We start from the raw sequence: 72089 nt of genomic DNA, 5'->3' as shown, positions 1-72089 counted from the left end.
TTTCTCAAATCAAACCGAACCTATACGAACGATTTCTAACTATAAACGTACCTTGAACGAGTCGAACTACGAACACGGTTAAGCCTTGATGTTGTTTTGGTCCGTCACGACGTTCCAGCACCAACAAGCTCGGGTTTTCGCCTTCGGATCTTGGTTCGGGTCGTGTGTGTTTTGGTGGTGTATGGAATATGTGAGAATGAGGATTAAATGGTGATTAATGGCATTTATATTTAGGGATCATGGGCTTAAGCCCATGGACTCTCCTTCCTTCTTTCATAACCCAAGTCCATAACCCATATCAATTTCCCAACACTAGCCCGACCCATACCAACTCCTACTCTATTTATTTATTTCCCGATAACCCGAGTAAACTTACCCTCTATTATTAAGTAATATAATTAATATCATTTTGGAAATTTCGGGATGTTACAGTTTAAGTCACGAGGTTTGGATTATATTGTTACTTAATTAAACACGCGTTTTAATTAAAATTATAGTTATATCTCATTGTTATATTTATATTTTTAGTATCTTTTATGTTGTGTACTTAAATGTTTTGCAATTTCAATAAAAATAGTTTTTATTACACACAACTTATGTTACAACATATACAAGTTTACGCTTCGTAGTTTACAACAAATGACTTCAGTAGATGATGAAGTTTTGACTAATATCTTTTTTTGTTTAATGGTATAAGTTAGAAATATGTGAAATAACTCAGAATTGTGTTTTAAATTGTTTTTTCCCTATTTTTCTTTATATGTTGGGTTCCTTTAATAAAAATAAAGTATGATATCTTATAATAATTTTACTATACTATTAAAGCAATACAAGGTTTCCACATGACATTCAACTAGCATGTCCACATAGGATTTAACTCATCAGTTTTCCATTTGTATAATTTCCACATGTTAATTTGAACATTAATTTTAAACATTAACTCTTAAGTTGAAGAAAATTTCAAAATAAATTGTTATAATCATCATTTGTTGAGTAATAAAAACAATTAATTGTTTTCATTGTTATTTTATAAATTTTGAGACTTTGTTATTTTATTTTATTTTTGGATTTTGTGAAATTATTTACGAATGTTTGGACTGGATATTTGGATTTAAATGGTGGTTTAAGTAACGAGGTTTGGATTCTATTGTTGCTTTATTAAACGCGGCGGTTAATAAAAATTATAGTTATATATCATTGTTATATTCATATTTTTAGTATCTTTTATGTTGTGTACTTAAATGTTTTGTAATTTCAATAAAAATAGTTTTTATAATACACAACTTATGTTACAAAATGTACATCCCGTGTTACAAAATATGATTTCAGTAGATTATGAATTTTTAACTAATATATTTTTTTTGTTTAATGGTATAAGTTAGAAATATGTGGCATAATCTAAACTTAAGTTTTAAATTGTTATTTTTCTCTATTTGTCTTTGTTTGTTTGGTTCTTTGAATTAAAATAACAATGTTATGCCTTATAATAATAATAATGTTAAGTTATCTGATTTTTACAATTCGTTAAAGTGTATATAACACACACGCGCGCGCGCGCGCACCTACCTACCCACCCACCCACACACACAAATATATATATTGAAACGCCTTAGTTCCAATAAATAATAAATAAATTAAGTCGGTTTATTTTAGTTGTCGTGTCGAGATATGCTAGTTAAATTAATAAAATAATATGTAGTGTATGGTTAATATAAATATAGTTATTGGACCTAAGAGTGAATTGGGCCTAAAAGCCTTTGGGCTTTGCCAATTTAAACTCCTAAACCCTAATCTTGTCCCTATCCTCATCATTTCACCTTCAATTTCCCAATCATTGTCACACATACACCCACACAACATAAATCTCATGTACACAAACATTTCTAATCCAATCTCATCCATTCAAGTTATTCAAGGTTCATCCAATCCAAAAGGTAAACATTACATCCATTTCCGTATCATTCGCTTTACTTTAAAATCGGTAATAAACGAACAAACAAGTGAGGGTTAAAAACGAGAACGAACCGAAACAATTAACAACCTGAAATAACCGCAATCGAACCCGAACGAAGCCATGGATCTTGGTTAAATAAACTATACAGGGTACGGATCTCTATATATATACACATAAGTATGTTTCTTCAGCCGTGGGAATGAAACCTGATGGTGTTACGAAAGCCTGACGGCCAGCTAGAAACCCGAACCCAAACCTTTGTGCAAGTGAGAACATACATGTATGTAGACATATATATACATACATACACATATATACACACACACACACACACACACACACATACGTATGTGTCTTCAGCCTTGGGAATGAAACCTGATGGTGTTACGAAAGCCTGACGGCCAGCTAGAAACTCGAACCCAAACCTTTCCCCTGCCCGTATGATGATATAGAACCCAGATCCAAACCCATTTCGTGCGAAAATCGTTATGCGAAACCACTAATTCGCACGCCGTGCGAAATCCCCGTGCGATGCGAAATTTTGCCGTGCGAACTTGGCATGCGAATCCCACTGTGCGAAGTTAAGGGTTCGCATGAGGTGCGAAGTTGGGGGAGTTTGCATGATGTGCGAAGTTGAGGGGTCCGCACCCAGTGCGAATTCCAGGTGTGCGAAAGGACCCAAACAAATCCTTGTAGGCGAACAGATTTGGTGCGAGTTGAGGACGAATATCACCATGGAGACTGGAGATAGGGAGGCCGGTGGCAGCCGGTGAGGGGGAAGGGAAGAAGGAGGGGGCGGTGGTGTTGCCGTCGGTATTATGGCAGGCGGAGACGAAGGCCGGGAGTGAGGGAAGAAGGAGGAGGGGTGAGAGGGAGGAAGGATAGGGTTAAGGTGCGGGGGGGGGGGGGGTTGGGGTCTTGGGTGTCTATAGTAAGTAATATAATAATAATAATAATAATAATAATAATAATAATAATAATAATAATAATAATAAAAGTAATGGTAAAAGAAAGATGACATGAAAGTAAACGAGACCAAAGACCCGACTCGTCTAACAACCCGTGACCCTCCTCAAGTAAATGAATATAAGAAGAAAATGAGCCAAAGACACGAACCCGAGACACGACTCGTTTAGAACTCGAACTCACTTAAGGGAACGTTAACATGTAAATGCGTGAGAACGTGAATTAATAATAACAAAGTGAATATAATACATATACATATATATAATAATAATGATAAGTAAAGATTGTATTACAATAACATTAATACTTAAATAATAAATTTATAATAATAATAATAATAATAATAGTAAGTTGTTAATAATAATGATAATAATAATGTTAGACTGGAAAGGTAAACATAAAGGATATAAGATAAATGAAATCCGAACCCATAACTCGCCTTATGCCAAACTGATGATTTTTTGGGACCCGTTTGGAAACACGTAAACGTAAGAGCTCGTTATAAATGAAGGAATTGAAAAGAACGTACGAACAAGGGGGAAATTGTGAAATATATATATATATATATATATATATATATATATATATATATATATATAGCATAAGGATAATAAATGAGGTCAAATATATTTAATTGACAAGAACAACTTAAAAGGTTACGTGTCGGTTCGGTTAACTCAAAAGTTAACCCCATTAACTTAAGAAATCAAGGACAAAAGATTATAGAGGATTAATACGTGTACCTTATTAAACAGTTAGCCGCCCACAACTCAGGAATGGAATTACTATTAACGGTGAACGTAACAGGATCCAGGTGAGTTCTAGCCCCTTTTATGTGTTATGTTTTCGGGGCGTGTGCATACCACGATGTGTTTAGATTTATACACTTAACTTAAATGGTAAGTGTATATTATATAAATGTTTGCGTATGAATGTGAATGATATGGATTGTTTAACTAGTAGGTACGTAGTTGTTATGTTAGTTATGATTGAAGGAAGTAGAAAGAAAATGTAACGAAGGTAGAATGGTATGGTATGTTAGAGGGCACCGGGCCCTAATAATAACCGAGGTATGTAGGGTACTGGACCCTGATAATATCCAAGGTAAGTAGGGACTGGACTCTGAGGATATCCAAGGTATGTAGGACCCCAGATCCTTATTAATTCCGAGGCATGTAGGGTCTGGACCCTTATAATATCTGTTTTGGTCAAAAATTGACAATGGTAATTTCGTAACCAAATTAGTAATCGGGACTAGGTGCTTGTACAAAATGAAAATAAATGTGCTTGAACACAAGGATTTGTTGCGAGGAAAAAACCCATTATCCTTTGGATAACAAGTAAAAAACCTCGAGCGGTGAAAACTATCACCACGGGTTTATTAATAACAAAGGTGATTACAATGGTGGAGCTCAACTTGATCGTGATTACAGAGATTGCGAGTATTAGTAAGTCTCGTGTGTCTAGAGTGTGTCTGATCATTAGTTTTGAGCTCTATTTATAACAAATAAAGTCTAACTAAAAATCCTATATTTAAGGAAACTCCTAGACTAAATCAATTAGCCGTTAATCCTCCTCATCAGCACGTTTCCTTATTGGTCACGTCCTAATAACAGCAAGTGCGAGTTCTCGGGTGATCAATCAACCGTCTTTGACCTGGTAAACATGGAAAGTAGCAAAGATAATGTTAGTTATATAACGTAATTAGGATACCTGTCTCCTTGAAGGATACCGCATCATGAATCTGCTCAAAACATAACCTTTGCTGAGGATACTGAAAATCCGCTCCCTAACAATTGTCCCCAAATTTTAACAGCTGTAGATAAGGATTACACTGTAAAATTTTTGAATTTTGAATTCCAAATTTTGTGCTGTGGACCTTTGATACACGTGTCAGCCGTCATGATGATCTGCCAAACCCTAGTTTGTCCTTATAATTACCCGGATAAATAATATTCATCTCATCTTCCTCCTCTCTCCAGGTAATTCCTTTCTTCTTCTTATCTTAACGAAACCATGAGTCCGAAACTTTCTCCTTCCGGTATCGAGGATTTCGTATGTCAGAATCTCCTCGCAAGTCCTACGAACGAGATATGCACTTTTGGTTATGCCGATATCGTGAACCTTCGATCTCGGGGTTGCTTCCCTACTGGAACTGTTTTCCGGCCTTTTGATGCCGCTTTATCTTCCGATTTTGTTTCTAGAACCTGGATTTGCTTTCCGTTTTTGCCATTTAAAATCGGTTTTTCTTACCCATTTCCTGCCTTCACCACGGAGTTCTTTCTTAGAACTGGTCTCAGTTATGCTCAAACCATGCCCATGGTTTGGAGGACTTTGCTTGTTTTGGAGAGATTAATCGCTGACCACGCTCTTGACTTTACTCTCTCAAAGCTTGCATCTGTATACGACCTTCGTAGCCATGGGTCTTCAAGATATCTCCTTAAGATCAAATCTGGTCAATCTCCAATGGTCTTGAAAAATACCCAGAATAATGATCAGTGGAAGAGACAATTTTTCTTTGTTAGGAGAGATTCTCTTCCACAGCACAATAGTCTTCCTTATCTCCGGGTTTCCAAAAGTAGGATACTGTATCTTGAATATACACCGACATCTTTTGTGACTGATGTGCTTTCTTTTATATTTTGCAGCTTTGAATTTTTTTGAGATCGCTCCCCCCACAAGAGAGACCGGGGATAAGCTCGCCTCCTTCTTTCTTCTTGACGAGGAAGAGAGAACATTTTTTCTTCAGTCAAGCCTTCCAGACCCATCTCTGTCATCCAGTTCCGTTATGTCTGGTAAGAAACACTTGAGATGTTAGTGTAAATACGATCAGGATCCGGGATACTAACCTGGGCATCTGTAGGCAAATCTTCTTCTGCTTTTGCCCTTGAAGATATTGAAAGCATGGTGTCCACCTGTAGTGCTATCAAGAAAGAACCCATATCCAGCTCTATCCCGCGTCCAGAGAGTAGCCGAGCGAAAGGTTCCAAGAAACGGAAGAGCCAGGAGACCAGCGAATCCGTTCCCATGCACGATGTTGATTTCCATGATGCCATGAATAAGACTCAGCAGGTATCTTCTTCATTTTTCATGATTCCTCATATCCTGAGAATAACTTATACTGGGGATTCTTTATCCTTATAGGGCCTTGAGTATCTTTCTTCCCGGTTTGCCGCCATGAGCCTTGAACTTCACGAAGCCCATACTCGTATCTCTGAACTGATGAAGATGGGGGTGACAAGACCGGACTTCTTGATAAGAAGACCAAAGAGGTAGATGACCTGAAGCTGGAGTTGTCACTGGTCAAGAAGGAGTTGGTTCATCAAGAGGCGGAATGTATGATAAAAGTTTATGATGCTATGGAGGGGGCGAAGAAGTCTGCTGCTATTTCCGTATTCCAGTCTCGGCATAAGATGGCTAAAGAGGCGAAGGATGCTGGTCTGGACACTCCTTTCTAGGATGTAGCTGGTTGGGAGAAGATACTGGCTGAGCTTGGTGGGGAGAAGGTGGAGGATGCTGGTCCTAGTGGAGCGGAGAAGGTTGCAGAAGAGGCTGCGGAGGTGGCCATCAGGGTGCAGTGAAGGCGGTTGGTGAGGAGGTGCAATTGGGCGATGATAGTGGTAAAGACAAGGCTTGAGCCCAATTTTTTATGTGTTTGTCTATGGTTTGATATTGGGTTGTGATGTTTGCTGAACAATTTTCATTTTTCTATCTTGAACAAGTAATCTTTAGGATATCTGACAATGGGGAGACATAGGTGGAGGGATCTTGAGTTTCAAGACGAAGCCTATGTCTTCCTGAAGATGATGCCTGGTGGAGGGATCTTCCATTTGTTGAAGACGAAGCCTAGGCATCGTCTTTTTGTTTATCTGCACTTATTGTTAGTAATGACATAATCTTTTGGTTCAATCATTGTGTTCTGCATGTATGCCATTTTTAGATAATTTATCATAATAAATTTTGGCCATAATATGTTTATGGAATAATTTCATCTTTTTGAGATTAGATATCTTGAAGATAAAATATCTTGAGGATATACTTCTTGTATTTTAACAGTTATATTTCCAGGAAAATCTATCTTTTAATAAAACACCTTGAGGATAATGTATAAAATATCTCAAAGATTATATAATTTTAGAAAACATGTATTTGAGATATCTTTGGTATAAGATATTTTAGGGATAACATATTCTCATGCCTTGAGTGAATTATCAAAATCAAACCAAAAGATCATACCTTGAAATATGAATTGCATAATAGAACTAAGTGTAAAGAGTACCTTTTTAGAAATTATTTACAAATCTGATAGGCTTACACGTGATGTCCCCAATTGTTGACCTTTTTAAGTATCAAGCTTCTGGGATGTTGTTGAGTTAAAAACAACTTAGTAATCTTCTCAGTAATCTGTCGGAACAAAGTTAGATAATTCTTGCGACAAGGCCCATTAACTGGCGATAAAGCCTTTTTACTGGCGACTAGGCCTTTTAACTGGTGATAAAGCCTTTTTACTGACGACTAGGCCTTTACTTAAGAGACATGAAGATGTCTAAGCTTGAGATAAAACTGGGGAAGGTCCCAAACGTATGGGAATGAATATGCCAAGACTTTAGATAACACGAAAGTGTTATAAACCTTAGAAAACATGAAAATGTTATAAACCGTTTGTGTGACACGTCTGCCACTTATCTTAAGGATTCGGTATATAACCAACAACAGACGGATTGTCAGCTGGTCTGGTCAGCCTGTCTCGAACTATACCCGAATCATCGTGCGCTCCAGGCGTCGTTAGAAAGGTGAAGACCTTTAAACCGTTTGAGATATTCGGGATATCATATTCGTGCGCCCCTGGCGTTCGTTGGAAAGGTGAAGACCTTTAAACCTTGAGGGATATCAGGGATATCATATTCGTTTGGGAGGTATTCAGCCTCTGACTGTTGTCGGGATAACATATTCTTAGGATAACTGCAAAACACTAAGCTCTTGATGAGGGGTGGGTGTTAGCCTGGCTAACACCCCTCCGATGCTTAAGTCAGTAAACTTGATTTGGAGATAATAAAGTTCAAGGAATGTAAAAATAGATGAGGGAACATACCTCTTATCCTAAGGATACCAACATATTAGTTAAGTATACTAACAAAAATACGCCTTGAGGTGGATAGCATTCCAAGCTCTTGGTATAGGAACACCTTCCATAGTGATTAGCCAGTAGGCCCCTTTACCTGCTTCTGAATAAATTAAGTAAGGGTCTTCCCACTTTGGAGCTAGCTTTCCATTTGCTGGGTTAGTGGTATTCTGGAATGCCTTTCTTAATACCATATCTCCTGTCTGGAACCTTCAAATCCTGATGTTCTTGTTGTAGGACTTGGCTATTCTTTGTTGGTGTGCTGCCATTCTGATTCTGGCGAGATCCATGAGTCCATCGATGGTATCCAGGTCTTCGGTAAGATTTTGTTTGTTGGACTCAGTATCTTGTCCTTAGTATCTTAGATGCTAAGGCCCTGCCCCCAGTGTGGTTTTCACAATCACCTTCATGTATATCCTTAAGAACTTCTTGTGCTTCTTGATATTCCAAGCATCTCAAGTATGGACCTGCAAGTGATTTTCTATATAATACATTATTTAGGATATATAATGGGTTACCTTCATTCGGAATGCTCTGGGATTTTCTCCTTCTGGGATCTCGTTATTCTGAAGATATCGTATTATGGGATTGGTCCAAGATGATGGATTATCCTTAGGATTTGAAGTTTCTAAGACTTCAAGGTTCTCCTTTGTTGCTGGAGTCAAGATATGCACGATAGGTATCTTGACATCTCCTGGTATCTTGAGAGCTGATGCCAAGTTTGCTAAGGCATCTGCTTTAGTGTTTTCTTCTCTTGGTACCTGCACTATGTCAAATGTCTCGAAATACATAGCTAATTGCTTAACTATTTCTAAATATTTCGCTAAGTTCTCTGCATTCGCTACATAAGATCCATTTAAATGGTTAGCTAATAACAAAGAATCAACATAAACTTGAAGATACCTGACCTTCATATCTTTAGCTAATTGCAAACCAGCTATTAAGGCCTCATATTCAGCCTCATTATTAGTAGTCTGAAATTCACAAGATATAGATAGAGGTATAATGTCCCCCTGTGGCGATTTTAGCAGGATACCTAAACCAGTTCCTCTTATGTTGGAGGCACCGTCAGTATGTAGGGTCCAACTTTCCTTGACTTCCAATTGCTGAACTTCTTTTTTAACTTCTTCGATTATATCCTGGCTAAAATCAGCCACAAAGTCGGCAAGTGCTTGAGACTTGATGGCTGTCCTTGGTTCATACAAAATATCATATGCGCAAAGTTGTACAACCCACTTTGCCATTCTACCTGACATCTCTGGTTTTCTCAAAACAGCCTTAATAGGATAGTTAGTCTTTACATGTATAGCATGAGTTTCAAAATAATGTCTAAGTTTAGTGGAAGCCATTATAAGTGCTAAAATTAATTTTTCAAGATAAGAATACCTGGATTCAGCATCTAGTAGACTTTTACTCACATAATATATCGGATGTTGTTGACCTTCATGATCCTTGACCAAGACAGCACTGATTGCACTCCCGAAAACGGCTAGGTACAGTGATAATGGCTCACCATCAATTAGCTTCATCAGGAGTAGTGCTGAGGATAAGTATTCCTTCAGGGACACCAATGCCCTTTCTTGCTTCTCTCCCCATTCGAACTTTTGATTTTTCCTCAGGATATCATAGAAGTCTTTACACTTCTCTAAAGATCTTGAGATGAATCTGTTGAGAGCAGCTATTCTTCCGGTTAATCTTTGGACATCTTTGACATTTCTTGGTGATTTGATATCCAGGATAGCCTTGATCTGCTCTGGGCTTGCTTCTATCCCTCTTTTGGTGACCATGTATCCCAGGAATTTTCCTGCTTTGACCCCAAAATGACACTTGGCTGGATTCAACTTCATGTTGTATTCATCCAGGATATTAAATGATGTTGCCAAGTCTCTCAGATGATCCTTGGCCTTCTTTGACTTTACCACCATGTCATCTATGTAGACTTCCATCGTGTCCCCCAGTTGATCTTTGAACATCATGTTGACGAGCCTTTGGTATGTTGCACCTGCATTTTTAAGTCTAAAAGGCATTGCAGTATAACAGTATATACCTATGGGAGTCATGAAGGCTGTGTCTTCTTGATCTGAAGGTTCCATTTGAATCTGTTGAAATCCTGAGGATGCGTCCATGAATGTTAGCAGTTCGTGGCCAGCAGTTGCATCCACCATTAAGTCAATGTGAGGGAGTGGGAATGGGTCTTTTAGACAGGCCTTATTCAGGTCTGTGAATTCCACACACACTCTCCATTTTCCATTTTTCTTTTGGACAACAACTAGATTGGCTAACCATTTAGGATATTGGACTTCTCTTATCATCTTGGTTTTGAGTAGCTTCTGCACCTCTTCTTGTATGATAGCGTTTCTCTCAGGAGCAAACTTCCGTCGCTTTTGATGTACTGGCCTGAAAGATTTTTCTATACCAAGTTTATGAGTGATAATAGATTTAGATATACCTGTCATATCTTCATGTTTCCAGGCGAAGGTAGAAGCTCTTTTCTTTAGAAAGGATATCAATTCCATCTCGATATCCCCAGGAATACTTGTTCCTAACAATACATTGACTTCAGTATCCTAAGGATCCAAAGATACTTCCTTTACATCATGCTCTCTTGCTGCAGGACCTTCCCTGGTTGTTGCTGTAATTGCTATACTTGAGTAGGCTTTGTAGTCCACTTCATTGATGCAGCATAACATTCCTTAGCATCTTGTTGATCACTTTCAATTTTTATGACTCCCTAGGGACTTGGGAGTTTCACACACTGATGGTAGGTCGAGGGTACTGCCTTCATGTTGTGGATCCAGGGCCTACCTAAAATCACATTACAACAAGATAAAGAGTCAATAACGTAAAACTTTTGTAGGGAGTTAGTTCCCTCAATATATATTGGAAGTTTGATTTCTCCCAAGGTGTTCTTGGTTTTGCCACTGAATCCGACAAGAACTGAGGATTTCGAGATAATCTCTGTTTTTGGGATATCCATTTTCTTCAAGGCCTCCATCTGGATAATGTTCACAGAGCTTCCTCCATCGACGAGTATCCTGCGCACAAAACAGTTAGCTATACATAGAGTAATTACCAAACCGTCATGGTTGGGATCCACAAGGTCACATCTATCCTCCTCATCGAAGGATATGATTTTTTGAGTCGTCAATGTGGAAGTACGGGTCCGTTGTCCATTTTTGTTTCTCTTGAGCGTTTCTTAGCCGCTGAATACGAGGTTCTGCAGATGTCAGATCCTCCCGAGATGAAGGATACCACCTTAGCTACGGGTGGTGGAGAAGGTGCCCTTTCAGGTATTTTGACAGGATCCTGGCTTCTGTTCTTGTTTTTTCCAAATAGTTCCTTCAGGTGTCCTTTGCTGAGAAGGTATCCTATTTCCTTCCGAAGTGCTATACAATCATCAGTGCGATGGCCAAAGTCTTCATGGAATGCACACCATTTTGACTTGTCTTTGTTTGACCCAGGCTTCTCATTCTTCTTAGGCCATCTGGCCTTGTCACCTAAATCCTTCATGGCACAAATTATACCACCAATATCAAGGTTAAAGCAATATTCAGATATTTTAGGATATTCTTCGTCGTCTTCGTCTTCTTCTACAACATTGATCTTGGGATTATCCAGCTTGGAATAAGGCTTCGGTCTGAAGAACTTCTGTGGAGAGTCGGACTTCCTGTTGGTAAACTTGTATTTCGGGATAACCAAGTTTCCATGAGCCTTCTTGTCATCCTCCAGCCGAATGTATCTTAATGCCCTGTTTCTGACTTTGTCAAGATTCCTGCATGGAGTCATGACGAGGTCGTCATAGAAAGGAGAATCATTCCTAAGTCCCATCTTGGGGATTTCCAAAGCTTCCCTGCTAAATCTGATTATGTAATCCCTTAGGGATTCATTGTTATGCTGAACAATTCTATATAAATTACTTGTCATTTTCTCAAAAGATCTACTACAAGAAAATTGATTATTAAACAAGTTAATTAAATAAGCAAAGGAAGTGATAGTATTGGAAGGAATACTTAATAACCATTTGAGGGTCGGCCCTGTTAGCGTTGAACCAAACCCTTTACACAGACAGGCTTCTTTGATTTCTGCGAGAATAGGGTTGACCTCCATCATTTCCCTGTATTGAGCCACATGCTCCTCAGGATCCGTAGTGCCATCATAAAGTTTCATGTTGGGCGTCTGGAATTTCCTGGGGATCTCCACGTCGCATATAGGCCAAGTGAACCTGGAAAGTTTGTGACTGCTCGCCGGGACTTCAGCTATGGGACGGATTATCCCGGGGATACTTGAGATCATGTCCTTCATTTTTTGTAACTCCCTGGCTATATCAAGAGATATCCCCTTATCCTGCACAGATCCATGGTTTGTGTATAAATTTGGATTAAGTAAACTGTTACCAAGATTCTGGTAAGGTCTTTGTTGGTACATGTGTGTCAGTAGTTCATAGTCTAGCATTTGTAATCGAGTCTGTAATGTAATTATGTTTTGTTTATGATTGTTTTGTAATACGCGAAGTTGTCAACAAGTTCGCTATGGCGAACTTGTTGAATCAGCGAAGTTATGGACAACTTCGCCAATGGCGAAGTTGTCGTGTATAAAACTGTTTCGCTGAAACAGTTTGAGGGTTGGTCGTTTAGGGTTTGTTTCAGTGTGTTTCATATTGGTGTTACGTGTTATTTTCTGTAATAGTGACCGTGAGTCACGTGTTCGGTTATCAATATAACGTGGTTGATTTATTGCTCGTGTGATTCTATCTCTACACTCGTAACTACCTGCGCAGGGATTCCGCACCTGCGTTGTTAGCGATATCCCGTGTACGATCCGTCCAGGAACCTACAATTGGTATCAGAGCGAATCGGCTCGATTGTGAGGTTCGGGATTTCACGCGGGTGTAGAAAACGTCTCGTTTGACCTATTCGCGGGACGTGTTTTTGTTGGGATTGAGTTTTGCTAGTGCTTGACAGTCATTTTCAAGCCTTTGCATTGATCGGGAGCTGCTGGATTGACGAAAACAGATCTGAACAAACTTCCCTGTTCATCGGGCGAAGTTACCGTTCATCGGGCGAAGTTACCATTCTTCAGGCGAAGTTGCCGTCGCTGGAATTAGGGTTTTTGGCGAAGATATAAGGATTAGCGAAGTTAACCACAACTTCGCTCACTTCATAAGTTCGCCTTAGCGAAGTTATCCGCAACTTCGCTTCATACCCAAGTTCGCTCAACTCATAAGTTCACCAGAGCTAAGCGAAGTTATTTTTAACTTCGCCAAATTCAAGCGAATTTAAGATCTCAGCGAAGTTCTCTTTTCAGCGAAGTTAACCTTCAAGCGAAGTTATTCTTAACTTCGCCTACTGAGCTGTTTTAATATTTTTTTGTTTTTTCCAGGTTTTTCAGGTTTTTGCAAGGATGTCGTCGATCAACATCTCCGATTTGGTCAAGATGGAAGTAGAAGCGGGGTCTGCCACTAAGGCCCCGAGGCTGATGAAAGGAACTGACTTCGTGGCATGGAAGGACAGATTCATCCAATACATCAAATACCAGGATGCCAAAATGTGGGTGTGCATCCAGGATGGATATATCCCTCCAACTGCGCAATACGAAGGTCGCGATGTGGTTAAGAAGTACAGCAAAATGGAGGACGAAGAAAAGAAAATGTACGAGGCCGAAAGCAAGGCCCATGCTGCGATAACAATGGCACTTCCTCAAGAGGTTCTCCATACGTTCCGAAAGTACACTTCTGCAAGAGAGCTTTGGGATGCTCTTGAAAATAGATTCGAGGGGAATGTGGGTATCCGTGCATCGAAGGTAAAACTTTTGAAGACCCAGTTCTCCGTCTTCAAATTTTTGAAGAACGAATCACTGGATGATATTATCACCAGATACTATCATCTAATGACAGAGCTCAGCAATTATTCAATTGCTTACCGAGAAGAAGAGATCGTTGAAAAGCTTCTCGATGCTCTCCCACCGAAGTGGGAAATGTACACCGTCCTTATGAGGGAAGACAGAGACTTTCCAACCTATGATCTAGAAACAGCAGTAAACAAGCTCAGAACTTATGAGCTTAATATGGTTCGAAAGGAAACACCAACAGATCAGATACAAGACCCTGGTATGTATGGTGCTAAGGTTAACTCAGGCTCAAGTTCAAGGCCTGAATCTGCTGCTTTTTACTCGAAAGGGGAGTCAGGTCCTGACTCACCTCATGAAGGAAATGTTTCTGTTAACATGAATGGTGATGTATGTTTCGTTGCTGGAGGATCTAGTACTTCAAAGCCTCAAGCGTCCTCAAGTGGTTTTTCTGCACATGCCTCAAGCAATAATTATTCCAAGATGCCTATGAGTGTAAAATCTGCTGAAGAGCAGTTTGCAGTCTATGCATCATTTATTGCTTCCTATGAAAACTACATCCAGGGGAAGATTGTGGACCCTGCTGTTCTGGATGAGGACTACGACCAGATCGATGCTGATGATCTGGAGGAGATGGATTTGCAATGGCAAATGGCAATGATTGTGAGACGTGTTAAACGGTTTATGCACAAAACTGGAAGAAAGTTTGTTGGTGGTAGGCCCGGGTTCGACAAGTCCAAGGTAAGGTGCTATAATTGTCAACAGTACGGGCACTTTGCCAAGGAATGCAGAAATGAGAGGGTTGAACGAGGACAAGGTCGACCTACACAACACTCAGGAGTTAACAGAGAGATAAATGCCATGTTGACCAGAGAGGCAGGAGAGTACAACTGGAATCAACGCTCAAGTGGTTCTGGTGAGCAAGCAAACATGGCTGAGTCTGAAGCTGAAGAATGTGAGAAGGTTGAAGAAATTGAGAAAGCAAATGAAGAAGAAACCGCTTTCATGGCAAATGACAAAGATAATCGCTCCGAGGTAAGTCCTAAAACTATTTGTACTAGTTGTGAGAATTTGTCTGAGCAACTTAAAACGATAACTGATCAGTATGTCCATTTAGATGCTGACTTTAAAACTATTAAAGAAGATCTCCATTTTACGAAAGCAAGAGAAACGAGTTATAAAATTAAAATAAAAGCATGTGAAAAAGACGTTCAAAGCTTAAAAATTAAACTTGCTGAGAAAATTGAAATAATTGATCTTAGTTATGAAGTTTTGGAGGAAAAAACTAAAGTGATTGCTGATCGGGATAAACAGATTGCTGACCACCAGGTAAAGGTGGTGGAACTGAACCGCAAACTTGAGCAGTTCAGGAATTCCTCGGCCATCCTTGATCACCTCGTGAGTGATCCAGGTACCTCTGCAAAGAGGGGAGGAATCGGATATCACGAAGTTCCACCACCCTTTAACCACAATTATACATATAATCCGAGTGTTCAGAAATCTGTTGATTTCGAGGTTAATCAGACAACTCCAATTAAGATTTCAAGGGTAGAATCAAGTGTTAGCTGTGGCGAAACGAGTTCGTCTGTTTCTAGTGTAAATATTTCTGTTTCAAGTCCAGTCTCATCGGATTCGGATAAGTTGTCCGAATCTGATCAGACAAAAGAGAAGGTAGGGTTACCCACCGATGGAGATAAAAATAAAGTTTCTAAAAAGAGTTCTCCACTCAATCCGTACGTCCCACCTTATGTGAGACAAGCGGATGGTAACACTGCCTCTACATCCAAGCCAACATTTGACAAGAAAATTGAGAGACGATGTTGCTTTAGATGTAACAAGTTAGGACATCTAGTTGCAGATTGCCCTTTGAAACCGAGATTTAGAGATGTGAAGCCAAATAAAACTGAGTATAAGCGTCATTTTGCTACTGATAAAAATGAAAACTTTAAAAAATGCCAAAATGTAACGAATTCAAGTTTTCATAAAAACAAACCTCAGTTTTCCAACCAAACCACAAGATATAACACTTTCATTTCTCAAAGGTTTGGAAGACATTACACGCAATCTGCAGGGAGATTCCCTAACAGGACTTACAGAAATTATCCTGACGCTAACTTGAGAAAGCCAGGGTATGGGACGTATCGATCCAAGACCAATTGGTCTTGGGTCCCAAGATTCTAACTCTTTGTTTTATTGTGCAGGAACAGTTGAACAGGGCTGCCAACAATCTTTGGATTGTAGATAGCGGCTGTTCCAGGCACATGACAGGCAACAAACACTTGTTGCAAGACTTAAAACCTGTTCAGGGAGCTAGAGTTAGTTTTGCTGGTGAAAGCGGTGGAAGGATTACCGGTAGAGGAACTGTGTCGAATGGGAGAATGACACTTGAAAATGTAAACTTTGTGGAGGAATTAAAGCACAATCTGCTGAGTGTGTCGCAGATTTGTGATAAAGATTACACTGTCCATTTCACGAAGAATGAAGCGATCGTATTGAAGCCTGGTTTTCATATACCTGAAGAATGGATAGTAATGAAAGCTCCACGTGAAACGAATACATACGTGATGGATATGAGGTCTACTGAAATGGCCACCGGAGAATCCTGTTTAATGACAAAGGCAAGCGAATCAGAATCAGAATTATGGCACAGGAGAATGGGACATATTCATCTTCGTAAGATGAACTTCATTGTCAAAAATGGGCTTGTGATGGGCGTTCCCTTAAAGAGTTTCAACTTTGAAGATAAATGCATAGCGTGCAAGAAGGGAAAACAACACAAGAAAAGCCATCTCATCAAGACGATCAACTCAATTGCTGGTACTCTAGAACTACTTCATATGGATCTCTTCGGTCCGGTGAATGTACAAAGTCTAGGCGGTACTTCTTACTGCTTGGTGATAACTGATGATTACTCGCGATACTCGTGGGTATATTTTCTGAAAACGAAAGACGAGACGACTCAGATGGTGAAGAATCTAATTACAAAAGTCGAGAACGTCATGAGTAAATCAGTTAAATTTATCAGAAGCGACAATGGGACAGAGTTCAAGAACTTTGAGATGGAAATCTTTTGTCTTCAGAAGGGTATTGAGCATCAATACAGCGCTCCGTATACTCCACAAAAGAACGGAGTAGCTGAAAGGAAGAACCGAACGTTGATTGAAGGAGCCAGAACTTTGCTGGCAGACTCAAAGCTTCCTATGATGTTCTGGGCTGAAGCAGTTGCTACAGCCTGCTATGTTCTGAATCGGGTGTTAACCGTTAAGAGACTTGGAAAAACTTGTTACGAGCTTATGCACGGAAGGAAGCCCAACTTGTGCGGTCTTGAACCTTTTGGGTCTCCTTGTTCGATTTTGAAGACTAATTCGAAATTTGGTGAAGTAGCTGATGAGGGAATCCTAGTCGGTTATGTTGTTGGGACTCCCAACAGACGGGTCTTCAATACGACAACTTGCAAGGTGGAGGTGGTTTGTAACACCGACATTACTAGTTACCAACCGCCAAAACCAAGCAATGGACCTGCTGAGCTGTTTGACTATGTTAAACTTTTTAAGTCGTTTAACGTACCTACTTTGGAAATTTCTGAAGAAGACGAAAGAGCAGTGACGAAGATGATATTTGATGAGGAAGAGGAGGTAGTGCAACATCAGATGACAGAAAAATCTCAGCCTTCCACATCAAACCCTATCGATACCCCTGCGGCCTCAACTGAAGATGAGTTTATTAATCCTTTTCACTCTCAGCCTGAAACTACCATAGATGAGATCTCTTCAAACTTGGAAGACAATTTGCATGTCGGTGCTGTTCCGACCACGAGAATTCACAAAGATCACCCATTGGAGAATGTTATAGGTGATGTGTCCTCTAGTGTACAAACCAGAAGTAGCTTGAATGAGCACACCTGTGTTTATACAAGCATTAAAGATACAGGTATCATGAACGAATGTTTGTACTCTTGCTTCATAAGCCAAGTTGAACCGAAGAATTATCAAATGGCTTTAAAGGACAGCTCGTGGGTCGAAGCCATGCAAGAAGAGTTGGCTCAGTTCGAAAAAATGGAAGTTTGGACTTTGGTTGAAAAACCAAAGAATGTGCATGCTATAGGCACGAAATGGGTGTTCAAGTGCAAGAGAGATGAAAAGGGGATTATCGTGAGAAATAAGGCGAGGCTGGTTGTTAAAGGTTTTAATCAGCAAGAGGGTATTGACTACAATGAGGTGTTCGCTCCTGTTGCCCGGTTAGAAGCGATTAGATTGTTTTTGGCGTTTGCTGCATCTAAAAAGATGAAGGTGTTTCAGTTGGATGTGAAGAGCGCGTTTCTTAACGGGAAAGTTGATGAGGTTGTGTTTGTTGAGCAACCTCCGGGTTTTCCTGACCCAGACTTTCCGGATCACGTATACAGGTTGAGCAAGGCGTTATATGGGTTACATCAGGCACCTCGTGCCTGGTATTCAACGTTATCAGACTACTTGCTGGAAAATGGTTTTGAAAGAGGATTGATTGACAGTACGTTGTTTGTGAAGAGAGAAGGATGTGACTTCCTACTGGTTCAAGTCTACGTGGATGATATCATTTTTGCTGCATCAAGAGTATCCATGTGTCAGGATTTTGAAGCTGTCATGAAGAAACGATTCGAGATGAGTGCTATGGGTGAACTAACCTTCTTTCTAGGATTGCAGGTTGATCAGAAGAAGGATGGGATGTTCATTCATCAAACAAAGTATGTTCATGATGTGCTGAAGAGATTCAAGATGGAGGACAGTTCTCCATATGACACCCCAATCTGCGTCAATCACAAATTGGGCGCTGAATCAGATGGTGACGCAGATGTGGACCCTACTCTGTATCGGGCGATAATAGGTTCATTAATGTATTTAACTGCTTCTAGGCCCGATATAATGTTTTCTGTTTGTCTTTGTGCTCGTTTTCAGGCAAACCCAAAGGAATCTCACATGAAAGGTGTGAAGAGGATTTTGCGGTATCTTAAGGGCAAGCCGAAACTAGGGTTGTGGTACCCAAAGGGAGGAGACGTTGAACTGGTGGCATATACAGATTCTGATTATGGTGGATGTAATCAGAGTCGGAAGTCAACAACAGGAGGCTGTCAGTTTCTTGGAGGAAGATTAGTTTCCTGGCAGTGCAAGAAACAGACATCAGTTGCAATTTCAACATGCGAAGCTGAATACATGGCAGCATCCAACTGCTGCTCTCAGGTTTTGTGGATTCAGCAACAATTGCGCGACTATGGTCTGAATTTCTTACTTACTCCTATTTTAATTGATAACACTGCCGCCATCTCAGTAATTAACAATCCCGTGAAGCACAGTAAAACTAAGCATATTGACATTCGTCATCACTTCATACGGGATTGTGCTGAGAAGAAACTGATAAAGATCGAAAAAGTTGATACACTTGAAAATTTTGCTGACTTGTTTACAAAAGCGTTTGATAAATCCAGATTTCAAAACCTAATTGAGCTAAACGGGATGATCAATCCCGAGTAACCATGTCTTTGTTTTGAAAAAAAAAAAAAAAAAAAAAAAACAAAAAAACAAGGGTCATTTTTGCTTAAAATTAGTCGGTTACCTCAGTTTGATGGACATATCCTCGGATATGTTTTGGTCCTCGTTTTTCGACTTAGAAAATAAGGATAGCCATTAACCGGAAGACTGAAAGTGACCGGGGCAGCTATGACGTGTGTTCTTTCAGTTGCTGAAAATTAGTCGGTCATTCTTAGTAAGAAGGACACATACTTGTATGTGGTCGGTCCAGTTGATCCATTGGATCTTCAGGATAGCCGTTTACCTGACGACTTTGACGTGATCGGGGCGATTGAAATCAAATTTTTGTTTTATATGGGAAATGAAATTACTTTTCAAGTCTACTACTTCGTAAGAAGTTCTTTGCTGTGTTTAACAGAAAATTGATCCAACCTTGGAAAATGATATATATACTGATTGTGTGTGCTTAACTAGTGAAGTTATTAGGCTTAAAAGGCTTTAGAACAGTCATTGTATGTCATGGTAAATTTTTATGGTGCGTAAAAGTGTATGTGATACTAACTTAAATTTACTCGAATTTACGTGGAAACTCCTTAAGAGTTTTGTATGTCTTCATACATATCTTTTCGAAGGATAGGCAGAAAAGCGACTACCCAGTCATACACGAGCCCGTGAGTGTTCTGATTCCCGTGAAGAAAGCATTTCAAGATACTGCAGTGATCCAGATTCGGGACTTGCAGTGGTTTAGTACTCCGAAGTCGATAAAAATGTTGATTTAAAAAAATATATATATATATATATATATATATATATATATATACGTGTATATTTTTAAATACTTATGAGACATAGTAACAATCAAGACTTCTCAAGTCTGGAGTTAGAAGAAAACGGGAGGCAGACATCGTGTATCTACAAGATAATCAGACATTATGGGTCGAAGTCAACTCGGGGTGACTTGGGTATAGCCAAATACGCTTTGAGAATAGATAGAAGACATCATTATCTCTGAGTTGTTGCCAACTTAAAATTTTGAGCTTAACTGAACCTTAATCCGTATCACAGAAACGATGAAAACCATTTAAGTTATTTACATGCTTGCAACCTGTTTCTCTATGTCATAATACAGCTAAACACGGATCCAAGTGACAGTCACATAGTTAGTATGATTCCTGTTGGGATCTTTTCTAAAACGTAGTGGTCCCTGACTAGACTGAAATTTGATCCCTTATTTCGTTAAAATTTTTTATAAGTTGTGTTATTGTAAAACTGGTTACTTGGACATGATCATTTTTGTTTAACTCTTTTTGGAAACTTCTAATGTGAAGTGCAAGATTATTCAAACTTAAAGGGCTGATTTTGAAAATACGGGCGAAGTTGTTGAATTTGGCGAAGTTGTGCTTAACTTCGCCTAGGCGAAGTTAAGCGTAACTTCGCCTGAACCAACTCAGCCCTATATAAGGACTTTCAAACGGAAGCAGTAACATATATTGCAAATTTTTCCGGCGAACATAATATCAAATCCATATTATCCGATATCGTGTTTTCATTCCGTTTTCGATCCTTGATTTCAGTTTCTTGTGCTCATTATCGGTATGTGTTGTCAATATCATTCACAAACTTACTCGTTCGGTATAGTTTTACCCGGTTCGAGACCTCGGGTCGTCGAACCTTCGAAACCAAGTTTTTCGACCTCACGTTACGTGTTCATGGACGACCTTTTCGTCCTAACACCATTGAAATATGTTGGACTTCATTGTTATATCCTTAAATCGGTCCGAAACGTCGGATAAAACTTGTTTGAATCTGAACAGTCGCCGTTTCAGATTCAGGCGAAGTTAAGGTTTACGCGAAGTTATTCTCAACTTCGCCAGTGGCTTAAGTTCGCTTTCAGCGAAGTTATCCACAACTTCGCTTGAAGCTTAATTTCGCCTATGGCGAAGTTATCCATAACTTCGCCTTGAACACAACTTCGCCTATTTCAAATTTTTTATAAGATTTCAGACGAACTTACAGATGAAGCGAAGTTGTTCCCAACTTCGCCTCACCTTTAAATTCGCCTGTTCTGTGTACATCACAACTTCGCTCGTGGTACTTAGCGAACTTGTGAGCTGCTTACACACTGTCTAACTTGTTTTGTTTGGTGCAGATATGGCTGCTGTTGGAGGTGCTGGTGGTGATGATGGTGATGAGCAACGACAATTCTTTCCAGCCCATAACCAATACATCACTTTGGATCCAGACGCACGAGGCGTTGAAGACTATAGGGAGATTATCACATTTCTCCAACGATCACGAGTTTTTCACGCGATCACTAATACACTACCCATATCTCTGCCTAACATTGACGATTTCTGGCAGACGGTGTATTATGATTGCAGACCTGAGCCTCCAGTGATGCGAGCAACTGTCAATGGTCAAGACATACAGTTTTCCTCGGAAGACATACGGTTGGCTCTGCAGTTCGGTGATGAAACGAGAGACGACCCAACGGAGTTCGTAGCTCCTTTCCGTGACGGAGCTTACTTGAGGATGGGTTATTCGGGTCCACTGGGGGACTCGCAGAGGAGGAAAGGCTTTCTGCTGGATCAATGGCGCTTTCTGATGCATGTGTTAATAGTATGCATGTCCGGCAGAAAGGCAGGAACAGACGGGATGGGTGCGACGATGCAATCGGCCATGATTGCGCTGACTTACAACCGCAGATATTCTTTTAGTCAGCTAATCTTTTACGAGATTGATCGTCAGAGACGGGCGACGGCGCGCGAGCGTTTTATTATGTATCCTCGGTTTCTACAAATGATTATTAATCATGTCGCTCCGTCTATACCGCAAAGACGCCCTATCAGATACGTTGAGTGCGTAACAAAACGTATCTTTGCTCAGTGCAGGACGTCGAGCACTCGTAGCAATCCTGAGCGGCGTCCCAGGCATACTCCACTTTTCGGGTATCTCATCAACCCGGAGTATGTTCCTGCAGGAGGGGATGAGTTCAGAGACCCCCAACCACATCAGGCGGCGGCACCTCATGCTGTATCAGCTGCGCCTGTGGTTTCTACTGTTGCCTCTGCTGCTGTGCCAGCTACTGTATCTCATGCTGTGTCTACTGCTGAAGACGTTGATCTTAATGCTGCCTTTGGCGTACATGGTGTGTTTGATATGGATGTCTCGGGTCCTCAATTTATGGATGTTACCAGAGCAGCTACTTCGGTAGCTGACTCTGATCTAGACGAGACGTTTGCTGAGGCAAGAAGACTTATGGTGTCTCGGGAACGGACTACGGGAAAGAGACCGAGAACGGAAAACGAGGATGAGGAAGAAGTTGATGAAGAGGAGGCAGTGCAGATTGTGCTTAGACGTTCAAGAAGAGAACAGAGAGGTATAGGTTCGGGAGCTGGAGAATCTTCAAGACTAGTACGTTTTGCTCCACCTGCCTTGTCTGGTATGTCTCTTATTACTACTACAGCACAGGTTACAGCGGTCGAGACGTCGGCCCCAGCAATTGTGTCCCTACCACCCCAACCGCTTAATCCACCGGTGGTAGTTGCACGATTTGTGGAGTCGACAATCACTTCTACTGCAGTGTTACCAAGTGTACCACCTGCGGTCACTTCTGCTGATGTCCCGCCAACTCCAACGCCTACTTCAGATACCGAGAGGATTCTTTCGCTAGAGCGGATTGCTACTGAACAGTCAAAGACTATTGACCGCCTAGTGGAATCCAATCGACTACAAGCTGCCCTCCTGGTTGAACATGGAAGAATAATAGATGCCTTCAAGGATTACTTGGCATCTCAGGGGGAGAATACTTGTAGGGGCGATGAGTTGAGAACGAAAAGACGAGAAGATCATGACGATGATCCCAATGCACCTTCCGGTGCAGGTGATGAGCTGCCAAGAACCTCTCAGGCTCTTGGGGCTTCCACAACTGAGGGGGAGTCTACAAATGCAGCTGGTGATGAGGTTGTAGTTGTGGATGACGACGCTGATGTTGAAGACGTTATCGATGCTTTGAAGGAGTTGGATGAGGAGGAGGAGGACGATGAGTTGATGGATGATGACGACGTGTTGCCTATGGATGAGATTGAGAGGATTGGAGAACAGATTAATGTGGAAGATGTATTAGAAGAAGGTGAGATTGTGGATGATTCAGTGGAACATGAGATTCCAGCTGTTGAGAGATCAGAATTGGGGGATGAGAGCGTGATAGAAGATACAGTATGGGAGGAGCAGCCGAACTGGAAAGAAGGCTGTGCTCAGTGGTTTGTTAAAACCAAGAAGCCTGCAGTGCCAACGATGTTCAGAAAGACTTATAATATAAAGGGCTATGCAGAGTCAAAGAAGGGAATCATATGCTGGTTGTACGACAAAGAGCTGAAACTATTTGTGATCAAACGGTACGACGGCATTCAGTACTTTAAGAGATTGTTGAGATCTCTGAATTCCTTACCAGAATGTGAGGTGAAAGATTTAGCGAGATTGGGGCTGATCAATAGAAGCAATGATGATATGGCAAGAATCATTGAGAAGATCGTATGGAAAGAAGCCATTAAAGACAAAAAGTTTGAACTGCTAAAGCCTCAAAAAGGAAAGTTGATAGAAGACAAAGATCGTGGAATGAGGGCTGACGGCAAACCATGGATGGTTATGAAGTATAAACCAGTCCGTCATTTGAAAGAAGTACCGATGAAAGTTATGCCCAAGAACGTCCTAAAAGATTTAAAATGGTGGTACGTGGATTGTGAGACAGCTGAGGCGGGTAATGGAAGATGAGGATGAACAAGAAGTACTTCGGGTGTACGACCCGATGCATCTTGTTAATCTGTCGCAGGCTGATTTGAAAGTGCTCAACGAGAAGAAGATCTTCTACATTCCTGCTTGGAAGGATCAAGCTAGGAAATATCAAGGGGTAGTGTCGGTATGTGTGAGAGAAGGGGCGCACGCGTAGAGGTAAAGATTACAAGACTCAAGATTTGAAGATCAAGATATGAAGCTACTGCCAAGGGGGAGTCTGTTGGTACATGTGTGTCAGTAGTTCATAGTCTAGCATTTGTAATCGAGTCTGTAATGTAATTATGTTTTGTTTATGATTGTTTTGTAATACGCGAAGTTGTCAACAAGTTCGCTATGGCGAACTTGTTGAATCAGCGAAGTTATGGACAACTTCGCCAATGGCGAAGTTGTCGTGTATAAAACTGTTTCGCTGAAACAGTTTGAGGGTTGGTCGTTTAGGGTTTGTTTCAGTGTGTTTCATATTGGTGTTACGTGTTATTTTCTGTAATAGTGACCGTGAGTCACGTGTTCGGTTATCAATATAACGTGGTTGATTTATTGCTCGTGTGATTCTATCTCTACACTCGTAACTACCTGCGCAGGGATTCCGCACCTGCGTTGTTAGCGATATCCCGTGTACGATCCGTCCAGGAACCTACAGTCTTTGGTATCCTGAGCCAGAATGGTTAATTCCTCCATTGATAGTATCCTCAGGATAAGGTGGTGCCTGCATAGGGATGTCATCTCCAACATGAATTTCTGAGGACATAATAGGGGATTCTGATGAAAATATGCCGGCTGGCATGGTTGAGCGAGGATGCATGCTGACGGACCCTGTCCTCGTTGGTCCGGGTAACTCCGAGGATACCGAAGGAAAAGCTCCCTAGTATCCTGATTACTGCTGTGGTGGAATCCTTGCTGATTGTGTCCCCAAGGATCCGAGATTCTGAAGGACAGAAGATCCTGGAGAATCAAAATCAAGGACCCTGGACATGATTGGGGTAGCCTCATGCCCTGGTTTCTTCTTGATTCCTTCAATCTCCTTGAATAGCCTTGAGTTGGTCTTCTCTTGCTGCTCCATGTGCGTTTTGACCTGTTTCATCAAAGCAAAAATATCATTGTTAAAAATAACCGGGTCTATCCGTGTGAAGGACCCCGCGAATGGTGGAATTTCTCCTCTAGGCTGAATATTTTTCTTCGGCAGTGGTGGAGGTCCTGGGTTGACACTTTAGCTGTAGTAACCACCGGAGCAGAGACTGAACTGGTTTTTGGTTGTGAGGCCATTGTAAAGAGAATGAAGGTGAATGGAATAAACGGAATTAATGGATTGAAGCACCGATAGCCCCACGGTGGGCGCCAAATTGTTTTAGTCAAAAATTGACAATGGTAATTTCGTAACCAAATTAGTAATCGGGACTAGGTGCTTGTACAAAATGAAAATAAATGTGCTTGAACACAAGGATTTGTTGCGAGGAAAAAACCCGTTATCCTTATGATAACAAGCAAAAAACCTCGGGCGGTGAAAACTATCACCACCGGTTTATTAATAACAAAGGTGATTACAATGGTGGAGCTCAAACTTGATCGTGATTACAGAGATTACGAGTACTAGTAAGTCTCGTGTGTCTAGAGTGTGTCTGATCATTAGTTTTGAGCTCTATTTATAACAAATAAAGTCTAACTAAAAATCCTATATTTAAGGAAACTCCTAGACTAAATCAATTAGCCGTTAATCCTCCTCATCAGCACATTTCCTTATTGGTCACGTCCTAATAATAGCAAGTGCGAGTTCTCGGGTGATCAATCAACCGTCTTTGACCTGGTAAACATGGAAAGTAGCAAAGATCATGTTAGTCATATAACGTAATTAGGATACCTGTCTCCTTGAAGGATACCGCATCCTGAATCTGCTCCGAACATAACCTTTGCTGAGGATACTAAAAATCCGTGCCCTAACAATATCCAAGGTAAGTGAGGACCGGATCTTTATAGTATCCGAGGTATGTGGTTAGTAAGAAGTATGAATGTATGTATGTATGTATGATTGAATGATAGACGAACAGGTAAGTATATTCATACGTAACTTCGGATGCGTATTGGTAAGGAAGTGAATGTAATGTATTTTAAATAACTAGAACTCACTCAGTGTACTTGACTTTTAGTGTGAGGCAAGTAGAATGAGACAAGTTGCTTGATGAGGACACGTGGCAATAGGAGGAAGACTGGCATTGCTATGAAGAAAACACCCGTGTCATTTATGTTTTATGTTTAAGACTTATGTTATGATATTTTAAGACAAGATGTTTATGTTATGTATGAATGAATGACTTTTATTTTCGTGAAATGTTTTAATTAACTCTGATTTTACAAATGATGTGAATGAGTAAATCCAACCAACGAGAAAGTAGGGCACCCAGGAAAGGGGCCTTACACGTTAGTATCAGAGCATAAGTTCGAGAGAATAAGCATCCTACATGCTTAGACTCGAACAGAGAATGGGACGTAAAGAAGAAAAGAAAGAAGATGCCAGTCGGAGAATGCCATGTGTCAGTCAAGCAAGCTTAATATGTTAAATTTCCTTACGTATAACGTAGGAATAAGTAAGGAAAGTTATATGAATTGTTAGTGATAGAATTGTTCGTCTGTATTTGAAATGTTTGACTGTTTAATTGCCTTAAGTAGAACCGAGCACAAGTAGACTCACGAAAGGAAGTGTATAGGACACGGAGAGTAATGTGAGCAGCTAATCCCAGTTGGCCACTGTTATTACCTTCAGCCTTACTATCCTTGTACTAAATAGTTCCTCACGTGACGATATTTGTGTTTTTCCTTTAGAAATCAAATGGCTGGTACTAAGACCACTGGGCAAGAAGGACGCAAGGGACGCCATGGTAGGCCACGTGTTACCCAGGTACCCTCTGAGGAACCGATTACTGAGCCTAGTGAAGAACGAAGCATGAATGTGAGAAAAGAAGAGTATCAGCTAGATCCTTCTATTCAAGCTGCGATTACTCCAGTTGTTGCTGTTGTAGTGAAGAACCTCCAATCAGACAAGTCTACTGAAATCCGTACTAAGACCGTTAAAGAGGTTAGGGAGGGTAGTGAAAAGGATACCAAGACTGAGGCTAAGGCATCAAGTGAAGTTCCTCCTTTGAAGGTTAATGGTGGCAAGCGAGGCCGAGGTGGTTGTAACTACAGAACCTTCAAAGGTTGTGACCCACCCAAGCTAACTGGTACTGGTGACACAATCGCTACTCTGCAGTTGATAACCGCCATGGATAAGGTTATCCACATTAGCGAGTGCCGTCCCAACCAAGCTGTGGGTTGCGTTACCCAATCATTTGCTGATGAAGCTATGTTCTGGTGGGAAACTGTTGAACAGAGAAAGACTGCTGCTGAAATTAAGGCAATGAGGTGGGATGATCTGAGATAGATGGTAATGAGGAAGTTTTGTGCCGATACTGAGGTTGAAAAAGCAGAGATGAAGTTTCTGAACTTGAAAGCAGAAAAGATGACACACCGCGATTACACTGCCAAGTTTAATCGTATGTCAAGACTGGTGCCCGAGATGGTGAATAATGAGGCTAAGAGAATCAAGTGTTATATCAGGAGACTTCCACAGAATGTCCGCACACTGGTCAAGCAAATAGACCTGCTACTTTTGATTCCGCAGTCGAACTGGCGGAAATGGTTTATGATGACTTGGCGGTGGACGACGTTGTGGTGGAAGTGAAGAAAGATAAGAAGTGGGATAATCATGGAAAGAGGCACGATACTCAGTTGTGGAACCCGAGAGACAAGGAACAGAAGGTATGGGAAAGAAGACAATGCAAGACTTGGCGGTGGACGACGTTGTGGTGGAACTGAAGAAAGATAAGAAGTGGGATAATCATGGAAAGAGGCATGATACTCAGTTGTGGAACCCGAGAGACAAGGAACAGAAGGTATGGGAAAGAAGACAATGCAAGACTTGTGGGAAAATTCATGGTGGTGAATGTACGTGGAGTGCTGGTACGGATGTGTGTCATAAATGCGGGAAGCCTCATGGAGGAGAGTGCAGACTTGGGTCAAATGTCTGCTTTAAGTGCAGGAAGGTGGGGCATTATGCTCATGAATGTAACGCAAAACCCACATGTTACAAATGTGGGAAGACAGGTCATATGACTCGAGAATGCACTGAGGGTGAAGCTGGAGGAAGTGGGAAAGGAGATGCTGAGAAGAATAGGCCGAGAACCAGGGCTTACATGCTGACTCAGGAACAAGCCCAGTAGATTCCCGATGAAGTGACAGGTACATTCCTAGTGAATGGTATTTCTGCTTCTGTTTTATTCGATTTAGGTGCAAATAGGAGTTTCGTAGATGTAGCATTCTGTAAGTTAGCTAAGATGACGTGTTGTCGTGTGTCTGAAACTTTTATGGTACAAAACGGCTAGTGCTACCTCTGATAGGATAATGAGAATGGTTAAGGATGGTAAGGTAGAATTTGGGGGACGTGAGTTCCCTGTTACTCTTTTGTAGTGATCTTAGGAGGATTCAATGTGGAAACAGGAACACATCACCATAGGTTTCATAACTAAGCTACCGCGTACAGCTAAAAGTCATGAAGCCATCTGGGTGACTGTGGACCGTTTGACTAAGAGTGCTCATTCTCTCCCTATACGAAAGGCCATCTCTTCAGAAACGTTAGCGAATGTGTTCATTAAAGAAGTCGTAACGAAGCATGGAGTGCCATTGTCAATCATATCTGACAGAGATATCCGCTTTACTTCCCGATTCTGGAAGAGGTTTCATGAAGCAATGGGAACAAGATTGAACATCAGCACAGCGTATCATCCTCAAACAGATGGACAGTCTGAGCGGACTATCCAAACCCTTGAGGATATGCTACGTGCTTGCGTGTTAGATTTTGGAGGAAGTTGGGATGATCATCTTCACTTAGCAGAGTTCTCCTATAACAAAAGCTATCATTCGAGCATTGGTATGCCTCCATTCGAGATGTTGTATGGTAGATGTTGTAGAACTCCCGTCTGTTGGGGAGAGATTGGTCAGAAAGAGATTGGCAGTTTGGAAGTTGTGCAAGAAACCTCCTTGAAATTTGATCAAATCTAGGCAAGGATGAAAGCTGCTCAAGACCGTCAGAAGTCTTATGTTGATAAGCGACGACGATCGATCAAGTTTAACGTTGGCGACAACGTGATGCTTAAGGTCTCCTCGCCGTGGAAAGGTATCATTCGTTTTAGAAAGAGAGGAAAGTTGAGTCCAAGGTACATTGGACCGTTTAAGATTATTGCTCGAGTAGGAGAAGTGGCGTATAAGCTCGATCTACCTGCAGAACTGGAAGGGATTCACTCTACCTTTCACGTCTCTCACTTAAGGAAATGTCTCGTCGACGACACGTGTCACGTGCCGTTAATGGACATAGAGGTGGATGAGTGACTAAATGCAGCCAGTCAAAATTGTTGACCGTAAGGATAAATCTCCTGTACACAAACATTTCAAATCCAATCTCATCCATTCAAGTTATTTAAGGTTCATCCAATCCAAAAGGTAAACATTACATCCATTTCGTTTTGTTCTCTTTTCTTTAAAATCGGTAATAAACGAACAAACAAGTGAGGGTTAAAAACGAGAACGAACCGAACCAATTACAACCTGAAATAATCGCAATCGAACCCGAACCAAGCCGTGGATCTTGGTTAAATAAAGTATACAGGGTACGGATCTATATATATATATACATACATATGTATGTATGTGTCTTCAGCCGTGAGAATGAAACCCGATGATGCGACGAAAGCCTGACGGCCTGCTAGAAACCCGAACCCAAATCTTTCCCCTGCCCGTATGATGATATAGAACCCAGATCCAAACCCATTTCGTGCGAAACCCGTTATGTGAAACCACTAATTCGCACGCCGTGCAAAATCCCTGTGCGATGCGAAATTTTGGCATTGCGAACTTGGCATGCGAATCCCACTGTGCGAAGTTGAGGGGTTCGCATGAGGTGCGAAGTTGGGGGGTTCGCATGATGTGCGAAGTTGAGGGGTCCGCACCCCATGCGAATTCCAGGTGTGCGAAAGGACCCGAACAAATCCTTGTAGGCGAACATATTTGGTGCAAGTTGAGGACAAATATCACCATGGAGACTGGAGATAGGGAGGCCGGTGGTAGCCGGTGAGGGGGAAGGGAAGAAGGAGGTGGCGGTGGTGTTGCCGTCGATATTATGGCCGACGGGGGTGGAGGCCGGGAGTGAGAGAAGAAGGAGGAGGGGTAAAAGGGAGGAAGGATAAGGTTAAGGTGCCGGGGGGGGGGGGGGGGGTTGGGGTCCTGGGTGTTTATAGTAAGTAATAATAATAATAATAATAATAATAATAATAATAATAATACTAATATAATAATAATAACAATAATAATAATAATAATAATAATAATAATAATAATAAACGTAATGGTAAAAGAAAGATGACATGAAAGTAAACGAGACCCGACTCATCTAACAACCCATGACCCGCCTCAAGTAAATGAATATAAGAAGAAAATGAGCCAAAGACACGAACCCGAGACACGACTCATTTGGAACTAGAACTCGCTTAAGGGAACGTTAAGTTGTAAATGCGTGAGAACGTGAATTAATAATAACAAAGTGAATATAATACATATACATATATATAACAACAATGATAAGTAAAGATTGTATTACAATAATATTAATACTTAAATAATAAATTTATAATAATAATAATTGTAAGTTGTTAATAATAATGATAATAATAATGTTAGACTGGAAAGGTAAACGTAAAGGATATAAGATAAACGAAACCCGAACTTGTAACTCGCCTTATGCCAAACCGATGATTTTTTGGGACCCGTTTGGAAACACCTAAATGTAAGAGCTCGTTATAAATGAAGGAATTGAAAAGAACGTACGAACAAGGGGGAAATTGTGAAATATATATATATATATATATATATATATATATATATATATATATATATATATATATATATATATATATATATAGCATAAGGATAATAAATGAGGTCAAATATATTTAATTGACAAGAACAACTTAAAAGGTTACGTGTCGGTTCGGTTAACTCAAAAGTTAACCCCATTAACTTAAGAAATCAAGGACAAAAGATTATAGAGGATTAATACGTGTACCTTATTAAACAGTTAGCCGCCCACAACTCAGGAAGGGAATTACTATTAACGGTGAACGTAACAGGATCCAGGTGAGTTCTAGCCCCTTTTATGTGTTATGTTTTTGGGGCATGTGCATACCACGATGTGTTTAGATTTATACACTTAACTTAAATGGTAAGTGTATATTATATAAATGTTTGCGTATGAATGTGAATGATATGGATTGTTTAACTAGTAGGCACGTAGTTGTTATATTAGTTATGATTGAAGGAAGTAGAAAGAAAATTAACGAAGGTAGAATGGTATGGTATGTTAGAGGGCACCGGGCCCTAATAATAACCGAGGTATGTAGGGTACTGGACCCTGATAATATCCAAGGTAAGTAGGGACTGGACTCTGAGGTTATCCAAGGTATGTAGAACCCCGGATCCTTATTAATTCCGAGGTATGTAAGGTCTAGACCCTTATAATATCCAAGGTAAGTGAGGACCGGATCTTTATAGTATCCGAGGTATGTGGTTAGTAAGAAGTACGAATGTATGTATGTATGTATGATTGAATGATAGACGAACAGGTAAGTATTCATACATATCTTCGGACGCATATTGGTAAGGAAGTGAATGTAATGTATGTTAAATAACTAGAACTCACTCAGCGTAGCTGACTTTTAGTATGCACGCATACAAGCAGAATGAGACAAGTTGCTTGATGAGAACACATGGCAATAAGAGGAAGACTGGCATCGCTATGAAGAAGACACCCGTGTCATTTATGTTTTATGTTTAAGACTTATGTTATGATATTTTAAGACAAGATGTTTATGTTATGTACGAATGAATTAATGACTTTTATTTCTGCGAAATGTTTTAATTAACTCTGATTTTACGAATTATGTGAATGAGTAAATCCAACCAGCGAGAAAGTAGCCTTACACATATATATATATATATATATATATATATATATATATGAATTTTATATATTTTCCATCAGTGTGTAACACGGGATGTAGCCTACTAATTTAATATATGGAAAAATTAAAATAAAAAGGGATACAAATATGAGAAAAGTGAGAAAGAGTTGTGACACACAAAAAACCGTTCAAAAAAAATTCAATGATAATAATAAAAAAATCATAACTCAAAATATGAATAGAAATCGAAAAAATTTAAAAACCAAAATGTTTCCCCTGTCATTCCCGTTAAAAAAAACTGTGAAAAGACACAATGCTTTGACGAAAATGAACAAAAAACATAATTATAACTAAAAAAAGAGATAATAGATCGCAAAATATAACACAATGCCGAACAAAATATAAAACAATGTTGAGTAATATAATACAATATCAAGAAAAAAAGACACAATGTCAAAGGGAAAAAAAAGACACATTCAATAACAAAAATATACACAAAACATAATGATAAACAAAAAGACACAATGATATTTTTCCTTAACATTATTTTTTAAGAGCGAGGAAGACGGTGGAAACATTTTTGTGTTTTTACTTTTTTTTTGTTTTTTTATTAAATTTTGAGTTATGATTTTTTTATTAATTTATTTTTTATATTTTTTTGAGATTTTTTTTGTATGACTACAAATCCTTCTTATAACTTTTATTTTTATCTCTTCTTGTAGAATAACTTGACCAATTTATATAATACATATATGTATTTTTGTGGTAGTACTAAATTTACCAGGTTTACTTTCCGTTTTATTTTTCTTGCGAAACTTTAGAAGACCAACCTAAAAAATATTAAATCCTTAAATTGCATATATTTATCACTAGCTTTTGAACCCGTATATTATACGGGATTTGCTAAGTAATAAAAATAAATAAGGTATGCGTTTTGAAAAAATTAACAAAATTAAAGGTAAGAAGAAAATAAAATATATACTACAAATAATAAGAAGTCTATAATCTCAAATTTACAAATTAGAATGAGATGACTTATTACAACAATATACAACATTTGTCTAAATTGTTTTGACTCATACCCATCGACAACTATAATGAATGAAATAAGATATTAGAAAATTAGAAGAGAAATTATAACCCATTTGTCAAAATTGTTTTGACCCATGAACCATGTATATGAAGGATAAATAAGATGAGTAATTAGAGAATTAAAAAAGAAATTATAACACATTTGTCAAAATTATATTTGGCCCATGACCCATGGATAGATAGGAAGAATGGGATGAAAGATTATAAAGGAAATTATAACTCATTTGTCAAAATAGTTTTTGCCCATAACCCATGGATAGATAGAATGAATGAGAAGAGAGATTAGACCAAAAATCAATGTGGGATTGCCACATCATCTCATTATTTTCTTTTATTAGTAGAGTTAGATTAGATTTCTACTATCGTAATTCATTTTGTTTTATAAAAATACTAATCAATTTAAATATTATAAAGAAATGATTGCGTTTCCATAAATTTTTCAATTATCTACATAACATATTAGCAGCTCCATGATGTTATAAATACCAAAACCTCTTTGCAATTTGAAATCGTTTTGAATCATATGCTTTTTGCTAAAGCTAAACAAGCATGTTGATCACAATAGTTCCATATCCAAGTATGCTCTGTTGCTAAATTCGTAATTAATTTTTTCTTTGCAATCACAAAACTTCCACGCACTTTTCTTATGTTTAATCACAAAAATTCCATTTTATTTAATTTAATAATAAATTTTTTTTATCATTCGTCTTCCTTATGGGTCACCCATTTTGAATATTTTTTACTTATATATGTAAATTGGTCTCGATGTGACTTTCGTGTTTTCGATCTGATCTCATTAAAAAAAACAAAAAAATTATGTGAAATGATCACTTTATACTATGTCAAAATTTACAAATTGTTCAAGTATATAAAGATTTTTTCATATTTGCATTTTACTATATTTTCAGCCCGTGTAATACACATGTTACTACCTAGTATAACATATATGCTTAAAACAATGACATTGAACACTAAAAGTTGACAATTAAGACTTAAAACACTGAATTAGTCCAATATCGGCCAATATCATTGATATTATCGGTCTTGATATTCTGTGCCGATATTTTGACTTATATATCGCCAAGGGACCGATAACCGATATATCACTGATATATCGGTGATATATCAGCGATATCGACTATATGGCGTATACCAAATTAGCAACAAAGAGTATGCGTTTGTAAATTAATTCATTTACCATTTGATTTAATTTGAGCTATGGTTTTATTGAGCACTAGATTGATTTGCATGAAAACCTGTTTTACTTGTTTTAGAGGAAAATAAATCATGGGAAATCAAACTATATCATCATCATCATCGTACTCAGTATATCCCACCAATAGCAAAGCTATAGTAGGGTCTGAGGAGGGTAAGATGTAGACAGCCTTATCTCTATCCCGTAGGAATAGAGAGGCTGCTTCCGGTGAGACCCCCGGCTCGAAAGTAGTTTTGTATCAAACTATAGTCAAGCTTAATTATTTGGGCTGAACCAAATGATTATAAAATATATGTTCTAGATTAAAAATGTTAGTAAATATAACGTATAGCAACAAAGAGTATATGCTTGAACAATAAGAGTATATGCTTGAACAATGAACTCATGCGTGGTGTTTGGGAATTCAAAGCAACAAAAGTACTAATTGATTGTATAGATTATGTCTGATTACCACTTAATATGAATTTAATTGCTTTAATTAGAGTTATTAGGAATCATGCAAATTCTTGTTTAATAGGGTTAATAATTAGAGGCATATTCGAGAGGGTGACACACACACATGACATTGTAGGAGAAGGTATGTCATACTTGGGAAACTTTATACAGGAAGGTGATTCATTCTTTTCTTATCGGCATTCTGCACATCATGTTCCAAAACTACTATGGTACCACGTACATTTAAACATGTTGATTTTTCACATAAAACAAGATCATATTATATTATGTGGTAGGTTCAAATCTTACACATAATAACAATTCTTTAAAACCTTAAATAAGTGACGCATTGGTAAACGTTTGAGTTCCCTTTAGTAGAAATCTTAGGTTCAAATCTTGTTTTCATCGGTTTCTTATCATAACCTCTTTAATGGTATATGGAAAACTTAACTAGCCTCGTTGGTTAACCATAGACTAATTAGGTTTTCAGGGAAACGAAAAAAGAAAACAAGAAAAGAAATGAGCTTTTTAAAAGTTAACTTGCTAGCTATAAAATACTCATAGTCATAATTGAGTATCATATAATGAACAAGATAATCCAATTGAAGAATATTCAGCTAGGAACAAGTTCTTATTTAAAAAATGCAACACATTTGTAGGCCGGGTTCGAATATGCTTGAATGAATTGGCCTGCCTTTATATTGTAAGGTAAAAAATAATTTGCATGATATAACCTTTAATGAATAATTAGATGTCGAATTAATCGAACAATTGGAGGTAGTGAACAATTTAGAAAAGAAACGATCAGCCAAAATAATATTTGCGGCATCAGAAGGATGAAACGCGTCCCAAAATACATATTCACTTCGGTTGTCACAAACATGTGCATACGACAAGCATAATCCTCCTACAGCCGTTTCGACTCCGCAACACGACGTATTTGACACCTTGAAACCTAAACAGAAACACAACGCAACAAATTAAGTCTCCATTTTTTTGTCTAAGCAGCTTTCCTTTATTTTGATATGTTGTTGATTAACTCTACAAGTTTAAGGGACAGGAGCCAGGGCTTACCATATTTGCTAGGGTTTTCCACCAAATCTAAACCATCTTCATAAGTATCCACAAAAGTAAGTTGTACTTTTTTGAGCCGGGCATTTAGGACGTTTATCAACCTTTTCATTTTCGAGTTAAACTGAACTACCCATTTGTTCACTTGATCCAAGCATTGATTCGTGCTTGATTTCGCTCGTTGCGAAGGCATGCATCCAAGAGGTCCAAGCGTATGAAAAATCATCTTTCGTGCCCCAAGCGTGTAAAGCCTCTTTTATCACCAAAAACAAAACTTGGATAAGCTTTTCACTATTAAACATAGGAGTATTACCAACGAAAAAGTACATGTGTATCTTGTATTTAAATTTATTAAAATTAAATTTATATTTGGTTTATGCTATATTTTTTTATCATCTCTGGTGCATTTTATAATTTTTAGTTTTCAGAATTTTTCTAAAGTTAAAATACACAAGGATATAAAAATAAAAAACGCAAGAAGGATTTGTGAATATACAAAAAACCCCTAAAAAATTCAAAAAATAATAATAAAAAAATCATAACTCAAAATATATATAGAAAACGAAAAAATTTAAAAAGTAAATGTTTCCCTCGTCATTCCCGTATAAAAAAAAACACCGAAAAGACACAATGCCGAAACAACACAACTACGAAAATGAACAAAAGACACAATTATAATTAAAAAAAAAGACACAATAGATCACAAAATATAACAAAATGTTATGTAATATAACGCAATGTTAAGGAAAAAAATACACAATCAATGACAAAAATAAACACAAAACACAATGATAAATAAAAAGTTACAATGATCTTTTTCCCTTACATTGTTTTTTTTTAAGAACAAGAAAGACGGTGGAAACATTTTTGTGTTTTTATTTTATTTTGTTTTTTTATTAAATTTTGAGTTATGATTTTTTTATTAATTTTTTTTTGAGGAGTTTTTTTGTGTAGCTATAAATGCTTTTTCTAACCTTTTTATTTTTGCCTCATTTTATGGTATAACTTTATCCCTATTTACATATTACCAAAGACAAATTGTCAGTAAATATTTAAGGAATCAGTTGGTAACCGATAAGTTATCGCTATTGTTCCTTCTGAAACATCTACTTCCGATGGCTTACGAAAGTCGTTGGTGATCCGTCGGTAATAGTTTGCCAATGATTCTTACTAATATCCGCCGGTAATTGATCTGCCGCAAATGTGATCACCCATGGGCATATTTCCGACAGCCGTTTACCGACCGGATATTCGTCGATAACACCTTTATCGACATAATGAGACTTATTTGTTTCGTAGTGTCTTTAAGTACCACAAAATCCATGGTTCACTTGTTTTCCCCATTCGTTTCATGCTTACCGTTAACTGTTCTCCCAATTTCGAGCTTAAAATCCCCAGAAACTGCTCATGGGTGTATCTTCGACTATCAGGAAGAAACGGTTGCAGAAAATTATTTATGTAATCGTTGCTACCTGTCGAAAACCAGAAAAGTAAGTTATATACTCACTCAATTGAGTCAATTCCTACAAAATTCAGCGCTTTTCCACCTCGATCATCTGTCTTACCCATTTCAATGTAGTAGATGGCCTTATGTACAAGAAGATTAGCAGAATATGCTCCTATCTTCTTCTTGATCACCTTTATTGTGTTCTCAAAATTACCTATTTGATCGTCAAACGATATTCTTTGAATCTGCTAAACAATAATCAATGAGTCCCAGAAATCAAGAAAGAACAAATTAACACGACTACAATATTCCAAATATTTTTGAACAACGTTTGGATCCGCGGTAAGTCTTTAGCTCACCAATCACCATTACCCAACTGTTCCAATTTTTTGACGCTCTTGGATAAAGGAGGAGAAGGCATGCTGGCAGAACAATATTCGGATTAATAAAAAAATCAAATCTTACAAAATAGACTCCGGTGTCATTTAGAATCCCAGCACCACCGGATGCATAATTAACTCCTTTCAACACCGCATCATCGTTTGGATTTAATGAAAGGTAAGGTGGTGGAGATGGAATTCCAAGTTTCTCAGCTGCAACGGAAGCCAAAAAAAAAAATCAAAATCAAAATGGAGATACTTTTAAAATGTAGCATGAAGAAGTGCATGTTTACTTACGTACATATAATATCGCCAATGGTTCGTCCGTTACTGAACCGGCCGGTGGGTTTTTTGTTGGTGTAATCAATACCATAGAACGGAAAATCCGATCTAGCAAGTGAGTATCTTAAGTAGTTATTGTTGCCGACTTCTGTTAAAGAGTCGCCGAAGATGAAGATGACGAGTGAATAAGGAGCGGGGGCTGAAGTGTTATTAGCTGCCATTGCGATGATCGGCGCAGCGAAAACTGCTAGAAATGTTAAGGGTATAGCCATGGTTGAGTCTTCTTTTATCTTTGGTTTTGTTTGGAATTTTGGTGGAAGATTTTATAGGAAATTGTGGGGTTTTGGTTGAATTTGAAGGGTTCAGAAGTTGGTCATGTTATACACCTCCACTCACGATATAATCACACATTATTTTCAAACGATCATTTGAGGATCCATGGAATAACCGTTTATAACTAAGGTTGGTGTTTAAATGGCCATTTGAAGATTACGGCTTATATATGTCTAGTACTCACCATCAGAGTAAAGTGCCATAATCGTCGATCGCTACTTTTGTCTAAAAAAGTTTTTTTTTTTTTTTTTGCATCTGGACCATTCAGGTTTCTCAATTATTACGAATTTCGTCCAAATCGTTAAAACAATCAGTTTTTTAACGTTAAACGAAGGGTAAACGTGTCTTTATATAATTATTTAAAAATAATAATAAATAAATTACAAAAACCTAATAAAACAAATTAACTGGACCCACCACCCCAATTCATCTACTTAATCCCTACCCTACCCCATCACCACATCCCACCCCCACCCACAACCATAAACACCATCTTCTTCCTCATCGCCAAACACTCCTGAACCCTCTGTAACCAATGTCAGTCCTCAACTCCTTGGACCGCCTCCGGCCTCAATCTCGACTTGACGATCGCAGAATTCAGTCTTCGGCAACATACCAAGTAAGCTCTCTCACTGCCGCTTCCTGCAACTCTCGCCCATCATTGTTGCCTGAAACCGCCACGACCCCATTTCACCTCGATTTTCCGGCCAGTATACAATATTTAATCACAAGCTCCAACCCTAACCCTAACCCTAACCCTAAATATCTCTTCAATTTTCCGATCTCTACAACACAACCCTAAAAATTCCTTCAACCAACACGCCGTCGTCGCATTATCATACACCGCCCTTTGCAGCCGCAGCAGCACCACGACCCACTGCCGCTCAAAACTCGCGAATATGACAACTGGTTTCATTTTTTCATTTTATTTAAAAATTTCCCATGGATTTGTTTTCAACTTTGATGGATTAGGTATTATCTTCTTGATTCAGATTATGGCGGGTCAGAAGTGGTTGTGATGGTGAAAACCTTAGTGGTTGGATAGAATCGGTGGTTTGAAATGGATAATTGGGTGGGAGGTTTGAAATTTGTGGATGAGTTTTAGGTGGGATGCATCTGGTGGTTTGGAATTTGGGGAAATTGGGTAGGAGATTTAAAAATGATAACTAAACTAAAAAGACACATATGCCCTTGACTTAATGGTGATAACAAAAAGAGTTAATGATTTGGACCCAATTGGCAAGTATGAAACCTTAATGGTCCATATGCAAAAACGAAACTTTTTGGACGAAAGTCGCATTGTTTACCAAACCTCAGGGACGATTTTGGCACTTTATTCTAACCCAACCTTATTTGCTTAATGATATTGTAAAAATTATTCAAACTTATTAACCTACTAATACAGTGATTTTATTGATATCTTTCGATCAGATCAAACACATATTGTCCATAAGTAGTTTTAAAGTTTACTCAACTAAATTATTGATAAACACAATATTAATTTAATTAAATAAGAAAATAAAAGAGTCGCATATGTTTGAACTTGATGTTGGAATATTTTTAATTGGTGATGAACCAATGTCATCGTTTTCTTTTCTTTAACGTTTAAAAAGGTTGCTAATAAGAGGCTGTTTACCCACCTTCAAATTCCCTAAACAAAATTTGAACCAAAAACCTAATATCAATTCTAATTTACACATAAAACTAAAGGGCTAAGTCCCTTATTAATTCCAACTAAACATAACCCTAAATACTTAATCAATTCCAATTTAAATATAAACCCTAAATACAAAAAATCTTACCGGAAAGAATGAGAGGCCGGAGGTGGAGTGGCCAGGTGAACTGATGGTGGCTGGTGGCGGACTAGCGGTAGGTGGTTGGAGGTGGAGGTGTCGTGGTGTTGGCTGGTTGCAATGTCATTAGCAGAGTACCAGGTCTGAGGTCTACTTCCTTTTCTTTTTATTGTTTTATTTGGGTTATCAGTTTTTTTTGGTTTGGGCCTTTTGAATTTAAAAATTAAATTGGTTGGGTTTAAAATATATAGGAGTAACGTTATTTTTTGTTCAAGGGTAATGAAATACGAAAACCGACCTTTTTTTTACACTAACGGGAAAATTCGCTACCCCTCCTCATAAGCTACATCCGCCATTGGTCACATTCGTTTATCTAATTTCTTAAGCGTTCGTTTAATTGTAATATCCGAATTTTTCAGATAATAATTATAATAGCTAAATTTTATGATAATAAAATAAGATGATTATTTAAATGATTATGGTTTAATGGAAATTGTATTGAATTTAGAATTTCGTTGGGAACTCAAATTTGATATGTAATAAAATGGTATTAGAGATAAGATAATATATATACATGGGTTAACTTGTTAACGATATATATATATATATATATATATTATCACTTATGATTTGAGTAAAGATACCATTAAGTAGAATTTGAATATTATTATTGTAGTATATCGTTGCAAACTCATATAAATAAACAATTTAAATAAATAGATAGATAATAAGCACACATAATCCTATAATTTCAAGATATGATTCTTTAAAATTTGAACTTACCTTATCACCACCTTCAAGTACATCTACAACCCGTATTCGTAGGTTGTCAATCACGATTTCATTTCGTCCATATATACTCTATAAACCTCAGATTATTCTTGAAAAATCTGCAACCAATTCAGCTTCATCAATAGCTTTTCTTCTTCGGTTCCGTTTTGCCAAATCATCCATTACGGCATTACCCCTCCCTTTTCGCCGCTTGCTGTCGCCACCATCTGCAACCCCCGTTTTCTTCCGAGTTAAACCGCCACCGCAACCGCTAACTGTTGTTGACAAAGAAAACCATCACAACCGCTGCGACTTACCTCGCCTATCTAATTCGTTCTGTTCGGCCGTCGAGGTAATTGTCCGTCCCTACAACCTGTTTATTCTGATAACTTGTTTTTCTTTTATACCGCTTATGCGATCGTTAACTTGTTCCGGCGACGAAACCCAATAAGAACACCTAACTTGAAATCAGATTTCTATAAATAACAATAAGATACAAGCAATAACGTTTTCGGTGAAATCAAGCACGTTTATTTGGATCGTGTGATTTCGTTTTAACATTTTAGTACCGGTTTCTTTTGTGACCATTCGTTAATGGATCTTTTCACCAGCCCTTGGCTTTCTTGCTATTTGTTGTTTGACTTAGGTGCTACGAAACCGAGCAGTAGTAGTCGGGGAAATATTGAAGTTTATTTAATCTAAGTTCATTTAATTTATCCTTATGGTTCATTACAGTACGCATGCATATATAATTATATTTAATATATTTAAAGATAAAATTTGTAATTCTGTCTAATTTAACAAGTAAAGATACATGTTTATTATTCTTAATAAAACCAAGTATTGTAATACTTTGAATCAAAGAGTCATCTGAATCCTTAACTAACTAAATAATCAATTAAGAATCTTATATGTTTAGTCGCCGGGAATCCGCGAGTTAGCAAATCACCAACATGATAAATTAAGTTATGTAAGTTAATCTTACAAGAAACTAAACCATAGGTTCTCGTACAATTGGCGGACAACGTTGACTTTACCTTGGTTTTCACTTTTGATTAAGGTACGGATTCTGTTTCTTGTTACTTCATAGTACGGTTTCTGTTTTTGTTACTCTTAGTATTAATTATAGTCCGCTACTTTGTTGTACGGATTCTGTTTTTCTTCACTCATAGTATTGGTTCTAGTCCATTTTATATTCGATGTCCGTCACTTCGTAGTGCGAATTTTTGTTATCTAGTTCGGTTTATTCGTACGATATGGTTATATTAATTTTGTAGCATGCAATAGGTTATAGATATTTTGAATTCATTATTGCATGTTCCTGTTTAAATATCTTTTAGTTATACGACTTTAGTTCAGTACTCTGTTACCCGAGCATTTCTGACTTGTCGTTGGGGCGTCAACGACATGGCACTTATCGTGACAGTGCGTAATCAAAGTTCACGGCGTCTCTGAAAGTACTCATGTAGTACCTTGGCCACTTAGAGGCGTATAGATCGATCTTAGCTCTGACTCCTGACTCCTGACTCCTGACATGGCACTTATCGTGACAGTGCGTAATCAAAGTTCACGGCGTCTCTGAAAGTACTCATGTAGTACCTTGGCCACTTAGAGGCGTATAGATCGATCTTAGCTCCGACTCCTGACTCCTGACTTCTGACTTCTATTTGAGATGGAACAATGTGTGCACGCCACCCACACCGTCTCCTTGGTGCATGGACTAGCTAGCTGTGTACCCCTCTGTTTAGGCTCTGGGTGCTTCCGTATTACACGACCTATTTATTTTAACATCATCGTCGAGTATTTTAGTAATTATATTTTGTTTCGCTATATTTCTGGTCCGTTTTGATATGTGTATCTGCATTTGATTAAATTTGAGTATATTCAGATTACGTCCCGATCGTGTATCGGATTATGTTTCGCATTTAATTATAGTTCGGTCTAAAACGTGGTTTTATATCTGCAATAGTTTCAGTTTTATTTCAGTATGTGTTTTGTCTTATGTATGCTTTTACCTGTACTATTGTTCTCTCCGTTACTAGGCAATTTTTGGCTCAGCCGTATTTTCTTGTTTGTGTCTGTCTTATTTGCTAACAGGTAATTCGGGAAATCGGGGAGATCAGTGATGAGAGAGAATAATGAAGTTCAAACATAGGTTGCATTGATTTTTTTTTGTATTTTGGATTGTGGCGTTGATTTGATATCTGTAATAGTAACACGCCAGCCCGTTCCGAGTTGGGGTGTTACATTAATTATGTTCATTCGTTTAGGTTAGTTTATGTTCATACGTTTATATATTCATCCATATGTTTCACTATATAATTAACCTCGTCATCTTATTTTATAAAAATATTTCCTTTAGTTTTTCAACTTCTAGACATCTTTTCATTTTGATTCTGAAAGGATTGTCCAATTGATCAAATTCCAAGGTCTTTGAAGATACCAGGGCAGGTGGCAGTAGCAAGTTACCAACTTAAACTCATTGATGCATACTTTTTGCATAGATGATAGATGTGTATATTATACTAGTTTGAGACCCGTATGTTACACGGCTAATTAATGAAAATTACAATATCTAAACGTTAAACAAATTACAATCAGTAACACAATTATCATATATTGTTAATACAATTACAACTTTTATTAAAATGACAGGAATTACAAAGCAAAACATTACGCAATGAGTTTACAAATAAGAAAAAATTTCCTTGTACACTACATGTGTGGTTGTATTGGTCAAATTACCTTGTTTATCAAGAATCAGAATCTTGAGCCCAAACCTACTTGTAACTCTTGACAAGGCGACGTATAGCTGTCCATGTGAGAACGCGGGTTCTTACATATAAACTTGCAATAATAGGGATAAACAAATGGTGCCGAGTACGGCTACTGAACCCGGGTACTTTCGGTACCCTTCTAAACCATTATACTTATCTTTCAAGTTTCATCACAAAGTTATCAAATTTGGCAGCAAAATTAACCAGAAACCTGATTATCTTTCATTACAAAAAAATCTTAATCTGAGTGCATACTTCAGCAAAAATCAATAGTTTACAAAAGTTTATCTAATTAAACAGCAACCAAATTTTATCAATATTTCATTGACATGTTTTACTACAGGCTAATATAATTTAAAAAAAAAATAAAAACCACCGTGCTAACTTCTTACCATGCAGGCTATTCTGTTGTTAATGAGATGAATCTTAACGTTCTAGCTGTGGTTCAATGTAATTGGCCATGAAACCTGAAAAGAAAACCTGTTTGGGCTTACTCGAGATAAACAATATGTATAGTTCTAAATATTCAATATTTTAATAAACATACCTTTTGAGGATATGTAAAGTTTAAGGGAACCATATGTTAACTACGAACCTTAAAGTACCTCACATAAGGGAATAGTTGAAGAAGCTCTTCTCGGCTACGTTTCTACAAAGATACGAACATTAATGAATGATCTTATATCGTTTTTAGTGAAGGGTAATTTAGATATTTCACTCGTACTGTCTACGTGTAAAGTCAAAGTTGACTTACCTTGATGCCAATACATCCATTCACTTCAAGTGTTGAGTGTGTTGGAGCATAATTTCGAAAGAGCTTCTAGGCATTTGTCAGTTACTCCAACAATTCCAAACAAACTGCATATTTTGCACCATCAATAATAATAAATATAACCAATGAAGATGCAGAAAAATAACTGAAAAAAAAAGAACTAATAAATGTATTGATTTACCTAAGAAATTCAAGATTAGTGCAACCTTGGGCTATGGCTATAACACCCGCATCAGTGACACGCACACACCTTTAAAAAATATTAATGCAAAATTAGGGGAAAAAACAGAAACAGAGTATGTAACAGTCCATATTGTGTGATTGAATAAAAACAAAGATTTACCATGTTAAATTGAGAGTACGGATATTTTTGCATTTGGCTATAGAGAAAAGCCCTTCATCAGATAGATTCTGTCATTAAAATGTAAAAACAAAAATTAATTTCCAAGAAAAATCATAAGCTAAGCTCGTATGGAAATCAATTATATACCTCAGCACCACAAAGATCTAAGATTTGAGATCGGTTAAGAGTGACAATTTTTTATAAACTCCATCTGTAAAGTTGAACAAAATAAACAAATTCTACATATTTAGATTGTCCCGACAAGAAATAACTGAGTCAACTTTTGGTCAAAATAATTCGACAAGTTACCTTGAAAGTGCATAAAGATTTAGGCTTTTGAGACCAGTGCATTTGACTATTACATGCTGCAAGCCCCCGTCTGTTATCTTGACGCACCTACATAACCAAGCATGCAAGCATTAAAAACTTCAAATTTGAGATATTCGAATATATAATATACGTATATATATAATTGTAACACAATAATAATACTTCAAAATAACATACCGAGTGATACCCAGTGACTCCAAATGTGGATAAATCTCAGAAACCATTTGTAAACTTTTATCTGATATACCCTGTTATCAGCATCATTGCATTTAGCATAGAATATATTAATTTTTTCTCTTTTCAACAATGCATGTTAAACATACCTTACATCCACTTAAGTTCAAATCAACAATGCTTGCAATTATTCACCAGATGTGATATACCAACATCTGTAACCCTAAAACACGAGTATCTTTTATTTTGATAGCATCAGTTAAAAAAAATGCAAAAAAATGCAAGCAGAAAAAGAAGTCGAATAATAATAATAATAATAATAACAACAACAACAACAACGATTACGATTACCTCAACAGGAGCAGGCTGGAAGTAGATGAAGAAATAATATCCCATCAACATTCCAATCGAGACTCCAATTCCAAATCCAAATGTGCGTGGTGGCGATGACGGAGGGGACGCGGTATCGTAGGTGGCGATGGCGGCGGCGAATTGGAAACCACATGCATCAATGGTGATGGAAGAGATGAACGGTTCCGGGAATTAGGGTTGTAGCGATGGCGGCGGCGAATTGGAAACCACATGTATTGATGGCGATGACGATGGAAGAGATGAACGGTTCCGGGGATTAGGGTTGTAATCTTTGGTGTTGAATGAAAAGAATGAACGGCAGTTCCGGGAATTAGGGTTAGCATTTGGTGTTGAATGAAAATAATGAAAGAATAACAAAAATGATCCAGATAGTATTATTGGGACGGGTTAACCCGAAAAGAGATACCATTTTATGAAAATGGGTTAAAAATATGAGAGTTAAGGAGAGATTGACAAATGGCATATAATAGTATCTATTTATTAGAATAGTTAGATCATTCATAATTCTATATCTGGGGTATATGACTATAAATACATGCTACTTACTACATTTAACCTTGGCCATGTGCTTCACATCTACCATTGATGTATACCTTTGACATTCATGTATGTAGAAGTTGATATATTCCACCGAATAGCACCACATAATGGATTATCTTCTCTATAAATAAAGCTAACTCCATGTAACACTTGACGATATCTTCTTTGCAATGAGGATATTATTATGTATTTTCATTATCTTCTCCACATCTCACTTTCCCTCCTCCCAATCCTCATCCGCTGTCCTTGACATTGATCGCAATTTCATCAAATACGGCATAGGCTACTACATCTTGCCTGTCATAAGTGGCAGAGGCGGTATAGCCTTAACACCACCATCAATAAACCAAAAATGCCCGCTAGACGTGGTCCAAGAAAGCATTGGGGGGAGAAATGGGCTACCGTTAACTTTCATGCCAGCCAACACTAGCAAAGACGCTATCATTCGTGAATCCACTGATCTTAACATTATATTCCCAGCGTGTAACCATTTGTGGCCAGCCTCCAGTTTGGAAGCTTGAGTTTGTAAATGGACAATGGTTCATCTCGAGCCGAGGAACGGTAGGGAATCCTGGTAGGGAAACCGTAAGCAATTGGTTCAAGATAGAGAAGTATGGTGGCAATGGTTATAAGATTGTTTACTGCCCTGCGGTGTGCGACATTTGCAGGCCAGCCTGTGGTGATATTGGTGTGGCTAAAGATGGGCGTAGAAGTCTGATTTTGAGTAATGAGCCTCTAGTGGTCATGTTTAAGAAGGCATGATGTATGTCCTCTTTAGATGTTGTAACGTTAATAAATGATAAATAAAACATAACAATATACAAGTTTGATCTTTTGTACCTGATCTAAGTCCTGTGGTAGTCTAACACTATTACAGGTATAATAGTGATGGTCGTATAGTGAAGGATTACTGACAGGAGCTAGAAACATTACCAAAGACTAATCCTTCACTCATCCATCAGTAATTGTAATTTTATTTAAAAATATTAAAATTAATCCTTTTTTATTTAAAGAAGTTAAATTATAAATTTCATTTATTTTTATCAAACTTACAAATTATGAACAGTAAAAAAATCTAATAATACGAAATCTAATTGCATTATGTGTTTAATAGATTTGCAATAAAATAAACGAACAAGGGGAGAGTCTCGGGTGGTGTCGAGTTAGGGGTATCTTGGGTCTTTGAGCTGTATTATCCCGTTAGTGTCCCGCTCCCACGGTTTTGTGTCTAATTTTCTTTCATATATCCTTCAATATTAAACATACTTATTAGTTAACAATGACAAACATATATGCTAATGATAAAAAAGTTGAAGACTGTCATAAATGAAATTAGTCGTTCTTAAATTTGTTTACAAAAATCCAAAAGCTTTTAACAAATAACTAAACATTTTTACAAAATAGTTTAATTTTTTATTAAAAAAAAGAAAAGAAAAGGGAATATGAAAGAAGTCTCCTTCTTAGAAATAGGGTTAAAATTTGAACCAAGTAAAAAAAAAAAAGTGGACAGGTTTCAACAGATGATAAAGTGAGTAGAAGTTTAAACAAAAACTATTTATTAATCTCACCCTGTAACACTAAAACTTAAGATAAAAACAATATTTAACTCTAGTGGTCATGTTGAAGAGGGCATCTTGACTTTATTCCTCATAAATAATGGTTTCACAGTCTTGTATGCCAATATTGTAAGCGTTATAAAATGATCAATAAAACACAACCATATTGTTGGAATAATCCAAATCAGATTGAAGAACTCAAGAAGAGATATTTAAAAGAAGATTCGAATTTGTAGATAAAACAGGAAATCAAGATATCATCAATTAGAGTGGGTTTTTGTTTCTATGATTTGTCTAAATCTATGGTTTTAGTCTAATAGTTTCAAGTTTGCGATTTTCGTCCATGTGTTTCATTTCACTTGCAATTAAAACTAACCTCAATAACCCCGTTAAGCCTGATCGTTAAACCCATTAGTGTGCCCCTCAGTGCCCCTCACACTAATCAAGTTTGCAGTTTTGTCCTTTTTTTTCCCAAATGCACCCCAGCCCTTCACGTGAGGGGGCTTGCGAATTAGAACTGGGTTTTATTTGGAGAGAAAAAGGACAAAGTTGTCCCTCATGTGAGTGGGCACACTGATGAGTTTAATGGTCAGACTTAACGGGGTTATTGTGATCGGGTTTAATTACAAGTGAAATGAAACCACATGGACTAAAATCACAACTTTAAAATTATTAGACTAAAGCCGCAGATTTGAATAAACCACTGGGACAAAAACCGCAATTTACTCCACAATTATTTTTAAATTACATGTTTATTATTTTGTTTGGCCCGGTTAATATAACATACTCTGGTCAAAACGGGACCTCAGGGCTCTCCAAATTTGAAGAGTACGGTAGCCTAAATACTAAAAAAATATCGTTCTAAAAACATAAAAAATTATGGTATAGATATGTCTCATACATCATTCATAATTCTATTTTTGGGATGTATGACTATAAATTCTTTCTAGTTGCTAAATCTATCTTTGGCTTGTGCTTCACATCTACCATTGACGTACAGTTTTGAAATACATGTGTATGAAGTTGATAATTACCACCGCATAATACTACGTCATTGATAATCTTCTTTACTTCTCGTCACCTTGCAACGCTTAAAATGGCCAACACCACTTACAATTTTCCATATTAAAAATGAAGATATATTTTTGTGTTTTCATCTTCTTGTGCATGTTCTCACTTTCCTCAGCCCAAGTTTCATCTCCTGTCCTTGACATGGACGGAAATTCCCTCAGACGCGACACGAGCTACTACATCTTGCCCGTCACACGTGGCAAGGGAGGCGGCATGGCCCTAAGACCCACATCAGTAAACCTGAAATGTATGCTTGCGGTGGCCCAAGAAAGCACCGAGTACGAGGGGTCACCATTAATTTTCATACCAGCCAACACTAGCAAAGATGCCATCATTTGTGAATCCATTGATCTTAACATTATGTTCTCAGGTAACGTCACCATTTGTGGCAAGCCTTCGGTTTGGAGGCGTGAGGTTATGAACCAACAAGAGTTTATCTCGAGCTATGGGACGGTAGGGAATCCAAGTAGGGATACCTTAAGCAATTGGTTCAAGATAGAGAAGTATGGTCCCGGCAAGGGTTACAAGCTTGTGTATTGTCCTACGGTGTGCAACACCTGCAGCCCCGCTTGTGGTGATATTGCTGTGGCTAATGACTGGCAAAGAACTCTGATTTTGAGTAACGAGCCTCTGGTGGTCATGTTCAAGAAGGCATCATGACTTTGTTCCTCAACAAGAGTGATTATATGTAATAATGGCAGGTTGTCGTCTGTCATGTTTTAAACATTATAACATGATCAATAAAACAGCATCTGTGTGTGCCCTGTGCTTGACATCTATATGTATGCTTTTCACATACATGTGTATGAAGTATATAAAGACCACTACATAACACCACATCATCTCTAAGACTATAATTGTAGAAACAGGTAATTAAAGGCTTTATTTATTTCCAATAATCAAACTAAAACAAATTCATACAAACTATAAAATGAAAGACAAGGGGGGTGAAACCCTAACAACAAGATTAGGAGACTACATGGTTGATTGTTGTGTATTGAACTTAGAACATAAGGCAAACTTATATAGGCGAGGTGAAATCAAAGTAGCCGTTAGAGAATAATGGATTTTCCAAAGATATGATGGATCGGAGCAGCCGTTGGGAACATCATACCATAAAGGGGTTGAAGATTCTAAAGATAAAGCGTGGAATGCCAGATGGATCAAGAGAAAAACGCAGGAGGCCCAAGAGGCTTTGATCATCCATAAGCCCAAAGCTCGTGAAGCCCAGCATGCAAAGATAAAATACCTTAACTAGAATAAACAACCTTAAAATGGATTATGAAATTGGTATGAATATATATTTTTAACGCCCTCCTCAATTTGATAAGCTGAACATGTCACATATAGATAATTTATTGATCAAAAGAACATGTCACCGGGCCAACTAATTGCAGCAATTTTGTGACATTTCACATCGGTTGGGGAGGAGAACTAAGCCTTCTTTATAAGAAGATGGATACCTTCCCCATCATAACGCGTTTTGAGCGCTTAATGGTAGTGGATAAAAGGAGAACTCCACAGTTAAGCGTGCTCAGGTGGAATTAGTATCAGGATGGGTGACCTCCTGGGAAGTCTTCACCTGCGCAACCAAAAGCAAATCCGTGAGGCGATTGTGGTACGTCCCAGCCAAAGCGGACAATATTATGATGCGACGGTAGCTGGGCTGTTACATATGGTATCAGAGCCAGGGCCGGACCGGTGGTGCTAGGTCCCGCGAGGACGCTGGACCCCTAAGGGGGGTGGATTGTGACATCTCACATCGATTGGGGAGGAGAAGTAAGCCTTCTTTATAAGAAGGTGGATACATTCCCCATCATAACGCGTTTTGGGCGTTTAATGGTAATGGATGAGATGAGAACTCCACAGTTAAGCGTGCTTAGGTGGAAGTAGTATCAGGATGGGTGACCTCCTGGGAAGTCTTCACCTGCGCAACCAAAAGCAAATCCGTGAGGCGATGGTGGTACGTCCCGGCCAAAGCGGACAATATTATGATCCGGCGGTAGCTGGGCTTTTACAAATTTTTAGAAAACGTTTTGACAAATTTTTTTCGAACCAACAATAAAGTTTTCTTTTTCTGTTACTAATTAGACTAGTTGAGATCACCTAAGAAACCAAAGCTTTTAATTCCCAGAATCAGCCACTTAAAAATATTTGTTGTAATTAAATTAAAAATATTTCTTTACTAGTTCTCTATTTCTCTCTTTAAGAATGAGTTCTTTCTTTATCATCTCCCTATATATACATATATATATATATAAAGGATCCAATACAATAATCCTTTATCGTACATTACGTACGCGACTTCCTTTACCCTTGATTTTAAAAACCCCTAAATCACCTCCACTGCCCAACGATCTCCTATGTGTGAGCCGTCACCGGAAAAACGGTCTCCGCTCAATCCATCTCCATCGCTTGCCGGCGCCATCAACACTCTTCATACCATCATCGCCGTCGACAACGAACTCATCGGAAAAACGCAAAACTCGTCACAGGTTTGTTTAGTTGAATTGAAATTGAAATTGAAGCCAATTGATCAGTTATCTTTGAAATCGATTCAGTTAATCATCAATTTGAAGCTTCAATCGATTCAGTTAATCATCAATGATAGGTTTTGACATTAAACGTTTAAGATTTGGCTTGAACGAATAAAGTTTTTTTGCCTGAACGTTTTAGATTTTGGCTTGAACGTTTAAAGGTTTAAACGTTTTAGTTGAACGTTTAAAGATTGAGAATTTGGCTTGAATGTTTTAGCTGAACGTATGTCGCGTACGTAATATATATGTGTGTGTGTGTGTGTAATGTTATTAATTAATCTCAATTTTCCTTTCATGTATTTTATGTGATCATTTCTATGCAATTATACTTTTCACCATCCTTATAGTATTGCATACTCATTTAAAGCATTCATAATCAAGATAATTTATTCTTAAACTTTTCCCAAGCAAATTACTAGAATTATTCTTGGGTTATTATTACCATCTTTTCATATGTTTTTTTTTTAACTAATAAAAATAAGCTAATGAATGTTTTGATTAAATAAATTTATTGAAAGAGTTAAACTCTTTGAAAACCTTTTAAACTATTTTTATTTTTTATATTAAACATGATTAAATTCCATAAATTCTATAAAGATAACAACTCTACAATTTCACTATAAAAAGAGGACTAACCCTCCATCATTTTCACACCTTAATACATTCTTTTCTTAAGCTTAAGAGCACTAACAAGTAAGTTTTACCATTTCATGCATTTTATAGCTTTTTTTTATTTTACTTTGAATGTTCGTAGTTGTTCATAGGTTGTTCTTCATGATCATGGTATTTTTACCATAAAAATCTTATATTTTGGTTTTAAGAATCATTATGATCATGGATATCCAAGATAAACACTTTGATTTTTCTAAATCTTAGATTAAACGTAGTTATTTTAAGAACAAGCATGAATATTTATCTCAATCTTTTTATACATTGATGATCATAAACTTTTTACATGCTTTCTTTTAAATAAGATAATTTATAAAAAAAAATTGTTTAAATATTTCTTATAATAAAACTAATATACTTGATATCTCTAAATAATTAATTGAGAAAACTAATTATTATTGTTCAACCTATAAAATAATATGTATAATTTCTTAAAATAAATCATGAAAAGCCTTTAAATTAATTTATTATGTTACTAAAATAAAACAAAATATTTAATCAAAAATTGTTTTTAATCTTGTTATTTAAGATTATATTAATAAGTTATAATTATGCACTTACAAGTCATAATTCAACTAATAAATATCAAATGATTTATATAAACTTTAATTCATTTTAGTTAAACTTATTTTTAATCAAAAATCTCTAAGTCCCCATTTGTCGTAAGTTTTGTTTCCGTTTATACTTGTTAAAATCTAGCATACATATTTACTTGTTTAGGATAATCCACTGTGTGATTATCCGCATCATTTGTTCGACTCGTTCAAACTATCATTCTCATTTTCAATGTGAGTTTCTCACACCCCCGTTTTAACGTTTTTATACTTTGGGGGTAGCATGTATATTCAAATAAATTACTTAGTTTTTCATTTTCAAACTACAATTCGTATCATGAACTTGTGTGTTTACTTAACTACTTGCTTCAATTTCAACTTCAATTTCGATGTGATCAGTATGATCATAACCCCCCCCCCCCCCACACACACACACACTTAGAACCGTCGTGTTATGAGTGGAAAAGGGACCCTCGATCCAAGTACATTGCTTGTTATCAACTGGAAATCACTGATGTGGTCTAAAATATACATATTATTACATAAATATTTCTTACACTTTTAAGTACTTTTGAGCCAGATTTTTATTGAATATTATTCAAAGTTGGTTCCTATGTGGGTTTTTAAGGTTCTAAAAGACAATGAGCTAAAACAGAGTGTTTATACACTTGAAACCGGCGAATATTTGTAACATCCCGAAATTTCCAAAATAATATCAATTATATTACCTAATAATAGAGGGAAAGTTTACTCGGGTTATCAGGAAATAAATAAAAGAATAGGAGTTGGTATGGGTCGGGCTAGCGTCGGGTAATGGATGTGGGTTATGGACTTGGATTAATAGAGATGGGTTAAATGAGAATGGGCCTTAGGTCCATGGGATTTCAGGGATATGAATACCCTAACACCCCAAAATATCTTCATTTCTATCATTATCCAAACATACACACACCCACACACACACGCCACAACTTCGCCGGCCGAGCCAAGGGAAGAATCGGGCAAGTCCGAGAGAGGGCGATTAGTGTGCTAGCAAGTTAAACGAGATCCAAACAAGCTCAAAAAGGTATGATTCTTGATCTTTGAGGTTTAAAGATCCAAGCTTTTTAGTGTATAAGCGACCAAAAATGGTCGGGAAGCGTAGTGGGTGATATTAAACCATAGCAAGGGTGTTAAAATCGCTCAAAATGCTGAAAAGAAACCGAACAGCGGCTGTCTAGGCAACTTCGCCTGCATCTGGGCAACTTCGCCTTCAACGCGATGAACTTCGCCTGCAAGCTAAGTTCGCCTGATGAACTTCGCCTGCAAGCTAAGTTCGCCTGATAGCAACTTCGCTGTAAAGTTAAGTTCGCCTAACTGGTAACTTCGCCTGAGGCCAAGTTCGCCTGATGGCAACTTCGCTGTAAAGCTAAGTTCGCCTAAGGTTAACTTCGCCTAGAGCTAAGTTCGCCCGAGGGTTAACTTCGCCTAAAGTCAAGTTCGTTTAGAAAATAAATTAAAAATCTAATGAAAAATGTGTTAAGACAGTTAATGGAAATAAAATTTTTCCAAGCTGACCTGGCAGCTCGACCCCAGCCAGGGGCTCTGCCCCTTGGACCCTGCTAGGGGCTGCCGCCCCTAGACCCCGCTGCCAGGGGCGCTGCCCCCGGACCCCCGTACGTTGTGGGTCATATAAAGATAGAAATACATTATGAGAAGTGATAGTTAATTGATACGTATACTTGTTATACAGTCAGCCGTGCACAACTGAAGAAAGGGATTACGATTAACGGTGAACGTAACCGTGTTCAGGTGAGTTTCTAGCCCCATTCCTTGTTATGTTTTCGGGGCTGTGTGCATACTCAATGTGATAGTTAATACACTTATCCTAAGAGATAAGTGTATGCCTTATGTGGATAATGTGAAATGTATGAATGATTGCTTGATGGTACGTGGACGATCTTCGGATATTGCACGTACTGTCAGGTTGTAACGCTATGTATAAGGTAAGTATGTTAGGTATGTTTATGTGTATGAACATGATGGAGATAATAGAAGAAAGAAATGATAATGTATGGTTGTATGGTTACGAAAAGGGTACCGAGCCCTACTAAAACTCGAGGTATGATGTATGGTTGTATGGTAACGAAGAGGGAATCGAACCCTACTAATATTTGGGAACTAGGGAACCGAACCATACCAATATCCGAGAAAAGAGGTGTATGCCGTGTATGACATATGTGATAGATACGATTGATTGTCTGACGGTACGTGAATGATCTTCGGATATTGCACGTACTGTCAGGATATAAATAAAGATATTAATATCGCATGTAATGTAAGGATGTATGAACATTATGAATGAAAGCTTGTCGGTACGTGAACGATCTTCGGATATTGCACGTATCGTCAAGGGAAGTGATTAGCTCCTTACATGGATATTAAATAATAACGTATAGATAGTGTTCCTTTTATGGAAAGTATAGTGTTCCTTTTATGGAAAGTATGGTGTTCCTTTTATGGAAAGTATAGTGTTCCTTTTATGGAAAGTATAGTGTTCCTTTTATGGAGAGTATAGTGTTCCTTCTATGGATAGTAAAGTGTTCCTTCTATGGAAAGTATACAGAGTGTTCCTCCTATGGAAATTATATATAGTATGGTAATGGTAATGGTTCTTTTAATAGATATTACGTGACGATCCTCCTATGGATATTTATACGAGGTTAAGATAGTAATATGTGTCTTCGGATACGGGAAGAAATATATGGGAATAAATTGTATGTATGGTAGCAAGTATGTAGGTAGAACAGAAGGGCAACTAGTGAAGTATGGATATGTATCTACAGATATGTATGTATGTGTATGTATTGTATGGCATTCGATTAACTAGAACTCACTCAGCGTAGCTGACTTTTAGTATGCACGTAGGTGAGCTGATTACAGAGCTAGCATGAGGATGACACACGGCATGGATTGAACGGTTGGCATCTGAAGAAAGAAGTAAAGATGTTTTAAAAAAAAGGTTTTGTGTTATGGTATCAAAGAAAAGATTTAATGTTTTGTAATAAATGATTGATGTTTTATATTCAGCGAAAAGTTTTAATAAACTCTGATTTGAAGAACTGTGTTTATGAGTAAATCCGACACGAAAGTAGGGCCACCGGGTTCGGGGCCTTACAAGTTGGTATCAGAGCATAAGTTCAAGAGATTTAAGCATCCTACATGCTTAGACTCGAACAGAGAATGGGATTTAAGTAAGAAAGGAAGGAAGATGCCAGTTCAAGAATGCCATGTGTCGCTCAAGCAAGATCAGTAAAGGTAAAGTGTACGATTAAATGATATATGTTAATGAGAAAGGAAAGATGTGTGAACGATAGGGATAGAAGTAATTGATTGTTGATTTGACTAACTGCTTAAGTAGAACCAGCACAAATACACTCATAAAGGGAAGCGTATAGGACACGGAAAGCAACGTGATCAGCTAGTCACAGCCGGCCACTGTTATTACCTGTTAGCCTTGCTATCCTTGTACTAAATAGTTCCTTGAGTGATGATGTTTGTGTTGTCCCTTTTAGAATACTGATGGCTGGAGCTGGAGAATTTTTGGGAACTGGGGGTCGCACTGGACGTCGTGGCAGGCCTCGTCTTGTCCGGCAACCCTCGGTAGAAGAAGCTTCCCACACCGAAGATGAAGGAAGCGCCGCTGGAGGAGACCAGAACAACAACGAAGAAGTTCAACTTAGCCCTGCAGTTCAAGCAGCCATTGTTCAAGCTGTAGTTGCTGCGGTGAAGAACCTGAATCCCGAAGGATCTGCTGGAAGCCGTGAACGAACTGCTGAAGGGGCGGGTGGTGATGGTAGGAAGGATGGGGAAGGAGAAAGAGGGGCCTCGAGTGAGGATAAGTCTGTGGGAGATGATGACAGGAAGAGGGGCCGAGGCGGTTGCAACTATAAGTCCTTCAAAGGTTGTGACCCGCCTAAGTTGACTGGTTTAGGAGACGCAATCGCTACTCTTCAGTGGATAACCGCCATGGATAAGGTTATCCGCATTAGCGAGTGCCGTCCTGACCAAGCTGTCGGTTATGCCACCCAATCATTTGATGATGAGGCTATGTATTGGTGGGAGAGTGTGGAGCAGAGGAAGACCCGTGAAGAGATCAAGGCGATGAGATGGAATGACCTAAAGGACATGGTGATGAAGAGGTTATGCGCTGATACAGAAGTTGAAAGAGTGGAGATGAAGTTTCTGAACTTGAAAGCGGAAGAGATGACACAACGAGAGTATACTACTGAATTCAACCGCATGTCTAGGTTGGTACCTGACATGGTGAACACCGAAGCTAAAAGGATCAAGTGTTACGTAAGGGGACTTCCACGGAATGTTCGCACTTTGGTTAAGTCTAGTAAGCCCGTAACATTTGACTCGGCCGTGGAATTGGCCGAGATGATTTATGAGGACCTTGCCATCTGTAAAGAGGAGAAGATGGAACCGAAGAGAAAGAACCCGACCCCAGAACCAGAGGAAACCAATGAGGTGGATCCACGCAAGAAGAAGGCGAGGCAGAAGGGGTTCACTGCTTGTGAAAAATGTGGGAAGAGACACCCCGGAGAGTGCAGAATGGGATTAGGTGTTTGCTACAGGTGTGGAAGAGCAGGACATTCCTCTTGGGAATGTAATGATTACCATAGGTGTCACAACTGTGGAAGACGTGGGCACCTAGCAAGGGATTGCAAGAAGCCAAAGGGAGGACATGAAGGAGAGAAGAGTGCTTGAGGTTTAACAGATTCCTCCGTACGCTTAGAGAAGCCATTCAAGAAGGCCAGATGCTAGCCATAAGTATTAAAACTATGTGTAACTTATTGATGACTCGATGCGGGTTGTTTTATGTTGAAGTTTAGACTGGTGTTTATTAATTATTGTACGAATTGTCTGAATGCATGTTAGTCATGATAAATTGTTGTGTTGTGATAAAGTGTCGACTTAGGCTGTAGCATTAATATGATTTAGGACAAAGCCTCTTGAAGATCGAAACGAGACTTGGTACATTGAGGGCCTCATGGTAAAGCTACCTTAAATAGCTAATACACATGACCACCATTCAATGACTGCAAAGTCGGAAGTAAGAAGGATAACTCAGAAAACGAAGGCGATTCAATAAAGCGTGTAAATATAAGAAGTTTTCCTTTTATAGGGAATAAGTTAGGTTTCGGGGACGAAACCTCTTTAAGGAGGGAAGACTTGTAACATCCCGAAATTTCCAAAATAATATCAATTATATTACCTAATAATAGAGGGAAAGTTTACTCGGGTTATCAGGAAATAAATAAAAGAATAGGAGTTGGTATGGGTCGGGCTAGCGTCGGGTAATGGATGTGGGTTATGGACTTGGAATAATAGAGATGGGTTAAATGAGAATGGGCCTTAGGTCCATGGGATTTCAGGGATATAAATACCCTAACACCCCAAAATATCTTCATTTCTATCATTATCCAAACACACACACACCCACACACACACGCCACAACTTCGCCGGCCGAGCCAAGGGAAGAATCGGGCAGGTCCGAGAGAGGGCGATTAGTGTGCTAGCAAGTTAAACGAGATCCAAACAAGCTCAAAAAGGTATGATTCTTGATCTTTGAGGTTTAAAGATCCAAGCTTTTTAGTGTATAAGCGACCAAAAATGGTCGGGAAGCGTAGTGGGTGATATTGAACCATAGCAAGGGTGTTAAAATCGCTCAAAATGCTGAAAAGAAACCGAACAGCGGCTGTCTGGGCAACTTCGCCTGCATCTGGGCAACTTCGCCTTCAACGCGATGAACTTCGCCTGCAAGCTAAGTTCGCCTGATGAACTTCGCCTGCAAGCTAAGTTCGCCTGATGGCAACTTCGCTGTAAAGTTAAGTTCGCCTAACTGGTAACTTCGCCTGAGGCCAAGTTCGCCTGATGGCAACTTCGCTGTAAAGCTAAGTTCGCCTAAGGTTAACTTCGCCTAGAGCTAAGTTCGCCCGAGGGTTAACTTCGCCTAAAGTCAAGTTCGTTTAGAAAATAAATTAAAAATCTAATGAAAAATGTGTTAAGACAGTTAATGGAAATAAAATTTTTCCAAGCTGACCTGGCAGCTCGACCCCAGCCAGGGGCTCTGCCCCTTGGACCCTGCTAGGGGCTGCCGCCCCTAGACCCCGCTGCCAGGGGCGCTGCCCCCGGACCCCCGTACGTTGTGGGTCATATAAAGATAGAAATACATTATGAGAAGTGATAGTTAATTGATACGTATACTTGTTATACAGTCAGCCGTGCACAACTGAAGAAAGGGATTACGATTAACGGTGAACGTAACCGTGTTCAGGTGAGTTTCTAGCCCCATTCCTTGTTATGTTTTCGGGGCTGTGTGCATACTCAATGTGATAGTTAATACACTTATCCTAAGAGATAAGTGTATGCCTTATGTGGATAATATGAAATGTATGAATGATTGCTTGATGGTACGTGGACGATCATCGGATATTGCACGTACTGTCAGGTTGTAACGCTATGTATAAGGTAAGTATGTTAGGTATGTTTATGTGTATGAACATGATGGAGATAATAGAAGAAAGAAATGATAATGTATGGTTGTATGGTTACGAAAAGGGTACCGAGCCCTACTAAAACTCGAGGTATGATGTATGGTTGTATGGTAACGAAGAGAGAATCGAACCCTACTAATATTTGGGAACTAGGGAACCGAACCATACCAATATCCGAGAAAAGAGGTGTATGCCGTGTATGACATATGTGATAGATACGATTGATTGTCTGACGGTACGTGAATGATCTTCGGATATTGCACGTACTGTCAGGATATAAATAAAGATATTAATATTGCATGTAATGTAAGGATGATGTATGAACATTATGAATGAAAGCTTGTCGGTACGTGAACGATCTTCGGATATTGCACGTATCGTCAAGGGAAGTGATTAGCTCCTTACATGGATATTAAATAATAACGTATAGATAGTGTTCCTTTTATGGAAAGTATAGTGTTCCTTTTATGGAAAGTATGGTGTTCCTTTTATGGATAGTATAGTGTTCCTTTTATGGAAAGTATAGTGTTCCTTTTATGGAAAGTATAGTGTTCCTTCTATGGATAGTAAAGTGTTCCTTCTATGGAAAGTATACAGAGTGTTCCTCCTATGGAAATTATATATAGTATGGTAATGGTAATGGTTCTTTTAATAGATATTACGTGACGATCCTCCTATGGATATTTATACGAGGTTAAGATAGTAATATGTGTCTTCGGATACGGGAAGAAATATATGGGAATAAATTGTATGTATGGTAGCAAGTATGTAGGTAGAACAGAAGGGCAACTAGTGAAGTATGGATATGTATCTACAGATATGTATGTATGTGTATGTATTGTATGGCATTCGATTAACTAGAACTCACTCAGCGTAGCTGACTTTTAGTATGCACGCAGGTGAGCTGATTACAGAGCTAGCATGAGGATGACACACGGCATGGATTGAACGGCTGGCATCTGAAGAAAGAAGTAAAAAAGTTTTAAAAATAAAGTTTTGTGTTATGGTATCAAAGAAAAGATTTAATTTTTTGTAACAAATGATTGATGTTTTATATTCCGCGAAAAGTTTTAATAAACTCTGATTTGAAGAACTGTGTTTATGAGTAAATCCGACACGAAAGTAGGGCCACCGGGTTCGGGGCCTTACAATATTTAAGCGGAGATTATATATTATATATTATTGGTATCTACCTTTTAAATATATGTACAAAATAAATAACTAAGATTATTAATTGACTTTATTTCACAAATCATATTACAAAGTAAGAAAACGTGAGATATGTGGCCAGTGACATCATCATCAACAACATGGATCCCTTATTTGATTTTTTTTTTTTTTTGGCTAATCATAATTTATAATTTGTTACTAGTAATTTCCAAATTAACGAGCCCATATTTGTGTTAGATGAAAAAGTATATGGAGCCCACCTCAAAAAAGAAAACGTGATGGTAAAGAATAGAGAGGCGGTGGACAGGAAGTAAAAAGAAAATATTTTTGAAGAAGGCAATCATTAGAGACGAGAAGGGGCAGCAGACCCTACGGCTATCAGAGAGGCTCACGCAAAGAAAGAAGAAAAGAGAAGGAGCAAGCCTTGGTTCAACCAAATAACATCCGGGTTCAACACCTACTCATCCAAACGTCTTTATTATTCGGTTTGAATTTAATATTTTCGTCATAAATTTATTATTTGAACCTATTTATTATCTTTTGTTCTTGAGTATGGTTGTTGGCTAAACCCTTAGACCACCTAGGTTATGATGAACCTACTTTGATGTTTTGATTTGACTTGGGATTATTTATCGTTATGGTTTTTATGTTTTAGTAAAAGATTTATTTATATTAAATTGATGCATATGGATGCTTAGGATTGTTTGATGAGTTTTATTCCATAGCTTTCCTTGATTATTGTTTGTCATATGATAGGTTGCTATTAGATCAATTAAGTGTTCTTGATTATTTTATGATTGATGTCATGACAAGATCATAGAATAATATTGTCAAATAAACCTAAGTGTGCTGCTAACCTAAAATCTGTAAAGTGCCAGGTTATTGATAGATCTTTATTATTTAATCTTGCTAGATTTAGTTCTTCGTAAGGAGTCCGTCTAGGGTTGATTATTTATTATTGTCTATTGAGTCAATTAAATATTTTAAATTGCCTTTGATTTCCGCGTTGTAAGGTAGGATTTCGTATAAAGGAACTAAATCATAATTAATTAGGTGACCGTAAGGGAACTTGATTTTTAATACTGGTATGCGTTAAAATTTATTAGAAACCCATAGGTGTCTTCTTGAGAAGGGTCAGGGATCCTGTTCGGGTTTTCTTTTAAGTGTCTATTTTACAATCCCAGTCCATAACTAAATATTTTCCCGGGTTAAGTCATAACTGAAATTTAGAGGATTCTAACCTAGGTAGTTTTCTCATCATCATATTATTTTAAATAACAAATTCTTGCTTTTGTTTAAATTACTTGTTTTCTTAATTAGTTTTTAATTATAGTATTAAATTAGTATTTTAAATAAAAACCCCCAAAACAAATATAATTAATAAGTCGTGTTTTGTAGTCGAGTCTAATTAGCTAATAAACATAATTTAGAGAGTCTCGTGGGTTCGATATCCGGACTTACTTAGCTTTACTAGAGTCGACCGGTTCACTTGCCGGTTAGTAGTTTAGTCGAGTTTTAGAGAGTCTAGAGTATTACTTAGTGTTTATCTTTAGTTAATTTAGTTAATAATTATTAAACTACTTTAAGCACAACAATGACCTTGCATGCGATTTATCTGAGTACGTTGGTTGTTACTAACTGGAAAGGACCTTACTTGCGCGATTTACACATGTTCATGGAATTGTATGATTTTCTATTACGTACATATCAAAACTTGTGTGATTCTCACCAACTACTTGTTAGTTGACTTTATTTTTATACATGCTATAGGTAAAACCATTAGAGGTTGAAGAAAAGGAAGAAAATTAGTACTTAGGTTATCAAAATAACGGATCAAGATGCAAGTTGCTAGCTGTTTTTATTTCCTTGTATTTTCTTACTTTCAAACTTGTGTATGTGATGTTTTAAATTAATTAATGATAATATTGTCACTTAATAGTGTCACATTTGTTTTGAGCAATCTGTACGTCATACTCAGACATTTCCGCTTAAACCGGGGTGTTACAACGATGCAGAACCTTCTACCTCAAAACATATTTTGAAGAAGTCAAATTTAACCTGAAAGTGATTCCAAACATCTAGGCAGAACCGAGTTGTAGCGGAAGAACCAAGTCACTAGTATTTTAAAAAAAGTCACATAGAAAGAGGCTGGAAACTCACCTATTGTCGGTTCCGCTCAGAGTTAATAGTAATACCCTTCTTCAATTGAACTCGGCTAACTGTTTAATAAAGTACAAGTATTAACTTTCTATTTTAAATATCTTATATTTCTAAGTGAACGATTCGACTTATACTTTTAACGAATTCCGAACTTCATCGGTTAATGAAACCGAACGCATAAGTTAGAAAACCAATCTTTATTAGTTTAACGAGACCTAACTTTATTATTTAAGGAACCGATCTTTATAGTTAATGATTTCTTAACAAGTAGGGTCTCGGGTTCGGTTTATGTTTTCATTTGAATCAGGTTTGGGTTGAGTCTGCGTGCTTTATTTGGTTGAATTTGGATCGAGCCGATGCACCCTTCTTCCCATTCAACTTGTTGGAGTCGAGTCAGGTATCCCCTAGTCGACTCGAACAGATTGCTTGAACCAACTCAAAGCCCACTCAAGTCAACCCATTGAGTCGAGTACATCATTCCAATCGAGTCCATTATTTAGGTCGAGCTCCATGACCCTATCGAGTCGATCGCATATTCCACTCGATCCGACTGGTCGATTCGGTTCCTTGGCCACATTCGACTCAAACGTGAGCCGAGTCTTTCAACCCAGTAGAATCCTCAATCGAGTCGGGTTCTCCTTTGCGACTCATATTTTAGATCGAGTCCTACCCCCACTCGGCTGGAACTTGAATCGAACCACCTTATGTCCGGTCGACTCGAATTATGAGTCGAGTCTACATATATATATATATATATATATGGTAAGGTTAAAATGAAAACCCATTTGAGTTGTGAAAATCCGCGAAAACCCTATGTAACATCATTTTTTTATTTTTGTTACATGTAATATATGTTGTAACATTTAATACAAAATATCGAAACATCAAAAAAAATGTTTTGCTATTTTTTAACATTTTTTACTAATTTTTATATATGTTTTCAGGAAAGACAAAAAGTTATATTTATATTTACATTTTTTATTCACTTAATTGTGGACCACAAGATTTAAACATTAATTAAAAACATGTGGTTGAGAATGGGTTTCTAGAGTTTTCACAACTCAAGTGGGTTTTCATTTTATACTTAGCCTATATATATATATATATATATATATATATATATATATATATATATATATATCCACTTGGTTAGAGTGGGGTTGGATGCTACAACTACTTAGTTCAAATTAAACCCATTGAGTCGGGATCCAACTCAACCGCTTGGCCTGAGTAAAGTCTATTTGGGTCCTATAATCTCATTCGGACAAAATAGGGAATCGGGTTTTATAACCCTCGCGAACCGGTTTAGGTTCGAACCCCGTGTTCACTTGAACCGAATCAAAATCATTTGAACCGAACTCCAACCCATTTTCACGGTTCAAACAAAACTTACTCGAATCGGGTGGACTAGTTCGTTTCGTTATCTAACTTCCAATATTCATTTGTTCATTACTACTTCATAAGAAACGAGAACAAGATGAAGATGAATGAAAGGATTAACTTTTAACAAATACATACCTTATAGATTTAGTCTAGATTGGATCCTGAATATCTTGAAATTCCTAGGTGATCTCTTCTTCTTAGGTGAATAGAATACAACTTGCTAATTTTTTATCTTGAATGAGATGAAAGGAAGGAATGTTTGTGTGTGTGCACTGGTGGTATACGTGTGTATCTGATGATGATGATGATGATGATGATGATGATGATGATGATGATGGGAATAACTAGGGTTTTAGGAATGTTTAGGACTTAAATACTCTTAGGCCCATAGGCTTTAGGCCCATAATCACCCGTAAGTCCATGAACAATCCTATGCTTATCCTTTCACACTATTTATTATTTAATTTAATTAAATAACGACACACGACATTTAATTAAATAAAATCTTATATTATTTTATTCAATAGTTTTCAAACGCGGATGTTAACACTAACTCAAACTTGTCTATTTAAACGAATCTACCAAGTAAAAGATTTAAAATTTTATTATGAAATCATTGTAGAAAATTTGTAAGGACCATAAATATTACCAAATGAGTATTTTAAGAACAACCAAGTTATTTGTTAGTCTCCAATAGTTATAAATTTTTAGTCAACTAATACTACTTGGATGAATGATTTATACATAACAACCTTTAAGCGTCAAAAAGAATTTATAAATTTAAAGAAAGAGCACGCACGTAAAGCGAGCAAAGATGAGTCTTTAGAGCTTGATGGTTAATGGTTTTCCGGCTTGGATGAGTCTTGGGTTTCGGTAAGATTATAACCGATTGAGAGAAGAGAAAGATTAAAACAAAGTACAGAATAGAAAGTGCTATGGAGAGTGTTTGTTGAGAGAGGCTACATGCAAAAACAAGAAAGAGTGTGATATGGAGTCTATTTATGGGAGGGTTGTAAGGGGTTTAAAAAGAAACTAGAATTTTAATTTAACTAGAAACTTGACTAAGCTTTTGGAATATTAGACTTGGTCTCTGGCTAGTCGGTTTGCACCACAACCAAATGGAAGGGAAGAAGAAGACAAAAATGAGTAGGTTATATCCCTGAGACTTGCAAAGAAAGAACATGAGTATGGTCTTTGGATAATATAAATCAAGAATGCACATTACTTGCTCATATGAATAACATGTAGGTCCTTTTGTCTGGCTTTTCTTCTTATTGCTACTATCGATTTGACAGAAAGTAAAAGGCAAGAAATGTGTTGACCAAGTCTTACAAGTTTGGTAAGAACTAATATAATAATACTACACACAAAAAATAACACTTGGGTAAACATGCTGCTACAATGGGTGGAAAGGGGAAAGCCACCGGCTTTTGTGTGGAAAGGAGGACAAATATTGAATATGGTGAGTAAATTAATCCGTTTGTTGCCCATATTGTCTACTTCGTAAGAAACTCATTATAATATAATGAGATATTAGAAATTTAAATATGTCATTAATTAGATGTATATAGCAATTAGTTTTGTAGGATTATGGGGACCCAATTTTGAGATTAAGTGGTTGGATTGCGTCTTGAACTTTAATAAATAAGAGGTTTTATAGATAAAAATTTAATAAAAACTCAGCTTGGATTCGATCCATATGTTCTAAATCCGTGCCATGTGTATATTTAAAATCTACACCTTTAGACTTAATAAAATCATATACAAATAGTATTAAATACATGCCATGTGTATATTTATAAATATATACTTTCGGGTGTGTTCGTAATCTCAAACTGCTAGAAAAATACGTCTATGTGTATTAGCGCCAAAAGATTATATAAAAATAATCTTATGCAATATGTATGTTTGCATGCGTGCATGTATGTATGTATGTATGTATATCGCATTCTGAAATTCCGACTGTCTTATCACCAATGTTCTCGTTTGTCAAGCTATTCCTTGTGTAACTCTGTAATTCCGATAATTACCTAGTGCATATGATGTGCATGATCTATCTTGCTAGATCTATTGTTGATTAAGTAGACCTGCGTCTTACCTATTGCAATTAACGTAATCTAATCAAGTTTAAGGATTGTTCCAAATTGTGGATTGTCACAGACTAAAATCGTAAATTTGAAACTATTGGACTAAAACCGCAGATTTAGACAACCACATGGACAAAAACCGCAGTTTACTCCATCAATTATTTTTAAATTACATTTTTATTATTTTGTTTGGCCCGGTTAATACAACATAGTCTGGTCAGAGTGGGATCGGGACTCTCCAAATTTAGAGAGTGCGGTAGCCTAAATACAAAAAAATCATCACTCTAAAAAAATAAAAATTATGGTATAGATATGTCTCGTACATCATTCATGATTCTATTTTCGGAATGTATGACTATAAACTCTTTCTAGTTGCTAAGTTATCTTTGGCTTGTGCTTCACATCTACCATTGGCGTATACTTTTGACATACATGTGTATGAAGTTGATAAATACCACCGCATAACACTACGTCATTGATAATCTTCTCTACGTCTCGTCTCATTGGCAACACTTAAAAATGGCCAACACCACACTAATTTTCCATATTAAAAATGAAGATATATTTTTGTGTTTTCATCTTCTTGTGCATGTTCTCACTTTCCTCAGCCCAAGTTTCATCTCCTGTCCTTGACATGGACGGAAATTCCCTCAGACGCGACACGAGCTGCTACATCTTGCCCATCACACGTGGCATGGGAGGCGGCATAGACCTAAGACCCACATCAGTAAACCTGAAATGCAAGCTTGCGGTGGCCCAAGAACGCATTGAGTACGACGGGTTACCATTAACTTTCATACCAGCCAACACTAGCAAAGACGCCATCATTTGTGAATCCATTGATCTTAACATTATGTTCTCAGGTAACGTCACCATTTGTGGCAAGCCTTCGGTTTGGAGGCGTGAGGTTATGAACCAACAAGAGTTTATCTCGAGCTATGGTAAGGTAGGGAATCCAGGTAGGGATACCTTAAGCAATTGGTTCATTATTAGAGAAGTATGGTCCCGGCAAGGGTTACAAGCTTGTGTATTGTCCTACGGTGTGCAACACCTGCAGCCCCGCTTGTGGTGATATTGCTGTGGCTAATGACTGGCAAAGAACTCTGATTTTGAGTAACGAGCCTCTAGTGGTCATGTTGAAGAAGGCATCGTGACTTAATTCCTCATCAAGAATGGTTACTTGTAATAATAACAGCTTGTCGTATGTCATGTTGTAAACGTTATAAAATTACCAATAAAACACAACAATATACGATAGCATCTATTTGTGCCTTGTGCTTGACATCTCTACTGATGTATGCTTCTCGCATACATGTGTATAGTATATAAACACATCATCTCTAAGACTATAATCTTCTTCCCGTCTCCTATAAATACAAGCTAGACATTCGGTTACACTTTTAATCGCCCAGCAACATACAGCAATAACACTTGATATCCTTCTGTGTTTTCATTATATTCTCCATGCTCTCAATATCCTCCACCCAAACTCCATTTATCCTTCATATCAACCGAGAATTCCACAGATCAGGCAAACGCTACTACATCTTGCCTGTCATGCGCAGTAGAGGCTGCAGCAGCTACCGTTGAGTTTCATACCAGACAATTCAACCAATGGCTCATGGCATCTTTCATGAATCCACAGATCTTAACATTAAGTTCCCAAGTAAAACAATGTGGCCAGACTGCAGTTTTGAGGCTTGAAACCATAAACGGACAATGGTTCTTCTCAAGACGTGGGACAGTGGGGAATTATTATTCAACTGGTTCAAGATAGAGAAATATGGTGAAAATGGTTATAAGCTTTGTTTACTGCCCTACGGTGTGCAACACATGCAGTCCCAATTTGTGGGTGACATTGGTGTCACTAAAGGCGAACGTAGAGGTTTAAAAAGGCATTATGACTTTATACCATTTGCATGCAATAAAGTTGATGTAGCGTTATAAGAAGATAAATAAAACACAACCATATACAAGGATTCTATGTTCTGTAAAAAAATAATACCAAGAACAATATCAAGATTCTACCTTTAGAAGCATGCAATCAAAGTTAAAACAACCAAATTTACTCCACAAGCAGAAAGCTTCAACCACTAATCAAATTTTAAAAAAAACTCGAGAAATAACTAACTCTGCATAGCATGGTAGTTCTCGAGTTCCTTATCGAGTTCATCAGCCGACTTGTCCACAGCTGGCTTCCTGCCTCGACCGCGACCCCGACCACTACTTTGACCACGACCTCGCCCACGACCACCAACACTGCCGCCACGTGTGTTTATCATACCACCACGACCGTTCCTTGTACCTCCACCGTGTCTCTGCCTAAAAACACAAACCAGTATACACAATCAAAACTTTTCTCATGAAACCAAACGATATTAAAATTTATGGTTTTAAAAAGAAACAAAATAAAAGGTAAAAACCATCACAAGGTGCGTACCCAAATGAACGATTAGCTGCAGTAGCACCTCTACCTCGGCCCATTCTTGACCTGCAAGGGAGTATGTTACATTAAATCACAATCTTTTAAATTGCGCGCTTATTGTGCTGATGCGCTATTACGAGGATCACGTCGCATTGCGCCAAATTCATGGCATGCGCTCCCAACGCGCATCCAAACTTTGGACAAAACGCAACAAAGCAAAGCGTTCCCAACACAATGACCAAAATATTATTGTTATTTTCATATATATGTGTTTAAATAAAACTAGAATGATACTTTGTTATCCATGTGTGACTTTAAATTGAAACAGTAAAAAATATTTAAAAAGTGGCAAAAATAGTGTAAATCCATGAGCTACGTGTTATATATGTCGAGACTTGTTTTGTGAATTCTTTAAAGCAATGTATATAAAGCTAAAATTTCTGTTACGTGTTTTACATAAGATAAAATAATACATAGTGTGGCCAACTAGAATGTAAATCAAGCAATATGTAAAACACAAACTTCACAAAAACTCCATGTCGATGTCCAAAACGATCAAGATCAATTGCTAACAATTGCGAACTTTATATCAAGTTTAAGTTGGCAATTGTGAGAGTCAAATACAATAATTTGATTGTTTTAGAGATCAGTAAGGGGATTTCGCCTATTTGTAAAGTTGGTGCATTAGACTACTGCTCAAGTTAGATTCTAGATTGCAACAAATACTGCTTTATTGGGATGTAAAAACACACAAACATATTTAGCTTTGTATAATTAATGCTTTAAAAAGAAAATCATAAAATAAGTCTTGCACTTAACAGTATTTTCAACTGCAATTCTCCTTTCCAACCAAGTCTAAAGCCGAAATTATCTAGCTGTCCCGATGTCACAAAAAATTCTGTGATAATAGTTCTTCTCAAAAAAAAGATCTTTAGCTTTAAAATAATTAAAGTACCTTCCATAAGCAAGGTTATCTTTTATTTTGTCTTAAAAGAATAAAAGGAAATGTGAAAGATAACATACGTCATCACAACCGTCCTCTGGCCATTTAAACCTCCAACAACATTGACACGAGCAGAAACAGGAACCTTAGTGTTGGACCCTTCAATTTCAATCTTCATAGGCTTCCCGTCCAATTGCACATTGTTATACCGCTTTAATGCCTGAAAAGCATCACTTCTTCTAGCAAACAACACTTCAGCTGAGCCCTGTAAAATGAACACACGATATTATTTGATTTTACACTTTTACCCTTCACAATCACATTTATCATTTCCATAAAACTTACACTTGGACGACCATGTTTGTCATAATGAATTGCATATCTTTTCAGCTCTCCAATCTCAGAGAAAAGTTCCTATAGTTTAAAATCCATTATCAAAAAACTAAAAAAAGAAAACTTGCTAGAACGAGGCACGTGAAATACATATATAAACAAGTTGTAAGGATGTACCCTAATATCTGAATTTGTCACTCCAATGTCCAAGTTGGAAATGTTTAATTTTGCGCCATTATCGAATCCGGGAACACCTGCTGCAGTTAAACTCTCTTCAAGCAAGTTGTGCTGCCAAGGTGAATTCTTTGGTTTGCGGAAAGACTGAAGCAAGCATACCAAAAAAGTCCAAATTGGGACAAAGTCAGTCTATTACCATAAGTTAAACAATTCACCGTTCTTCATGAATGAATCCAGAAACATTCAAATATTGAAATGATGAAATACTCATAACATTGAGGTATGTGGAGCTACACTAAACCCATTGCACAAAAAGTTTTGCTATTGTATAGAAACAAGCTCCAGTTCTGAAGTTCACGCGAAGGAATCCCCTTTGCAAAAACACCATGAACTAGGAGAGTAACTGATACTTTTGCTGGTGATATATCCCAGAAAAAGTAATAAATTCCATCATACATCCACCATCAAAAAATAGTATTGATGCTAGTAAATTGACCAAAAATAGATAGGCACGTGTTAGAATTTAGAAATGAGTATAGAAAATTTTGTCCCCTCTACTGTTTGGACTTTTGGTTATTTGAAATGATGAAGCTCCTTTAAAGGATGTGGCAAGCAAGTAAGCAATCTAACACAGCAATAACATCAAAGAACTTTTGTATCATCAAGCAGATGCATAAGAAAGCCCTCAATGCAACTCAAATGAAGTAGAGAGTAACAATTCTTTAGTAGCAGATCTGATATGTACTTTGCCATGAAGATGATGGTATCAAACACTCCTCACGTTAGAATTTCTAGCACAATGTTATGAGGTCCTCATGTTTGGTTTCTACTCAATTCTTAATCAAATGCATAAGTATCCATAAATTTGAAGCTTGCCTTGGCAATAGTATAAGCTGATGGCCGAGCATTGACAGCAAGGGGACCTCTGCGAGGTGGCCCTGTTGGTCTTCCACCACCAAATGACCTTTGTTGACCTCGGCCACCACGGGCCCGACCACGACCTCGATCTCTACCTCTAACAGTAGTACGCCTACTCTTTATCATATCATCAAGCGACATATCCAAAGATGCCATTGCAAAGAAAACTGCACAGCCTTACTTTCAGAAGTAAACAGCCTGTCAAACACCAAAACTTATAAGAAAACTAGATCCAATATTGATTAAGTTGACAGTAAATGAAGATGTTCACAATACAACTACCTAAATCACAATATCATCTATATGAACAAGCTCATATCATCACAAAGAAACTAAACTACTCCCAAGTAAAGTAAAACACACACAATCACTGAATCACAAATATTGCAAGTTAAAACTGTGGAGTCTGGGCATTCAATGCCTTGACAAGGCTATGAATAACTTCCTGCATACCATGGTTCTAATACCATCGTTGTTAATAGCAAATGGCAGTCAATAGCAACAAGCTACCTATACGCTACGTAGAGATAGCGATGAAATAGTGGGCGCTATTTGATGTTTAGCGACAACGTATTAGAAAATTATTTAAAAAGAAATAGGCTTTAATTCACGCATTTAAGTTTTTACGAATTAATTACTGAAGATTGATGCTGTTTGGCCGATTACTAAAAATTCAGTTTTTAATATTAAAAAAAAAAACAAATTGTCGCTAACGCTATTGAGCGTTAAACATCAGATTGCGCTGGATCATCGCTTCTCTGCGCTATTCGCAATAGCGCATGCTATGAGTGCTATTAACAACTATGTCTAATACTTTTATGAACTACAGATATGACAGGCATTCACCTATGTTTGATCAGTAGCTAGCAATAAACAAGCTCGGAACTCAAAATTTAAAACAAAAACAATCAAGATCTACCTTGAAAAAAGCAATGGGCATTCAAATTTTAGTACAACTATCTTCGAATGCATTATATGCATGTATCACAATATCACATCAAATGTCATTGCGGCAGTGATGCCTAAAAGTTTGATGAATGAAGAATTATTAGTTCTCACCTGATTTAGTTATACCTGTTTACAAATCCTAAATTCACAAGTCTCAATAAACAAATTAAACTCAAATCACAAGCTTTAATAAGCATTCATCTACCTTTTTTCAGTAGCAAGCAGCAAATAAGCTCATATCTCAAAAATTAGGGCAAAAGCAATCAA

At 37.7% G+C, this 72089-nt stretch overlaps 3 protein-coding genes and 3 pseudogenes across 3 annotated transcripts; 3 read left to right on the top strand and 3 right to left on the bottom strand.

Annotated features, from left to right (window-relative positions):
* Positions 1-35498: 35498 nt before the first annotated feature.
* Positions 35499-38467, bottom strand: LOC143588935 (GDSL esterase/lipase At5g37690-like). Its single transcript, XM_077069822.1, has 7 exons — positions 38163-38467; positions 37947-38074; positions 37600-37726; positions 37394-37506; positions 36038-36287; positions 35698-35918; positions 35499-35510 (listed from the first exon to the last, which is right to left on the bottom strand). Exons 1-7 carry the CDS (start codon positions 38413-38415, stop codon positions 35499-35501), a joined length of 1104 nt encoding a protein of 367 aa, XP_076925937.1. The 5' UTR covers positions 38416-38467.
* Positions 38468-44388: 5921 nt separating this feature from the next.
* LOC143588934 (F-box protein At3g58530-like) lies at positions 44389-46454 on the bottom strand (annotated as a pseudogene).
* Positions 46455-46518: 64 nt separating this feature from the next.
* On the top strand, positions 46519-47110 carry LOC143588926 (kunitz trypsin inhibitor 5-like; annotated as a pseudogene).
* Positions 47111-48926: 1816 nt separating this feature from the next.
* Positions 48927-49637, top strand: LOC143588925 (kunitz trypsin inhibitor 5-like). Its single transcript, XM_077069818.1, has one exon. The coding sequence runs from the start codon at positions 49036-49038 to the stop codon at positions 49633-49635; it is 600 nt and encodes a 199-aa protein (XP_076925933.1). The 5' UTR covers positions 48927-49035; the 3' UTR covers positions 49636-49637.
* A 16994-nt stretch (positions 49638-66631) lies between these two features.
* Positions 66632-67232, top strand: LOC143588933 (kunitz trypsin inhibitor 5-like; annotated as a pseudogene).
* Positions 67233-68187: 955 nt separating this feature from the next.
* LOC143588918 (THO complex subunit 4D-like) lies at positions 68188-71032 on the bottom strand. The gene is made up of 6 exons (XM_077069811.1): positions 70833-71032; positions 69957-70100; positions 69792-69860; positions 69527-69711; positions 68519-68569; positions 68188-68400 (listed from the first exon to the last, which is right to left on the bottom strand). The coding sequence occupies exons 1-6, from the start codon at positions 71028-71030 to the stop codon at positions 68205-68207; spliced, it is 843 nt and encodes a 280-aa protein (XP_076925926.1). The 5' UTR covers positions 71031-71032; the 3' UTR covers positions 68188-68204.
* Positions 71033-72089: the final 1057 nt, after the last annotated feature.

This window comes from Bidens hawaiensis, unplaced genomic scaffold (assembly GCF_021521415.1).
Source record: "Bidens hawaiensis isolate Kalapana, Puna unplaced genomic scaffold, B.hawaiensis_p1.1 tig00036885_1, whole genome shotgun sequence".
Taxonomy (NCBI): Eukaryota; Viridiplantae; Streptophyta; class Magnoliopsida; order Asterales; family Asteraceae; genus Bidens; species Bidens hawaiensis.
Note: the sequence above shows the minus strand (reverse complement) of the source record. Positions and strands in the feature narration are given on the sequence as shown.

Coding starts and splice junctions, on each gene's coding strand:
- LOC143588918 (XM_077069811.1), bottom strand. CDS start 71,030: ATGGCATCTTTGGATATGTCGCTTGATGATATGATAAAGAGTAGGCGT. Junction 70,101..70,832: donor CAGCTTATACTATTGCCAAG/GCAAGCTTCAAA, acceptor TGCTTGCTTCAG/TCTTTCCGCAAACCAAAGAA. Junction 68,401..68,518: donor GCAGCTAATCGTTCATTTGG/GTACGCACCTTG, acceptor TTGTGTTTTTAG/GCAGAGACACGGTGGAGGTA.
- LOC143588935 (XM_077069822.1), bottom strand. CDS start 38,415: ATGGCTATACCCTTAACATTTCTAGCAGTTTTCGCTGCGCCGATCATC. Junction 37,507..37,599: donor CATCTACTACATTGAAATGG/GTAAGACAGATG, acceptor GGTTTTCGACAG/GTAGCAACGATTACATAAAT. Junction 36,288..37,393: donor AATTGGGAGAACAGTTAACG/GTAAGCATGAAA, acceptor TGGTGATAAAAG/AGGCTTTACACGCTTGGGGC.
- LOC143588925 (XM_077069818.1), top strand. CDS start 49,036: ATGAAGATATATTTTTGTGTTTTCATCTTCTTGTGCATGTTCTCACTT.